Source organism: Photinus pyralis, unplaced genomic scaffold (assembly GCF_008802855.1).
Source record: "Photinus pyralis isolate 1611_PpyrPB1 unplaced genomic scaffold, Ppyr1.3 Ppyr1.4_LG2, whole genome shotgun sequence".
In the NCBI taxonomy this organism is placed as follows: Eukaryota; Metazoa; Arthropoda; class Insecta; order Coleoptera; family Lampyridae; genus Photinus; species Photinus pyralis.
The window spans coordinates 26,003,290-26,059,668 of record NW_022170403.1 but is presented as its reverse complement, the minus strand read 5'-3'; the positions used below and the strand labels follow the sequence as shown (position 1 = coordinate 26,059,668).

At 37.9% G+C, this 56,379-nt stretch overlaps 1 protein-coding gene across 1 annotated transcript; it reads left to right on the top strand.

Annotated features, from left to right (window-relative positions):
- Window positions 1-3,397: 3,397 nt before the first annotated feature.
- LOC116163261 lies at window positions 3,398-34,771 on the top strand (the record flags this gene model as incomplete). Its single annotated transcript, XM_031477126.1, is given in 10 exon segments — window positions 3,398-3,645; window positions 3,703-7,290; window positions 13,380-14,920; window positions 22,101-22,667; window positions 22,711-22,991; window positions 23,038-23,466; window positions 28,274-29,035; window positions 29,392-29,702; window positions 33,179-34,264; window positions 34,312-34,771. Coding segments are annotated over 10 exon segments (9,273 nt in total), but the record flags the coding sequence as incomplete, so codon positions are not given.
- Window positions 34,772-56,379: the final 21,608 nt, after the last annotated feature.

Here is a 56,379-nt window from a genome sequence, read left to right as displayed (position 1 = left end):
ACATAACTTCACCAGACACAGACACAGACACTAATCGTTACTTGATTTTAATCCGTGCGATTAGTTAACCAGGCTAGACCTGAGTTCTCACAAGAAACACCGACAATAATAATAATAATAAAACAGCGCCACAGGCTCACAAAATACTGCAATATCTCCACCAAAAACCCAAGCAACCACACAAATACAGCCTCAAGAACAAAGAAATACCATAAATACAAGTAACGCAACATGCACTATAAAGACAGGTCCACCCAATAAAGTTACACGTCCTAGCACAGTTAAAAAACACAAAACTCCTTCTTCACATAAACACACCACGTTATCACAACCCACTCGTATTCAACCGAAACGCGAAAACCTTAACAGAACTACACGCTCACAACATACTGTAATATCTGCACCAAAAACCCAAGCAACCACACAAATACAACCTCAAGAACAAAGAAACAACATAAATACAAGTAACGCAACATGCACTACAAAGACAGGTCCACCCAATAAAGTTACACGCCCTAGCACACTAAAAAAACACATAACTCCTTCTTCACAGAAACACACCACATTGTCACAACCCACTCGTATACAACCGAAGCGCAAAAACCTTAACAGCACCACAGGCTCACAAAATACTGCAATATCTCCACCAAAAACCCAAACAACCTCACAAATACGACCTCAGGAACAAAGAAACACCATAAATACAAATAAAAAACACAAAACTCCTTCTTCACAGAAACACACCACGTTATCACAACCCACTCGTATTCAACCCAAACGCAAAGCCAAAGAAACACTTACACAATAAACTCTATTTAATAAAATTACAGGAATTATTATAATATTTTTGTTTTGTTTTCTTCTTTCCTGATAGCGTTGACTATTGGGGCCATTAATAGCTATGTTGGTAAGTATGAATTACATACTATCTCTAGATTTCCAATGTGAGTGTGTGAATATTTATTTTATTTTTATTTTTCTTTAGAACCCTACATAACTTCACCAGACACAGACACTAATCGTTACTTGATTTTAATCCGTGCGATTAGTTAACCAGGCTAGACCTGAGTTCTCACAAGAAACACCGACAATAATAATAATAATACCTATATAAAACCTATACAGCACTACTAGCTCACAAAATACTGTAATATCTCCATCAATAACCCAAGCAACCTCACAAATACAACCTCAAGAACAAAGAAACACCATAAATACAAGTAACGCAACATGTACTACAAAGACAGGTCCATCCAATAAAGTTACACGCCCTAGCACAGTTAAAAAACACAATACTTCTACTTCTCAGAAACAACCCACTCGTATACAACCGAAGCTCAAAAACCTTAACAGCATCACAGGCTCACAAAATACTGCAATATCTCCACCAAAAACCCAAGCAACCTCACAAATACGACCTCAGGAACAAAGAAACACCATAAATACAATTAAAAAATACAAAACTCCTTCTTCACAGAAGCACACCACGTTATCACAACCCACTCGTATTCAACCCAAACGCAAAGCCAAAGAAACACTTACACAATAAACTCCATTTAATAAAATTACAGGAATTATAATAATGATTTTTTTTGTTTTGTTTTGTTTTCCTCTTTCCTGATAGCGTTGGCGTTGGTAAGTACGAATTACATACTATCCCTAGATGTCCAATAACCCTACATAACTTCACTAGACACAGACACAGACAATAATCGTTACTTGATTTTAATCCGTGCGATTAGTTAACCAGGCTAGACCTGAGTTCTCACAAGAAACACCGACCATAATAATAATAATGTCTTTATTGATTAGCAGTTCTACATTTGCAATAAGTACTGCATATATCAATTAGGTGAAAGTTCAGATTTTTTAGGTAAAACCTAATCTGATATTCTACTTTAACCTTAATAACTTTATGAAAGCATCCAGTTAGGTACAGACAGAAAGAACAACAAAGAACAAAAAAAAAGATGAACGATTGAAAAGAGAAAAAATAGAAAAAGAAAGGGAACAAGCTAAATTATTGTACGTTTTGTATAGTAAACAAGTATTGTTTATATTTGCACTTAAACATTTTTTGGTTTAACTTCACAATAAAAAATATATATATCTCAAGATATCGAGATGCTGTTTTCGCGAGTTTATTTAGGCATCATTTAGCTACTTTTTCATGAAAAAAAATTCGAACCAATGCATTTAATTTTTTTAAGAAAATTAACCATTTCTGTCGGAATGTCGAACAAAGCGCTCAAGCGGTGATATGTGAAACTAACAAAACTTCAAATAGTATAATATTTGTAGCTGAAGAATAGCTCTTTTGAACTAACCCGAGTTTGTTTAAATCGGATCAGGCGTTTCGAAGATACAGGGTGTTATTTACGGAAACCTTTGAATACCCCCCACCACTTCATTTTTAGAGATACAGGAAAAATTGTCAAACAAAAATTGTTCAGATTATCGTCAACTTCAAAGACCGGACATTTTTTTGTTAGGTTAATATAGCGGAATTCATAGAAACATCACTTTTTTAGATTCCAGTAAAGTCACTAGATATAGAAAGTACCGCAATCATCCGCCATTTTTGGGCAAATTTGCTGCCAACTTAAAAAATTGACAAATAAAATCTGAATAGCTGTCATTTTTTATAACCTAACTTCATAGTACTGTCATGTTTTATAAAAATATATACAGATATCTCCAAACAGGTGGAACAATCCCTAACATTAAAGTTACTAGAATCTGGAAACTTCCGCCATTTTTGGGCAAAAATCATGCGTTCTCTCTCTAACACACGAGCCCAATGGATTGCGGTACTTTCTATATTTAGTGACTTTAGATTCCAGATTGCAGTTACGCCCCCTAGCGGTCATTTCAGAAACTTAAAAATATTTTCCAGGTTTTGCTCTTGGCCGTTTTAGTAATAAATTTTTTACCGCAAGCCTCTACGATGGATAGATTCTCAGATACTCACATTCTTAGTTGGCCACCCTGTACAGATGGTCCTTCGGAAGCGTTAAGAACTGCCCCTGACACGTTTCTCCCTTTATTAACGAGCTCATTTATAAAAGTAAATGAAATTTGATACATAATCACTTGGAATAAAACCAAATTTAACGCCAGTGTCCAAATTTCGTTTTGCGCATGCGCAGTGCCATCTTTCTTATTTATGGAGGCATTTAAATGAAATTTCATACATATACACCTTAAATAAAAGCAAAACTAAGATCAGGTTTAAAATTTGGTTTTGTCCATGCTATAGCCATACCCAGGAGCTCGTTTTCTATATATGTTTAGTTTATTTTATATCAAACGTAAATTCAACACCTTGTATAAAGTGTGTGGCCGGGTCCCCTAGAGATCTTGCACTCATTTTTTAAAATGTTGTTTTTTTGCGTAGCATCCCACGATATATAAACAAATCGAACAAACCGATCAACGGGGCGGTATGCCTTACACGAAATTTCTGTGCAAAACTCCTCCGGGCGAAATCAATCCGCTCGCGGAAAATGAGGAGTTGAAGACTGCGCGCCTGCAAGCGGCCCGAGCGCGCCTGAACGAGTACTCAACGCCAGCCAGTCCCAGTCCGCCTAGGGACGTTTCGATTATCACGCCCCCCGTTGTTATACCAACCGAAAAGGTTCCACGGTAAGTCCATTCCGGCAGATGGTCACATGCTAATAATAAAGCGGTGCCTATTTTCAGAAAGCCGAACCCGGACGATTTCATGATCAAATCATGGGACCACACCTTCGAGAAGCGTTCCTCCCATTCCAACTCTGAGCATTACAAAACCGATAAGCCCGACATATACAGGAGGGCCGCGGAGAGTCTGACGGCCAATCTAAACAAAAAACCCGTCTTTGAAAGGCTCGGCACTCGCGTTGATATGAGCGTACCGCCTCTGTCGGCCGAGGACCTAATGCAACTCACCGAATCCGACAGCGTGACTGTGACCGATTTGGAGCACGTCCGTGACGACCTGAAGAAGAAGCTTAGCCAGGAGGAAGGCAAATGTCATATACCAGATTTGCGAATGAAATTGACGAGGGATCGCCAAAAGGAGCACAACAAAAGTCAGAGCTCGTCAAAACCGCGGACCGAGAAGGTCTTCAAGGATCCCGACAGTAAATTTGGCAGTCTCCTCTCCAGCATTGACGACCAGATTTTGGAAAAGAAAGACACTAGCAAAAAGGACGAGAAGCGGTCGCGAAGTGATAAAGACAGAGAACGGGATAAACACAAGCACAAAAGCAAAAAGCGGGATCGGTCCAAGGAGCGACGTCGGTCGAAGGATCGGAAGCATCACGACAAGGATAGAGATAAGGACAAAGACAAGCCGAAGGACAAGAAGGAAGAGAGCAGTAAAAAGGAGACTGTTAAGAAGGAGAGCGAAAAGAAAGACACGGTGAAAGAGAAAATCGTCGAAAAGGTGAAGGTGGAGGTACCCGAGAAGCCGGTGTTCAAACGCTTAGCCGACAAGTACAATCCGCGCCCCAGGAAGAATAGCATCGAGGTGGTGGAGCGGCCTCCCGAAATCCCGATCAAGGAAGCCGTGCCCAGTGTTAACAAAGATGCGATACTGTCAACGGTGAAAAGTAACCTGTTGCGTAGTATCGACGAAACTCTACTGTGCAACGTTAAAGAGGTACTGCTCTCGAACAAGGATACGCTAACGAGAAACCCAATCGCGAGTCCGGTCGACAAGTTAACCGCCACCATGAAGGAAATCAAGTCGGATAATGATCAGTACTTGACCAGCATTAGAGATACATATTGTCCCCCGAAACCGATTAAAGATATTGTTGGGTCGACCAATCAGATTGAGAAATTTGCCGGTACTGTTGCTAAAGAAGCCAAAAAAGACAACGAGCAATATTTAACCACCATTAAGGATACATATTATCCTCCTAAACCGGTTAACGAAATGTGGAGCCCTTCCTATGGAATGATGCCACAAACCACCATGGAATTCATACCTCCGGTTACCACAAAACGAGCGGGTAACACTTACCTGAACACCTTTATAGTTCACAATAACGTAAGCTCTCACGGCCAGTACACTCAACCGAGCAGCTCATTTCCTCCTAAACCGTTTCATCCGTACGATCCGCTTCCGAGTCCAAATCACTACGAGTCGAATCAACAGCAATTAGACTACTACTCTCATAACCAACGGCCAAACTACCAAAACCGCCCTTATCAACAGCAGTACTCGCGCGATCGCCAACTCACCGACGTGTGGAGCAGCGATCGGCAGCAACCCGACAATTGGAACAACTCGGATAACACGTGGAACCAACAGTCCGACGCAACTTGGACCCAAGATCGGCAACCTTCGGAAAACGCGTGGAGCCAAGAGCCGCGCCAACATTCGGATAACTGGAACCTGGATCCGAGGACCGCCGCTCGTCCCTCGACGTTTAATAGAGATCCCCGCATACGACAGCGAGAGGAAAAGGAGTCGACGCAGAAGATGGTGTTCGTGCCGCCGCCGTCGCAAACGAAGCGGCGCTCCGTCGACGATTACCCCACGTACGGTCAATCGAGGTACGACATGATGTACAACCAAGACCGGATCAAGAACGAGGAAACCTTCACCTCTCCGCTGAACAGCCTGTATACCACCGGCAATGACAGTCAACGCACAGGCAAAGGGTACGGGGTACAGAAGTTCCGCATACCGAAAAAGAAAATGGAAACCGAGGAGCCGAAGACCGAGGAGTGTCCGAAACCCGCCGACGAAGATAACGTCGACGAGTGCGTGCCCAACGACCGAGACATCGACGAGCCCACCGACGTGACACAAGAGGAACAAAGTGAGGCGATACCGGAAACCGTCGCTCCAAAGGAACCGGTCGAAGAAAAGGAACCGGAACCCGCAAAGGCCTCGGTTGCTGAACAGGCGATGTTAACGAACTTTTTTTCCGACTTTGTAAAAAATCCCAATAGCAAGACCATTCTAAACGCCATCCTATGCTCAATGGCGGACAACACGGGCGACAAGAGCAAGTACAAGCAGATCCTGGCGATCATGAACTCCGATGGGAACGAAGAGGAGGAGAAATCGCAGGCGGAAACTGACGACAAAGATAAACTGTCGGAGATTACCGAGCCGGTGACCGAGCAGGCGGAGGTGGTGCCGAAGCAAACGGGAAAGAAGACGGGCTATCGCAATAGAAGAAAAAAGCAAATCGCCAAAAAGGTGAGGCTGAGGAAATCTCGCCGCAACAAGCTAAAGGCGGCGAAAAAAGCGGCGCTCGCCAAAGCCGCCATTACTAAGCAATCGGACACCGTTATCGAGACCGTCGGCGAACGCATTAAGAACCGGAAGCGCAACATACCCGCGCCCGATCCACCCAAAGTCCGCTGTACCGAGCTGGATCGCCTACACAACGACATTAAAGAAATGTTCATATGCGATGGCGTATTGACGGCGACCGGTAAGCGAATGTGCCGCATTTTAAAATCCGACTCGTCGAGCGACAAGGAATCGCCCGACCTGTCCAAGTCGAAAGAAGACGACGCCACGGTCTTAGACTCCCCGAAACGCAGAGCTCGCGCCTCCAATCCCAAGGTGCTAATCGAGAAGACCGACCTCTCTAAGCTAGTCTCGACGAAGGCGAGCTCCGATTCCGACTCGGAACCCGAGTCGCCGGTCACGAGACGAGCCTCCAGACGTCGCCTCCTCGACCTGGACAGCACACCGGAACCGGTCCCTCCCAAACCGGTCTCGGCGCGCGCACTGCTCAAGCGCACATCTAAAATAAAGCCAAACTACACCGAGCCATCCGAGGACGACATCCAGCTGCCGAAATCGCCAAAGCCAGTCGAGAAAAAAGAGGTCGTCGAAGAGAAGGAACCGGCTCCGGAAAAATCGGTCGAGAAAAAGGGCATCAAGAAGAAGAGGCGAGGCCACAACTGGGCGGTCGGCGTGATCAACAAAAGGATCGTGAAGAAAAAGGCGTCGGTCGAGGAACCGGAGACGGTGGCGGCGGAGGTACCGGAACCGCCGGCCAAGGAGGAGAAACCCAAGACCAACGAGCACGACACCAGTTATTACGTCGACTCAGCGGAGAAGAGCGACTGTCGATTGTGCCCGTTCAAGGGCAAGTTCATCGTTCACCACTACCGAACCGTTCATCCTCAGCACGAGGTTTTGATCTCGAGAGTGTCGCCCGAGAACGGGCAGAAAGCGATCGAAGAGTCGACCGAGAACAATTACGAGGAAGTCGAGCCGGTGCATATTTTCGAGGCGAAAAATCGCAAGAAGAGGTTCACGTACCAATGCAGGTTAGTGGATCACTTTGATTTAATCTAAACATACCATGGGTAGAAGGGGGGTGGGTTGATCATTGATTGGGCAAAACATAAAGCTTGCTCGGGTCAGCAATAATGCGCACGTGTTAAAAAATGATCGCGCATGCGCAGACTCAACTTCCTTAGTTACGGACGGATATTTCTGAAACTTGAAGGATGCGCATGCGCGAACTTATATTTCTTATTTGCGACCCAATTCTTCTGAAATTTGAAGATGCTTCTTGTAAAAGCAAATTGAAATTAGAGATCGAATCGAGCTGACCCTAGCGCAGCTTTCTCAGAAAACTCGACTCTGCTTGAAATTATGGATGTTCAGCTCAGACTCGAAACTCCGAAATAAGCTTGGATTCAAAACAATGGATTTTAAAATATTAATTAACTCGTTCTTTAGAAGTTTTTAAACTTGCAGATGAAATAGAAACTTGAAAATTGGGTCACATAAGCGATTGTTGCGAATTGAAATAAAATAACTTTAGATGGCGCCGCTTCTGTAAATACTGGAAGTTGGCGCCATTTTGGTTTTTTAAATAGAAACATTTTCTTTAAAAAAAGGTAATAACTCAAAAACTACAGAATGTAATTAAAAGTGGCCCTAAAGTTCAAATCTACATTCGTTTCTGGCGTCAGAAATAGTAGCAATTAGAAAATATGAAGTTTTTGACATTTTTTGATTCCTAATTTTGAAAAATCGCGGTAGCCCTGGAAACTTTTTCAGCGGTCATTCCAAAAGTTCCTTAGACTTTAAGGATTTGTTATAAACAACAGCACTCACGTATCTTGAACAGTTTAAGAGATGAATTTTTGAATGGACCCTTGCATCTCCAAATTTTTAGAGAAAAATTGACATATGCCAAAAACTAGGTACGCAAAATGGCGCATTTAGAAAAAATAGAAAATGGTATGTTTCTATTTAAAAAAAACCAACCAACTTCTGGTATTTACTAAAGTCACTAAATATAGAAAGTACCGCAATCCATTGGGCTCGTGTGTTGGAGAGAGAACGCATGATTTTTGCCCAAAAATGGCGGAAGTTACCAGATTCTAGTAACTTTAATGTTAGGGATTGTTCCACCTGTTTGGAGATATCTGTATGTATTTTTCAATGAAGAAAGAATACCAGGAAGGAGAACATCAACAATTTACGTGAGACCACGATGGCTTTTGCAAATGGCGGGCAGTAGTTTCCTGTTCCAGTGGCGTACCTACCTTACCGTTGTAGAAGGATACAGTTGTAAACTCCGCCTATGACTTTTGTTTAACTAACCTCAAAGTACATTCCGATAAAAAATTTGTAAATTTACATGTACTATATAAAAATAATATTGGTATCAATACTTACACATGAAATGTAATTCCCAAACTTTTATTTTTTTCCATTTTGGAGCAACCACAAGCACAACAACTAACCATTATTTTATGTCACTTCAAAAGCCACAACAAAAATGAGTCATAAGTGGCTTTTGCAAATGGCCGACTTTCATCCCACTCTCTTGTATACAACCTGAGTAATGCTCCTTCCTGGTATTCTTTATTCATTGGTATTTTTATAAAACATGACAGTACTATGAAGTTAGGTTATAAAAAATTGCAGCTATTCAGATTTTATTTGTCAATTTTTTTAAGTTGCCAGCAAATTTGCCCAAGAATGGCAGATGATTGCGGTACTTTCTATATCTACTGACTTTAGTATTTACGGAAGCGGCGCCATCTTGAAATTATTTTATTTCAATTCACAATAGTCAACTATGGCTGTGAACCAAATTTCAAGTTTCTATGTTAACTGTAAGTTTAAAAACTTCTAACTAACTAGGCTACGTGAATCACCCTGTATATAGATATGTGTAAACCTAAACAATGAAACCTCTGTTTAAAAAATAAAATTTTTTTTTGTACTGCAAAAGTGAGGCATCAGGTGCCTTTAAAAAAGAAAATTGTTTGCAACCCAAAAATTACGAGGAACATGGGGCTCCTGACTGAGTCTTTTTTTGTTTTGTTTCCGTAGCACCAATCCGGCCATTTAGAGTCTGAATAGATTTAGTCGATCTGCTCGACAAGCTCGAAACTGGAGTCTCGTGAAAATTTTAGTACTAATTTAATTTGTCTAACCAACAGAATCGAACGGTAGACGCCATTTTTCAAAATTTCCGACACCGATTTTATTTTGTATGTATTACTGTATAAAAATGACGAACAGTAAATGACAAGTAAACAAAAGGGCTGACTGCCCGAAAATTTAGCGTAAAAAATACACACACACGTCTTCAAACCTGGTGACACAGCAGCCTCGTTTTTTCGTTCATTTCAGTATTTTAAAGAACCACCACACCATAATCTCCTTTAACAAAATTTCAGAAACCTCGCCAATCAGATAATCCGAAGAACGCGTTAAAAACGTCCTCACTTATAACGACACAATTGTTCAGCACCAGATGTGCATTTTTTTATAAATTAATTCACTTTTGCCAGATAAACAGTCCCAAACGATTAAATAAAAACCTTTTTTTCACTACTAGCGTCTGATGACATAATTATTAACCTTTTTTCCACTTGTAAAGTAGGCTTTCTCGGCAGTTGTTCAAAGTGGTTAATAATGTGGACATTATTAACTAGTAGTCAATAATGAGAACTGTCACGCTGTCACTTTTAGAAAACACAACCCCAAATTTCGCTCAATAAACGTTTAGACAAGTTCTCTAAAATGAATAATTACCACCATCCCCGCCATTTCCAGAGAAATTACATACCTAAAATTATCACATTTTGAAAAAAATCGAACGAAATTACTATTTGAAAATATCTCAATGACAGAACAAAATACGGCCTGTTTGACTTGTACTTCCGCGCACTTGATTGACATGTTAAATTAATAAACAAAAAATTCTGTCCAACCGTTCATTTTCTTATCAATATAATATGTTAATTTAGAGGATTTCAAGTGCTAGTAGTGAAAAAAATAGTATATACAGGGTGATTCCTATAGTACCTGCCACCGTTTAGGAGCGTATAGGGGGTGTCTAGGGGAGTATTTTGATATAGGACACTTGGGGTCGGAAATCTAAAATAAGGGCGCCAGAACCAAATTTATCTTCTGGAATTTCACGCCTGTATGTAGGCAACCCAACCGACCGACGTTTCGCGAGGAGCGATGCAGAGCGAGTTAGCGCGAGGAAGCGACAAGGGAGGGAAGGAGGGAAAACGACAGTCAAAAGCAATAACGTTTACAAGTGTTCAACGTGGCCACCGTTGTTCTCAATGCACTTCCTACATCTAGCCAACTAATTATTATACTATTGCCATAGTGTTTATTCACTTGATACGCGTCGTTGCAGACGGGATTTCGTGGGTTTAAACAAAATTCTGATCAAGTGTCAGCCACACATCGCCGCCTGAGATCGCTCCGTGTGCACCGCCGGCCGGTTGGGTTGCCTACCTACAGGCGCGAAATTCCAGAAGGTAAATTTGGCTCTGGCACCCTTATTTTAGATTTCCGACCCCAAGTGTCCTATATCAAAATACTCCCCTACGCACCACCTACACGCTCCCAAACGGTGGCAGGTACTATAGGAATCACCCTGTATACCACGGTAGAGAAGTCTATTATTGTCTTCGCACATTACACCCCTCGGCGCAAGCGCCTCGAGATGTAATCTTGGTGCTCAGGCAATAATACTGGACTTCTCTACCTTGATATATAATGTACTATTATGAAGTACGCAAACTTGACCGGATGTGTCTTAGTTAGCAACTTCTAAATTGAACAATTTAAAAGCGAAACGAAAATTAGAAACAATTCTAAAAGGACAAAGAGACACTGAAATGCAAATTCAAACAAAACGAACCGACCATGTGCTTATTTCGTAAATATTTTACTTAATAAATTGAAATATTCTCACTCATATACAGGATGTCACGTCATTATTTTGAGTGGTTAGGTCTTTGTTTTTTAAAAAATTAACGACTACTGAAAATTGTTGTCAGTCAATCTTTGGAAATAAACATTTTTCATAACTAATGACTCATTTACCTGTGCAAAAAGAGCTTAATTTTCTTATAACTTCTACATATATGTATTTAATTTCATTTATCCAAAAAAAGATAAAAAAGTTTATGAACATTTAAAAACGAAATTTAACAAAGTTGAATATCGAAGATCAAGAAACACCGCGAAATGCGATAATTTTGATTTTGATCCCAAAGATTGTCAAAAAACATTTTTATTTGCGATTTTACGATGAAAAATCGCGCAAACATTTTTTGACCCCCGAAAACAGCAAAATAATTAAATTTGATACTTCAAAATTGTAGGGTCTGAGATTTTTGAATCTTCGTATTAAATTTCTTTTTTTTCGTCCAACTTTGAGGGTCAAACATGATTTTTTTTCCCCTCAATTTTCGGAGGTAAGACTTTTTAAGGAAAACCATTCAGTATCAAATTTTTGAACATTTTTCTGTCAAAATTTTCTTCAAATCAAGTGCCAGGTAACAGATTTTTCTTTCTGTCAAATTCCGTTTTTTTTTCGACTAACTTTCGGGATCAAATTTCATTTTTCGCTGAACTTTGGGCCAACTAATAAAAATTCGTAAAACCGTATTTAGTCGCATTGATACAATAGAAACATTTTAAATGGGTAAAATTTTGAAAATTTTTGGAATACAAAGTTGCTCTTTGTACCGTACGAGGGGGCTTCGATAACAAAGAATTTAATTGTAAGTGGACTGTAATTATGAATTACTTCCAAGGCCTCGTTTATGCTGGGAATGAAATAATATAGACACAAAAATAAACGTGTTTATTATAAAAAATACAAAGTAAATGAATTTCTATTGAATATGGTTGACGTAGGCACGACGCGCTACTAGAAAATGGCAAAGTTACGAAAGGATAATGTAAACAAAGGAACTTACGTGATGTTTCGATGTCCATTAACAACGAAGGCGATATTGCAATGACGAAGATTGCTCTTTTCTATGATTTTGTCAATTTTGTTACAACGAAATCTTCATGATGTGCGGTGTTGACGTTTTGCTTCTTAACAATAACGATGTTGCGAACTGCACGGCGACATCTTGATTTGTTGTGGATCGATCAAGATCTACAGACAAGGCAAAACGGTTATGTACAGGGTATTTTTATTAAAGGAAAAACGAAAGGATATTTTATTCTAGTTTTGGGACGCAACGCCCTTATTTTATGTACAGGGTGTCCCATTTTTGACACTTTTATAGGATACCTCCGCGATTATTAGTGCTATCAGAAAAGTAATATGCGCACCATCTGCTCTTTTTGGTCCAAACTTAAAATGGTAAAGTCAAAAATTCGCCCGGGGAAAATCACAAAATCGACCAATATTTACTTAGTTCAAAGCAAAACGTTTATTACAAGTTTCTTTAAAATGATTGTTGAATAATCTGCCAAAATAAGTATACGGGGCCAGATAAAAAGTAATCAGACCTAACCTCATTTTTGTAAATGGCATACTCTAAATATTTTAATCAAGAAGATGATATATTATTATTTTCTTTTTTTTTAAATATAAGTATTACACCAGGTATATATTCAAAAGATTAAATTAGATTTTTTAATTTTTAAAAAAATCTTTTGTTCAATGAATATTCAATTTTTTGAATTTTTTAGGTGTGCTATCTAGATTAAAATATACGGGGTGGGTCATTTACAAAAATGGGGTGAGGTCCGATAACTTTTTTACATAATTGTATACTTATTTCGGAAACAGCAAATTTTTCAACAATCATAAAGAGTCTTTGGGGGGGGGGGGGGGGGGGCAATACAAGTTTATTAATATTTTTATTTTTTTTTACCTAACAAATGCAATTTTTTGTTGAGATTCTTTGTGTACAGTGTCATTCTAAAAAGTGAGCAATGAGAAGATTCCGATTCGGGGAGCAAAAACAGCATATGAGCAAAGATCGGTACCTTCACATCAAAAAATACTCTTTAAAAACGCGTTTCGAATTCTTTTATGATATCGTCATTGTTCATTGTGGGGATGGCGCAATTTATCACGACTGTATCGGTACCTAAGTAGTCATTTCTGTTGTAGATTTTGTCAGGCCGTCTACAAAAATGAGCACGCCGAGACGTTCTTCGATCACCTTACCAGCCACACCGGCGAGTACAGGTTTCACTGCGGCATGTGCAATTTCAAGACGTCGAACGGGCGAGCGCTGCGATCGCACAAGTACTCGGCGCACCAGGCGTGCACCGAACCGCCCGGACCGAAACCGCCCGTCTATCCCCCTCCGCCGAATTTCTCCCTGGTATTCGGTTACCTGTGCGAAACGTGCAATTTCGTACAGATGGACAAGTCGGCGATGGAGACGCACGTCGAGAACCATCACCAGGGCGCGAACATTTTCAAGGTGAACATGTCGACAGTGATCAGCAATCCGGTTAAGGAGAGCGCGCCGGAAGTCGAAGAATCGGCCCCGATCGAGAACGCGCCCGAGCCGGAAAGCGAAAAGGTGCCCGAAACGGTCGTAGAACAACCGCCTGAGCCCGTCGAGCCCGAGAAACTCGTCGAAAAGCCTAAAGAAGAGGATCCGACAGTTTTCAAGAGCAATCCCGACGATTCCACCGAGAACCTGATGGAGGAGCAGAAGCACGAGAAGATGCTCGAGATCAGCCAGGCCGTTATTCCGAAGAAAAAATTATCGTTTGACCTTTTAGATCGGATTAAAAGCCGACTGGACAGTAAAACCGCCGAGGAAAATGAGACCGAAGTTGAAACTGCGACCCAAATGGAGGAGGAGGAGGAGGCCATTGTTTCCCCTCAACGAACGTTATCGCCTCTTAGCTCGATTAAAACCGATTCAACCTTTAACGAGGATCCCCAGCCGATTGCGAACGTAATCGGGAAAATGGCGGTCGACTCACAACCGCCGCCTCTAATACCGATCAACGAATTCCCCATTGCGCTTAAAGCCGAGGAGATCGGGGTGCAAGTGGGTCCGATTCTCGCGCGTAAGAAGCAAGACTACATCTTGTACATGTGCTACGTGCAGTCGTGTATGTTCTCGTCAACGAACGGGGAGGAATTCGAGATTCATTGCAAAACCTTCCACCATAACAAACAGTGGGACGGCGTGTGTAATTTGTGCGATCTGCAAACCGGCCAGAGCGAGATAGAAGACGCGTATAATCATCTGGTATCCACCCACGGCAGCGAGCTCGGAATCGAGAGGAAACCGGATATGGAAGTTAAATCGACTTATCTCCGAATGCGACGCCTGAGCGGCGACATGCTGTCGGAGCAGAAACCGCTCGTGACCTTATCCGAGGAGACTCCATTCAAAATCGTCGACGTACAGACGCAGCAAGAAGAAAGCGAAGACGAAAGTTTCAGTTTCCCATTCCAAATTGCGAACGTGACGACCCTCACGCCCGAAGAGGACCAGGCGCTAAACTCGCCCGCCCCAATTTCGATTGTAACGCAATCGCTCGTGACGCCCCCGCTGTCGACGCTGACGGTGATCGCCGCTTCGGGAAGCTCCACTAATGTAACGTCGTCGACAGCGCTTCCGTCTTATAATATATTGGTTCCGTACATACCGCCGCTTGTTACCACGTCTTCTCCCAAGAAACGTAAGTATTATTTTCACAAACGGCCCAAACGACTTTTTGGCGGTTTTGGGAAAAGTCGGCGGCAGGGTAAATTTTGAACTGAACAAAATGAAATCTAGCATGCCGTGTGATGTGAGGATGCGCGGTGTGTGTTATTTTACATGGGGAGGTCGTATCGCGCAAAAGTAAATCTTCAAAATGGAACATTGTACAGGGTGAGTCAACGATTGCGCGGAGTAACTTAATGCCTTGAAGATAAGATTTTTCGATAGAGTGCTTTTGTATTATGATATGGTTGAATATTCTCCACATTTTAAAAATATTTGTAATAATAATAATAATAATAATAATTTATTGCCCTACAGATTACAAAATCCAATTACAGGACAATTTAATCAAAATTAAAGTGGTGTACAAAATTGTTAGAAGTAAATGACATAAAATATCAAAGATACACGTAAGAAAAAAACAAGAAAAATTATACAATAATAATAATACTAATGGAAATTACTAAATAACATTCTAAGCAAAATCAAATACCAATTTCTGCTAGGACGTCGCATAGAGGACTATGATGAATATCAATATGTTTCGATAAACTATTAAAACTTCTAATGGTATGGTATAAAGGCGATTTAATTAACATATTAGTATGGGGAGTAGATTGATAAAAAGTTACAATATTTCTCGAAGAACGAGATGGTACATGAAAGTTTATAAGTGAAAGTAAATAAGGACAATCAATTAAATTATGTAATAAATTGTACAAAAAAGAGATACAAATTTCACAACGTCTGCGTTCTAGGGATTTAAGGAAAAAACGTGAAAGCAAACGTTGTTGGCTATAACCTCGTGGGGGATACTGATGATCAATTCTATAAACTAATGATTTTAAGAATTTGCGTTGTACATATTCAAGCTTATCTTTCTGGTATTTTACAATGGGATTCCACACTATAGCACAATATTCCAGTCTCGAGCGAACTAAAGAATAGTATAAGGTCTTCAACGTTGTAATATTGGTGAAAGATTTACAATTTCTTAAAATAAAACCAAGGGTCGAGATGGCTTGTTTAGCGGTATTATCAATGTGTTTTGAAAATGTAAGACCAGCATCGAAGGTTACACCTAAATCCTTAATACTATTTGTTTTAACCAGTGTAGCAGTATTAATGTTGTATTCAAAGTCAATGGGCGTGACCCTACGGGAGTAGGTGACTACTGTACATTTATTGATGTTTAATGGTAACCTATTTAAATCACACCACTCACTAAGAATGTCCAGTTGACGTTGAAGGTGCACACAGTCGTGTATAGTTGCAATAGTAGAAAAGATTTTAAAATCGTCAGCAAACAGTAAACTACCACAATTAGTAATTTTTTCCGGCAAATCATTAATAAAAATTAAAAATAAGAGAGGTCCCAAATTGGACCCCTGAGGTACTCCAGTTATATAAGACGAAACGAAATTGTTATAAGTTATCTGTTGGTATCGATTTTGCAAATAGCTCTTAACCAGAAGTTGTAAAGAAACATCAAAACCAAAGTCATCTAATTTTGCTAAGATAATGTCATGAGCAATTGAATCAAAAGCCTTGGCAAAATCAGTGTAGATACAATCTACCTGCCCACGATTGTCAAGTACAGTCTCTATAAATTGGGTAATGCAGGTCAGGTTAGTGGCCGTGGATCTGTGCTTTATGAACCCATGTTGAGCTGGAGAGATAAATCTTATCACAGATGGATAAATTCTACCGTATAACACTTTCTCATACACCTTGGCGAAGGTATTTGAAGATGCTTTATAATTCATTACATCACTGGGATCGCCACTTTTCAATATAGGGCAAATATTAGGCAAACTTCCAGATAGAAGGAAATTGTTGCTATTAAGCGATGCATTGAATATATACACAACGAGGTTCCGAAAACCCCTACCACAGTTTCTCTAAATTAACAATAAGCCGGAATATGGTCACAACCCAGCTGTGAGACGTGTCAACTTCTAAACTTCTTATAGCCGTTATACTTCATTTCATTTGGTGATATTCCTATAACCGTTTAATATTAGGGTACATATATATGATTTGTTATAAGTTTCTGGGTACATCTGAGGGGCTTATAGCGCTTATAAACACTCACTGAACTATTCGGCAAAAAATGTTTACAATCGTTGTGATCCGTAACTTCATTGTGCAGGTTACTTCACTTTACCGAATTCTAGAGTAACCACGTTTGGACCTAATAAAGTTCCAAAATTATTCTTGGATTTCTGGTAACCGAACTCTCCACTTTTAACATGTATAATATTATAAGCAACTTTAATTTGTTTTTTGATTATTTTCTAAGACGATTATATTCTTAGGTCCATATGGAGAAGATGTATTTTTATAATTTACGTATATACTTAATTAAGTTTAATATTCAATGTTTCATATCCGGTGTAAACCATTTTAGGATAATTAGGACGATTTATGTGTCGACATAGGTACATTTACAAATCTAAATAAGAATAGATAATAGAGTAAAATGTTAAAGTATTATACAGGGTGCGCTCACAAAGTAGGGCGTCCATTTTTTTAAATAAAACGCCCTGTATTTGAATGCATTTTTGAATTCTACGTGTAATTCTACGTCTTTTTTATTATATGGTTAATATCCGAAAAGCTAGTAGTTTTAAAGAAAATTCGATTTGTAAGAAATTGGGCATTTGCAAGCGTCAGTATATTGTCAAAATTATTACTTACAATTTGATTCCAGGTTTTATATCTTTTATCCTGGGTTAAGTAAAGGTCAAATAAATACATCTACTATGAAACATTAAAAAAATAGCTTACAGGGTGTTTTTTTGGTAGATCCAAAGTTGCAAAACTTCATATTCAAAAATCTCACTTTTTTAAATGGAACACCCTGTATATTTTTCTGTCATCTTTCAGCTCCTCCAAAAACCTTCAACTTTTGATAATAATGTCCTATACCTATCTCTGATAGTTTTCGAAACATCTTGGTTTGCCTTTTTTTTGCATGGCCACCTCACTATTATGTAAATTACATACTTATTTAAGATTACAATATAAAAACCAGGAAAACCAAGATACTTCGAAAACTATCAGAGATAGGAATAGGACAATATTCTCAAAAGTTGAAGGTTTTTGGAGGAGCTGAAGGATGACAGAAAAATATACAGGGTGTTCCATTTAAAAAAGTGAGATTTTATAATATGAAGTTTTGTAACTTTGGATCTAGAAAAAACACCCTGTAAGCTATTTTTTTAATGTTTCATAGTAGATATATTTATTTGACTTTTACTTAACCCAGGATAAAAGATATAAAACCTGGAATCAAAATTTAAGTAATAATTTTGACAATATACTGACGCTTGCAAATGCCCAATTTTTCTTAAAAATCGAATTATCTTTAAAACTACTAGCTTTTCGGATATTAACCATATAATAAAAAATACGTACAATTACATGTAGAATTAAAAATTCATTCAAATACAGGGGATTCTATTTAAAAAAATGGGCGCCCTACTTTGTAGGCGTACCCTGTATAATTCCAAATATTTTTAAAATCTGGAGAATATTCAACCATATCATAATACAAAAGCACTCTATCGAAAAATCTTATCTTCAAGGCATCAAGTTACTCCGCGCAATCGTTGACTCACCCTGTACAAGTTTATGTAGGTCTTTTGTGACGTCGCGCAGCATGACAGCACACACCATGCTTGATTTCATGTTTTCTAAATATTGAATCACAAATTTGTCTATTGCTTCTATACTAACCATATGCATATTGTGGTGCAGCAAATTAATTGCCCTTTTCAAAGATTTACATTACATATTGAAAAAAAAGTTGCGTCCAGTTCCGCTGTACTAAATTTGATTCCAATCGGTTCAGCCCTTCGTCCGGACATAAGAGTACAGACTGACATAAGCGAGGTTTTATTTGATTCGAATTACTATAGTGCTTCAAAGCGTGTATTTACCTAAAAAAAAGTGCGGAGGGGGGGGGGGGGGGGGGGAGCACTTTTTTTAATTCCAATGCAATATCTCCCTTACTGCTCCCCTACTTGTAGAGGAATTGTTCTAGAGTGAAATTTTTTGCAATATCCTTGAATTTTGTTTGGGGGGGGGGGCCGCTATAAATTGGTTTGATCTTTTGGTATTCTAATTAAAATCGACGAAAGGAACTGTTTTCTACCAACTACCCCCTTGTCCTGTACTCATGATCAAAACGGGGGGGGGGGGGGGGAGAACTGGTTTTCCCCTTCATGGTACTCTAGTGAAAGGTCTCAACGAGAAGAATTAATTTCTACCAATCACAGTGGGTCTAGGACACTGACATGATTTTTTGATGGTCTATATCTCCGACTAGGGACGCTACGCCGACTGTACCCACATTGTCGATACGCGTAGAAGAGACGCAACCCGACCATTCCCATCACACTCCGCCCAATTTCATTACGAATTTTTGTATGACTCGATGTTATGGTCACGTTCGGCGTAGTGTCCCTAGTCTGCAACGTCGACCATAAAAACTCATACCGGCGTATCCCTCCTCGACCTCTTATCGTGATGGGTTATAATTCCTTATATCTCAAGAGCGAAGTATCGAAGGAGGGTACTTACAAAAGGCGATTGGAACTTCCGGAAGAAATACAGTCATTGGCGTTGTCAAAACTTGAACAGCGAATATCTCAAAAACGGTGTGTTGGAGGGGAGTAGTCATAAAGGGCTTGTGGAACGTCAGGACGAAACACCCCTACTGCTGATGAAAATTTAAGTGGCAATATCTCGCAAATTGGGTGTCGTAGGAAGGTATTTACAAAGGGAAAATGCTATTTAACGGAGAATTTCACTCAGGGCTTGATTTTTCTTGCATTATATAGCGTACGTACATTTTGAATGTGTTCTAGGCGGCCTTTACATGTGCCTTTCCCCTTCACCCTTTACTTAAGTAGTAGACGACTACTAAGAAGGTAAATATCGATAAATATAGCACGCAAATACAGACGAGTTCGGCATAAATCGTTCTTGTATGAGAGAAGGGAGCTGAATTTATGCCGAACTCTCCTTAACCTCGCTCGGCATTGACAAAAAAACAAAAAGAGAAAATTTGACCATTTAACACTGTGTCTACGAATGCTGATCCGGCTCGCTCGGCATAAATTGCTCTTCTTATATGAGAGGGACTAGTCGAATTTATGCCGAACTCGCCTTCGGCTCGCGTGGCTTTGATACGGACTTTCGTCAATTGACAAAAAAATTCAAGCAGAAAAAATTCTACCATTTAACATTGTGTCTAAGAATGCCGAGCCGGCTCGCTCGGCATAAATCGCTCTTCTTATATGAGAGGGACTAGTCGAACTTATGCCGAACTCGCCTTCGGCTCGCTCGGCATTGATACGGACTTTCGTGAATTGACAAAAAAATTCAAGCAGAAAAAAATTGACCATTTAATACTGTGTCTAAGAATGCCGAGCCGGCTCGCTCGACATAAATCGCTTTTCTTATATGAGAGAGCCTTCGGCTCGCTCAGCATTGGTACGGACTTTCGTCAATTGACAAAAAAATTCAAGCAGAAAAAATTTGACCATTTAGCACTGTGTCTAAGAATGCCGAGCCGGCTCGCTCGACATAAATCGCTCTTCTTATATGAGAGAGCCTTCGGCTCGCTCGGCATTGATACGGGCTTTCGTCAATTGACAAAAAAATTCAAGCAGGAAAAATTTGACCATTGAACACTGGGTCTACGAATGCCGAGGGCGAGTTTGGCATAAATTCGGCTGGCCCCTCTCATTTAGAAAGCACGATTTATGTCGGACATGCCTCCGGAAAATCACTCCTTTCATATAAGAGGGGCGAGCACAATTTATACCGATTATGGTGTAGACTTTCGTCCCAGGAAGTTTGGCCCATAACGGCATCAAAGTTTGTCGCTTGGGGTCCTCCCACGCAATCCCTCACTCCAGCTCTCTGTCCCTTGGGATTTAGATTATTTGCGCAGGTTGTCTCCTCTCTGTCTCTGCCCCCGCACCATCCTCAGCTCTTCAGCTTCGTACATGACTGTATATCAACATGCTTAACGCACATCGAACACATGTCGGCGCCGTTTAACACCGTACAAGCCTTTGGCCACGACACGACAGAAGGGTGAAGGGAGGGGGGGTTGGACTTGGTCCGCGATACTGTCTTTGGTTGCTACCGTCACTGTTTCATAAGCGCGAGCATCGCTCATTTGCGTAGGCCGTCCCTCTATCCGCCACTTAGATACGCGCCTGGTAGGGTGGCGCCCCTCAAGCTCAAATGCGTAACTCCTGTACACGTAAGAGATAAGTAGAGTTCATTAAACGAACTGGACAAAAGGGCCAATGACAACACTTCACCACTGTCGATCAATCAGCCGTCGGGAGGTAGCTGGCGCGTTTTTGAGCCCAAACGACATGCGCGTTACCTAAAACTCTTAAAGAGCGTAACGAAATAAGTCTTTTCGTCATCGGGCTCATTCCCATCTGCGATACCGAAACGGTGGTCTTCAAAAGGGTACGTTTTGGAGCATGGAAAAGATTAATGAGTGCAATCAGAAATCACAAAAATCTACAAAGGGGAGACCTTTAACTTTACTTTTACTGTCCCTGACTGGTGGATATGTTTTGTTTTTCTTTTTTACCCTATATTTATCTATCGATTGTATCGTGAATGTGATTGATTGGCTTTATAAGTGAAACCGGGACGCGCCTTCAATATTAAATGAGGTTAATAATACCTTCCATTTGTTTCTCGTGGTAATGGTAAAGTTTGAGTTGTCAATAAAACGATATCTATGATTAGGTAATGTTAGTTTTTCTTTGTCATTATGTTATTTACTCTCTTTATTTTGTATATAATATATACCTAATGTGGATCTAACTTGAGTAAAACCATCTTTCCCCCATAATTAAAAGTTTTGAGGTTTTAGCAGTGACTCAAACTGTCAAAAAAACTAATTCAGTAAGTGTACAGAAATCCTCAAACTTTATTCAGTCTCAGCGGTCAACACTGAATCAAAGGCTTGGTTTGGTCGGCTGAGTATCCCTTTTCCTTTCCCTGTTACCGACCTAGGCACCTAACAAAATCGCACGCCTGCGAAAGCTCACCATAATTTGATAATTTTCAGTTCACTGATATTTATTAATTTTTGTTTTGTATTCATGCAGCTACAACACCGGTTCTAGTCCCTCTGAGCAAAACCAACGCAGTACCAACTCAGTCGCCGTCTCCGCCAAAACCGTCAACATCTAAAAAAGTCGTGTTGAAGGACGTACCCCTGCAGGCGTACGAGCTGATCGCGTCACGAAAAACCAAGACAGCCACTCGAATTTTGCTGACCGAGCAAAAACTGATCCACCTGTACAAATGCCCCGAAATGTCCTGCCCTTTCTCCACCGATACGAAGCGGCTATTCGAGGTGCACCTGCAGCAACATCCCGAGTATAAGCCCGGCACGCAGATCTCCTGCCTGTACTGCAACTTCAAGGTCGACTATCGCATGTTCGCCGTTCACTGCGACGTTCGGCACGGCCGCTGCCAATTCTGCTGCAATTACTGCTTTTATCGCGCGATCAACCAAAGCTACGTGGAGATGCATCAGGAGCGCGAACATCCGAGGAATAAACGGCGCGTGCTAAGAGCGCCGATTAATTCGGACGCCTTGACGAGCCAGGCAAATATCACGCTTCCACCGATCAAGTCGATAGTTCCCCTGTATATTTGCGGCATGCCAGGTAATTGTTACATTGAGCGCGCCATTTTCTAATGCGTTTGCAGGTTGTCACGAGACCAAGTTCATCTTCTACAAAGATTTTTCCAATCACTGCATGAGCGTGCACGGTGCCAGCACGATCTCCTGTTACCATTGCATGTACATACCGACAAATGGAAACGACGCGGCCACACACATGCAAATGCACAACGTCTGCCACTACCACTGTCGCTACTGCCTGTACGGGGGGCACACACTCGAAGAAGTCCACAATCACTTATCCCTCCAACATTTCGCCTTTATTCCAAGAATTATCGAGCGCAGATTTATGCCCGACGCAACTAATGTAAGTATCTCGAAAGTCGTAACCGCACTCAAACTTACCCTCGTAGAAACCCTCATCCGACTACAAGTGGGACGACCCGAAGTCATACGACAGATTACACATTCTCACAACCGAACTAACCAAATACGTGACTCCGGTCGCGCTAATCGAAGTGATCTCTTACGCTCCTAAGCCGAAGACCATCATTAGCGTCGTCAAGACCGTGCCGTCGTCGGAGAAAAAGGAAACGATCACGATGTACAAGGCGCCGCTGGTGTCGCAGGCGAAAAAGTCGGCCGCCGTCGAAGACAAGGCGAAACCTTCGACGACAAAGGTCGGCGATAGTACGCCGATCGTGCTCAACAATTTCCTGCAGTCGCAAGTTGACCTGATGTCGATCACGAGGTGCGTCAGCAAGGCGAAAGGCGAGGATAAGTGCCCGCATGCGGCGAACGCTACAATACCGACGGATATACCGCCCTTGTCGGTCGCGCAGGTAGGTGGAAATTCTCGAAAGGTAAAAAAAAAAGTGTTTGAATTTTCCCTTATGCTAGCCGTTACGGCGGTTTTTAGAACTCGCTGTGGCGTTTCGACTCATATCTGGTGTTACACTCGTTTCTTATCTTAACGCGCTTTATTTTCTCGCATATAGTTCTGTTCTTTTTCATTATGAAGCTGTACACCTATACCGGCAAATTTGTTATTGCCTAAAGCAACCATCAGTTAGTTACATAACGGACAGATCCATCCCTAATAGGTAAGTACTTTTACCTGGGTAATCTCCGCCCAGAAGTGACCCCAGTTTATCCGAAATCCGTTATAATATGCCGTTTTCAAAATGTGTATATCGGACCTAACCTCATTCTTTTTAATGGCTCAGTGGCTCACAGCAGTGCTATATTTGATATGCTATCTTTTTGGAGTAAAATATACAAGGTGTTTGATTTAAAAAAATGAGGTTAGGTCCGATAAATCTTACTTGACCGCGTGTGCTTATCTTAAACACGACAAATTAATCAGCAATAGCCTAGACGATATTCAAAAAAGATTAAAAAAGAATAAATAAAATCAAAAAAAGGTGCAAATATTTAAAAAAAGTAAATCTTGAACCAATATTGAATTTGTTAGTGTTATATTTTTGAAAAGAGAATTTAATATGGTATTTTTTTAGAATAAAATGTACAAGGTGTCAAATTTAAAAAAAAATGCGGTTAGGTCCGATAAGTCTTACTTGGCTGTACTTATTTTCAACATGACAGATTTATCAACAATAGTCTAGACGATATTTAAAAAAACATTGAAATGGTTAAGAAAATACAAAAAAGATAAAAAAAGAATTTTGAAAAATCAAAAAAAGGAAAAATTGAATCTTGAACCAATATTGAATTTGAGGAGAGAAAGTCTTTTACTTGGTTACGTATACGAATGACGAATTGAATACGACAGATTAATGAAGAATAGTCTAGACGATATTCAAAAAAGATTCAAATGGTTCAAAAAAGATTAAAAAAGAATAAATAAAATCAAAAAAGGCTCAAATGTTAAAAAAATTAAATCTTGAACCAATATTGAATTTGTTGGTGTTATATTTTTGAAAAAAGAATTTAATATGGTATTTTTTTAGAATAAAATGTACAAGGTGTCCAATTTAAAAAAAATGAGGTTATGTCCGATAAGTCTTACTTGACCACATGTACTTATTTTCAACATGACCGATTTATCAACAATAGTCTAGACGATATTTAAAAAAACATTTTTTTGTTATAGTTAATTATTGTTTTCTTCTTTGTTACACAATTTTAAATATTTCGTTTAAATAAAATTTTCGAAAAAAAAAATTGAATCTTGAACCAATATTGAATTTGAGGAGAGAAAGTCTTTTACTTGGTTACGTATACGAATGACGAATTGAATACGACAGATTAATGAAGAATAGTCTAGACGATATTCAAAAAAGATTCAAATGGTTCAAAAAATTCAAAAAAGATTAAAAAAGAATTAAAAAAAAAGGTGTTTAAAAAATTAGGTCCGATAAATCTTACTTGACCGCGTGTGCTTATCTTAAACACGACAAATTAATCAGCAATAGCCTAGACGATATTCAAAAAAGATTCAAATGTTTCAAAAAAGATTAAAAAAGAATAAATAAAATAAAAAAAGGGTCAAATGTTTAAAAAAAATTAAGTCTTGAACCAAAATTGAATTTGTTACTGTTATATTTTTGAAAAGAAAATTTAATATGGTATTTTTTTAGAATAAAATGTACAAGGTGTTCAATTTAAAAAATGAGGTGAGGTCAGATAAGTCTTACCTGACCGCGTGTGCTTATCTTAAACACGACAGATTAATCAGCAATAGCCTAGAGTCCTAGACGATATTCAAAAAATATTAAAAAAATTACAAACAATTGACAATTTTTTAATACTAAATCTTTTTTGAATCTTCTTGAAACAATATTGACCTGTGTAGTTATATTTTTGAAAAGAGAATTTAATATGCTATCTTTTCAGAATAAAATATACAAGGTGTTCGATTTAAAAAATGCGGTTAGGTCCGATAAATCTTACTTGACCACATATACTTATTTTCAACACAACAGATTTTTCAACAGTACTTTAGACGATATTAAAAAAACATTCAAATGGTTCAAAGAAGATTAAAAAAGAATAAATAAAATCAAAAATATCGTCTAGATCTCTAGATATTCATAAAAGATTCAAATATAAAAGTAATAAATCTCGTAATAAATATAAAATAAAAAGATTAAGAATTTTAAAAAATCAAAAAAAGGTTCAAATTATAATTGAATTTTAAACCAATATTGAATTTTTTAGTGTTATATTTTTGAAAAGAGACTTTAGTAATCTTTTTAGAATAAAATATACAAGGTGTTCGATTAAAAAAAAATGAGGTTAGGCCCGATAAATCTTACTTGACCACATATGCTTATTTTCAACACGACAGATTTTTCAACAATACTCCAGACGATATTCAAAAAACATTCAAATGGTTCAAAAAAGATTAAAAGAGAATAAATAAAATCAAAAAAAGGCTCAAATGTTTAAAAAAATTAAATATTGAACCAATATTGAATTTGTTAGTGTTATATTTTTGAAAAGAGAATTTAAAATGGTATTTTTTTAGAATAAAATGTACAAGGTGTTCAATTTAAAAAAATGAGTTTAGGTCAGATAAGTCTTACCTGACCTCGTGTGCTTATCTTAAACACGACCGATTACTCAGCAATAGCCTAGACGATATTCAAAAAATATTTAAAAAAATTACAAAAAATTGACAATTTTTAAATACTAAATCTTTTTTGAATCTTCTTGAAACAATATTGACCTGTGTAGTGATATTTTTGAAAAAAGAATGTAATATGCTATCTTTTTAGAATAAAATATACAAGGTGTTTGATTAAAAAAAATGAGGTTAGGTTCGATAAATCTTACTTGACCACATATACTTATTTTCAACACGACAGATTTTTCAACAATACTCTAGAAGATATTCAAAAAAAACATTCAAATGGTTCAAAGCAGATTAAAAAAGAATAAATAAAATCAAAAAAGACTCAAATGTTTAAAAAAATTAAATCTTGAACCAATATTGAATTTGTTAGTGTTATATTTTTGAAAAGAGAATTTAATATGCTATCTTTTTAGAATAAAATATACAAGGTGTTCGATTTAAAAAATGCGGTTAGGTCCGATAAGTCGTACTTGATCACATGTAGGTACTTTATATTCAACACAACAGATTTATCAACAATAGTCTAGCTAGACGGTATTAAGAAATATTCAAATGGTTAAAAAAAATACAAAGAAGATAGAAAAGAAATTTTAAAAAATCAAAAAAAGGTTCATATGTTTAAAAAAATTGAATCTTGAACCAATATTGAATTTTTTAAGAGAGAAAGTCTTTCACTTGGTTACGTATACTTATTTTGAATACGACAGATCAATGAAGAATAGTCTAGGCGATATTCAAAAAAGATTCAAATGGTTCAAAAAATTCAAAAAAGATTAAAAAAGAATTTTAAAAAAAGGTATGTTTAAAAAATTACAAGAAATTTCCAATTTTTTAATCAATCTTTTTTTAATCTTTTTGAACCAATATTGAATGTTATTAGTGTTATATTTTTGAAACGAGAATTATGCAAAAAATGCATAGAATAAAATATACAAGGTGTTCGATTAAAAAAAATAAGGTTAGGTCCGATTACTTTTATACTGACGACGTATACTTATTTTGATTTTCAACAACTATAAAGAACGTTGGTAATTGACAATTTTTTGAATGTTCCTCGTATGGCTTAAGCGAGCGAAAATGTTCAAATTTTGAATTTGCTGTTTTAAGTTTAACCCTAAAAGATCGCGTGACGCCTATTACTTTTTAGATAGCACTAAGGCTGCACGAAATTACGCTTTAAATTACTCAATTAAAAAAAACACATTTTAAGACATTTCCGTTCAAATGCGCTTTAAAATGATCGCCATTCCGCATAGCGTATGGTGAGAGATGTGGTGAATTTAGTCCCCTACAAAACATACAATCATACCGAGCGACACACGCACAATTAATTGACAATGACAAAATCTTATTCTGAAATACATGAAAATTAAACAAAATTCCTGAAGAAGAAGCTGTTTGGACAAATTACCCCGCACGCAGCCGTTCGACAAATAAAATCTTAAAATTACTTACATGTGTTTTTCTTTTAATAATCCTAGTAATCGATCCGCGGTTTGCGGTAAACAAGGCGCACTTAACTTCACACACAAACGCTGACAGCTTATGAACTTCACTTTTTTTAGAACACAAATCTTTGATAACAAACAACATTAACTAGATGAATGAAATGGCGATTTGCCGGTGGCTATTCAGACGATACAAACTTTTAACTTTGATAATAAGAGAACCTTAACAGAAGGTCTCACGGTGCACCAGAACTGCTTCCTATCATGAAAATGACGAACTGTATCTTCAATAAATGAAATAGCGCGAATCCAAGAAAACCGGCTTCAATTTGGCGAAAGTAATACTCAAGCATAATAATAATAATATTTGAATATTTGAATCTTACCCCCTAGAAAAACTGAAACGGGCCCTATTTTCTGAACGCAACGACCTGAACTCGCCGCTCGCGGTTGCCAATACATTTCTTGTATCGCTTGTTATCGCCAGACTTACTTTTGGTCACATTCGCTACGAAGCGGTATATGTGTAAATTTTCCTATGTTGAATAAAACTTTTGAAACCGCAAGCGACCACGTGTTACAACTTGATTTCTTTTCTTGCAGCCCGAGGCGATCCGCGTAGACGAACGATCGTTCGACGACACACGACAGGAAACAAGTGACGGACCCTTGGAGCAAGATCCATTGCAAGTGCGTTCAGAACCCGGCACATCTACACCGAAGTCCACCGATAGCGTTTCCTTACCTTCCCAATCACCGCAGGACTTTTCGTCCTTTTCTACCCTTACGGAAGACGAGTTGTCCGATTTCACGGTAACATCCGAGGGGAAGAGCGCTAAAATTCGCGACTTAACAGGGAAGGACCTATTTCAGTGTAGTATCTGTCGTGAGTCTTTCGATAGGGCGTCGCAATTCAAAGGGCACATGTTAAAGTGTGTCGAAACTCATAGATTGGGGGTTACCAAACCTTACGAGTGCTGCCATTGCTTGAAAATGTTCAAGACCCTCCACAGTTTGATGGAGCATCTTCGTTCGCACGGTACGAAGAGGTTCACGTGTTCGCTGTGCGATTTCAAGCACTCGCATCAGTTTCACGTTCGTGCCCACATGAAGGTAAGGCATAACGTTAATAACGCGACAATGGTGCCGGTTAACGCCCAAGAGACCAACATTGACGAGGACGAATTCGTCCTAAAACCGAAAATCAACAGGCAAAAGAGTTTCGAGTCTGCCATTCCCAAAGATTCTCAGAGCGCGACTATCGACGTCGTTTTGAAGTTCGGTCCCGAGGACGTCGACGCCCTACCGTTGCGCGAAATTTACAGTAAGGAGGTAAAATGCTCGGTTTGCGGATACGCGACGAAGGTTAGTTGTGCGTAAAGTCACTAGATATAGAAAGTACCGCAATCATCCGCCATTTTTGGGCAAATTTGCTGCCAACTTAAAAAAATTGACAAATAAAATCTGAATAGCTGTCATTTTTCATAACCTAACTTCATAGTACTGTCATGTTTTATAAAAATATATACAGATATCTCCAAACAGGTGGAACAATCCCTAACATTAAAGTTACTAGAATCTGGTAACTTCCGCCATTTTTGGTCAAAAATCATGCGTTCTCTCTAACACACGAGCCCAATGGATTGCGGTACTTTCTATATTTAGTGACTTTAGTTGTGCGGTTCCCCGTCAATTGACTATACGCGCTCCTTTTTTTTTAGGTTCGCACGAATCTCATTCGTCACTTTCAATTTCACAAGATCGGAAAGGAAGTTCCCATACCGGCGATCGCGCCTGTCAATCCGGTGCCATGTTTGGATAAGAACGAGAAGATGTTCGACAAGATGTTCAATTTGTCGATCAGTAGTTACAACGACGCGCTTCGTAACCCGCTCAAGACTGATAAGAAGGAATTACCAAAGATCACGAAGGAGGAGGAAATTGAGCTACCCACCTACGTGCCCGTCACGAAACGATACGTTTGTGGCGCCGATAATTGTGATTATTTGTGCTTGGAGGAGTCGATGTTAAGGTAAGCTCGTAGTTTGGAATCGAACCCTGCATTACCTACACTAGAATCAGGTGGGTGGTGACCAAATTTGATAGAACATAATTGCTACCATTGATGGTAGGTACCATGAAGAGGGTCCACAAATAAAAATGCTAACGTTTTTTGACGTGGGATTTTTAAGAATGATCAACCGTAAAAATTTGAAACAAATCACTCTCCAAATAATGAAATTGTGTTCTGGGCATTCGACACATTTGATATACAGGGTGATCTGGAACATATTTTTTCAAAAGAAGCTTTGGCAGTTGGTCCAAGGTGTCATATTTCGGCAGCTGGTCTGGGGCGCGAGATCATATTTCGGCAGTAGTTATCGTATTTCATTGGTTGGGGTGTCAAATTACATATACAAGGTGAATGGCCCCAATTGTTGTGGTGTCAAATTAAATTCTTATATTTATTAAATGGCCCCATTTTTTGCGGTGTGAAATTACTTGTTAGATGTCATCCAAGGTCAATGACTTCAATAGTGGATTTCAAGGACATCCCAGGTCAACGGCGCGTTTTTATGTCAAATTACATTTTCCAAGTCGCCCAACGACAATGAACCATTTTTTTGTGGTGTCAAATCACATTTTCAAGGTCATAGAAGGGCAATCTGGCATCTAATTACATTCACGAGGTCATCCAAGGTCAATAAACCCATTTTATATGGTGTCTAATTATAGTCTCAAGGGAAATGAACTCATTTTTTGCGCTGCCACATTTCAAGAGCATACAAGGCCAATGCGGTCTGCGGTGTCAAATTACATTTTCAATGTCATAGAAGGTTTTTATGTGGTGTTTAATTACACTATCAAGGTCATCCAATTTCATTTTCAAGGTCAATGGTCCCTTTTTTGTGGTGTCAATTCATTTTCAATTGTGTTCTCAATTACCTCCAATTTTTGCCGCGTTAGATTCTATTTTTAAGGTCATCAGAGGTCAATGAACCTATTTTGGTGGTGTCAAATTTTACTTTCAAGGTATTCCACATTTTACCCCCGAGGATATTAGGTCCATTTGAAATGCTATCTATTTTGATTTTCAAGGTTATCAAATGACCTTATTTTGTCGCATCTTGATTCATGTTCAAGGCCAATGGTGTCATTTATGTGGTGTCATTTCATTATCAAGGACCCAATTTTTGTTGCGGTGTCGATTTTACTTTCAAGGTCTTCCAAGGTTAATGACACAATTTTTAGCCTGTGTTAATCTTCAACGTTGTATTTAAGAAACCGCAGAGCAATTTGTACAATCTATTATGATTTAAATCGAAAAATCCATCTTTAGCAAAAGAAAAGCGCCGACTGACCGAATTATAAATGTATACAGACGGGGTTTATATACTAATAATATGCCCTTGAACTACCTGTAGTTTATTTAAAGAACAAATGGGGTCATTGACCTTAGATAACCTGTAATTTGACACCACAAAAAGGGGTTCATTGTTCTTGGATGCTCTTGTAAATGTAATTTGACACCCCAAAAAATGAACCTCCACGTGGTGAGCCACCTTTAACTGGTCCAAGCTAGGCCTGTATATGACTACTGGCAACATTTGGACTTTGAACAGTGTGGAATGGACTTGGACGAATAGCTTGACCTACTTTCCATGACCTGCGATAATAACCGTATGTAACAGACAAAAATGGGATTTATCGTCATTGATGGACCTTGAAGTGTTCACCATCTTACAACGCACAATCTTAACCAGTCGTGGCGAGTGTACAGGGTGGCCAACTAAGAATGCGAGGTACTGTATCTGAGAATCTATCCATCGTAGAGGCTTGCGGTAAAAAATTTATTACTAAAACGGCCACGAGCAAAACCTGGAAAATATTTTTAAGTTTCTGAAATGACCGCTAGGAGGCGTAACTGCAATCTGGAATCTAAAAAAGTGATGTTTCTGCGAATTCCGCTATATTAACCTAACAAAAAAATGTCCGGTCCGTAAAGAACACCCTGTATCTTCGAAACGGCCGAGCTGATTTAAACAAACCACCACTAAAACATCGGTTCATTGTGCTTGGATATCCTTGTAAATGTCATTTGACACCCCAAAAAATGAAATACGATAACTACAGCTTGCCCTTTGAGCTTTACCTCAACCTACTTTCCAAGGTCACCGCCACGTGGTGAGCGACCTTTAACTAGTCTTAGCTAGGCCTGTATATGCCTACTGGCAACCTTTGGACTTGGAACAGCGGGGAATGGACTTTGACCGGCCGGCAACCTTTGGACTTTGAACAGTGTGGAATGAACTTTGATGGATAGCTTGATCCGCTTTCGCTGACCAGCGATAATAACGGTATAATACAGACAAAAAGTGGGATTTATCGGCATTGATCGACCTTGAAGTGTGGACCATCTTACAACGCACAACCTTAATCAGTCAATCTTCTCCCAGTCGTGGCGAGTGTACACGCCAAGTAAATTTACTCTATGTAGAGTACATTAAACTTAAAGCCTTATCCAAGTGCAATTTCGCATGGTTGCAAGTTCAAAGTACACTGTCTTGCTTATTGACTTCAATCTCTAACTATAAAATTGTTAAAGCCATGGAGGTGAAATGGCTACGCGTTAGCCTTGTATTTCAGGTATCGTGGGTTCGAATCCACCAATCACCGATGACGTCAAAATGTCGGCTCCCCCGGGCCAACCTCTGAAGTACTCCGGGCCAACTACCACAATATCATCTAGCGCCCCGGGCTAATTGCCAAAATTTGACCTTGCACCCCTGCCCAATTGCCAAAATTTGACTGGGGTCAACTGCCGATAAGTAACACCGGTTCTAGGCCACTGACCTAGAGACGTGCGCATGCGCCAAGTTCCAGGTCATTGACCTCTTTGAATGCGCATCCAGATCCCTAACCTGAACAATGGAAACAGGTTTATTAAACGGGCTTATTTCTAATCAATAGACTTCTTTCTGATAAACTGACCTATTGTTGATGAACAGAACTGTTTCAGATGAACAGATCCGTTTCTGATGGATAGACCTATTTATTTAACCATTGACCTGTTTCCATTGAATTCGTGTTCAGGTTAGGGTTCCGACTCCTCATTCAAAGAGGTCGGTGACACATAAACGGTCTTTTTTTTCTTTTTCATGGGGCGAATGACCTTGACTTGCCGCATGCGCAGTTTTCCAGGTCAAAGTAGGCTAAAACCTCGTACCCCGGATCAACTTGCTAAACATGGTACCCCGGGCCAACTACCAAAATTTGACCTTGCACTACCGAAATATGAGGGGGGGGGGTAAAATCAAGCAATACTTCTCTATCTTTGTTCGTTTTTTTTCGGTGCTGCGAATTTTTCAAGTCGGCGAAATTTTATGTGTATTCAATATATTTTGTGGCAATGAATTTGATATTTATATTGTCTGCACTTTATCACTAAGTCTGACTAATAGCTGGAATCGAGTGTCACCATATTAATATTACCATATCATTTTATAGATCGCATCTGCAGGCTTTACATAGCGACGAAACATCTTACAAATGTATTCATTGCAACGAAGTTTTGCACAAAGCAAAAGGTGTGATTAACATCGACCAAATTTTGAAGCATTTCCGTCTGCACGACTTAAACCTGTACAAGTGCAGCTACTGCAAATTTTTGCACAACTTGAAGCACAAAGTCGACCGACACGTTTTAGATAAGCACCCAAACAATACACCCTTGGTAATAATCATACGCGAGATGGACCACGAACCCGAAGAGGCCACGCACCACCACCACCACGTCCAGGAGGACGTCAAGGAGGCGAAACCGTGGCGATGCGGCATGTGCAAGTATCGCTGCAGCACGAAAACCGAAATCGTCACTCACGCCCACAACAAACACGAACTGGACACCCAATTCAAATGTGCCTTATGTCAGTATAGGACCAGTACGAAGTCGAATTTCGCCGACCACTTCCAAACGGAGCATCCGGGTCGAAACGTGGACGTCATCGACGCCTATTACGAGGAGGAGGCGATTCCCGCCTTGAAAAACATCGCCGAGCTGAGCATGTTCGACACGACGCCGATATGGCAGCGCGAGAAGACCAAGTTGAAGTACATTCGCGGCATTCCCATCGTGGAGGAGACTAGCAAGCCGTCGAAAAAGTCGCCGCTTAAATTCGATGACAAGGCCGAAATTAAGAAGATCGCGACCACGCCGTCGAAAAAACCGAAAACTCTCAAGGAGAAGAAATTGGAGCTGATTATTAAGGTGGGCGACGTTGAAGTAATCGAAATCGAAGACGACGACGTCCTAGTGATTGACGAAAAGCCGAAGGTCTCCGAAAAGCAGCCGGTCCTCTCCGAGTCCGCTTCCCAATCGGATCAGGACAAGGTGGGCAGTTCCGGATACACGCTTGAGGATCTCATGAGCATGGACATAACGACTTTGAAAAATGCGAACTTGTCGTGCGCCTCTTACGGACCGTTTGGCGTGCCCCGCAATCGACAGTACTTGTGCCCAATTTGTAACTCATTCAAAACCAAAAAAGAAGAAGACATCAAGAACCATCTTTATAAGCATCACGACTATCACAAGTAAGCTCTCAGTGTGACGCGCATGCGCACTCAACGTCAAATTTCAGGTTCGTCTGTACAATTTGTAAACTCACCGGCATCAGTTACAAGTTCCTTAAGAGACACTCGGGACGCAAACATCAGGGACTGCCCGAGGCGATCTACCCTATGACTCCCGCCCCGCTAATCGAGGACTGGGTACGTAAGGTGCTCGCCGTCCAATCTCGCATAATGGAGGAGAACGAGAGCATGGCGACCGTCTCGAGTACGACCGTTCACGACGTGATTAAAACCGAGGACTCGCCGAAGAGGCAGGTCACGACGGAAATAAACGCCGCCGATTCGTCGAGTACGTTGGGTAGATCGAAAGTGATCCAGCAGTGTCAGCATTGTTCGTATAGCTGCAGGGCGGCGAGCGATATGCGCAAGCACGAGCGACGCCATTGGCTGCAGAAACCGTTGAGGTGCGGACATTGCGACTTTGAAGGTAAGTTTTTTCGAAATTTTTTATTTCTCCTTCATTCCTGAGAAAAACAGCTCGTCCGTGATAACTCTTAGAAAGTCTAACCTCGTCTGCTGATAACCCCTCGTACACTACTTAACCAACGTTTCATCTCGATAATGTACCCGTTGTTATCGCTCTTATTTCCTGACCTACTTTCGTTCATGTCTGCTATGCAGCGGTGTATGTGTAAATTTTCCCCAAGTTGTACAAAATACAAATTCGACCAGTCGTTTACCAATCACATCCCTAGAAACTAGTTTGACTATTCTCAAAACTCCAGACCCTTAGAAGAAACCGCCCCTAAAACCACCAACTACCAAATCTAATTAAAATCACGCCTTCCACCAATGTAATTTTTGTATACTGGATGCGCATTGCTATAATTTGATAGAGAAAGCATACAGGGTGATCGTATTATAGGTTTGATAATTTCAAAAATTTTAGTCAGTTTAGATTTGGGCTTTGAATATAAAATTAGGAAGACGTCTAAGCATGTACTTTCGCGTGGGTCTCTAAAAGTACCTTGAGCGATAGATGGAGCCACGAAACGAATGTGAAAAGTACCTTTGGATTTATATGCGCGCTTTCCGAAGGCAGTCACTACTCTTCCTTCTTACGGAGCGTTTTCTCTGTAGGACAAAGACAGGCTGAACTATCCCACTTGCACTCATTGATTTGTTACCGTACTCTTATGTTGATAATAGGCGCGCGTACATAATTGAAAACGCTGCAAATACCAATTTAGACACAGAAAATTTCATAGAACAAAAATTGTAGACAATTAATTTACTATAAAAAAAAGTCCGCGACGGTATATATCTATCTTTAATCGTTTAGCCATACCAACCATTTAAAGTTGTACCTAGTGTCCTCGTTGGTATCAATAATATCTTTGAACGCTTATCATATAACAATCATTTTTATAAGTGTCCTGTGCGTAAACCCCCTAGTTTTTAGGTTATTTAATATTTTTCACAAAACACTAATGAATTACATGTTTATAAACAGGATCGAGTAAGCCGTGATAATAGAAAACAAAAGAACTCCAGTAAGTAAGCGTGTCACAAGTAAATTATCTGCTGCAATTAACGTGCTCCCTTATTTCGTATTAAAATAAGATTAATTAAAAACAAGTTAAAAAGTAATCGTAAACGATTTACATAAAGCGCATTTCCACTTGCATTCATTTCCCATTTGTAATATGCAACTTTTATAAAATCGTAAAAATCCGGCCACAAATATGAAAGATAGCGTTGCACATGGGCAATCCATTTTTGTTGTGCTACTTCAATGTCAGTTTATGAGAAGAATTTCATTTCAATGCTTTTCTAAATAAGAAAGTTGGAACTGCGCATGCGCAAACCTAAATTTTAAAACTAATGTTAGATTTTCCTTTGTTCCAAGCGCCTAAGTATCAAATTTCACTTAAATGGTTCCATAGATAAAAAAGTTGGCACTGCGCATGCGCAAAATAAAATTTTGAAACTGGCCCTAGATTTTCCTTTATTCCAAGTGCCTATGTATCAAATTTCATTCAAATGCTTTTATAAGTAAAAAATGTTGCAATTCGGTTTATAAATGGTCGAGATGCGAAAAGGGCACTGTGAATTTTGAATCGATTCGATTCAACTTTTGGCGTTGCGTATTATATGGCTAAAGCTATGCCCATATTGAATTTCATGCAATTCAGTTCATAACTAACGGAGATGTAAAAACGATCGAACATTTCTAAACAAAGTTATCGTTCACACGGACAGATAGATGGACAGACAGACAAAGGAACAGACGGACAGACCAGCATGCAGACGACAGATAGCAATGCAAAATTATAAACGATCTCTAGGATCGTTAATAAACGGCAAAAGTGTAAAATTATGGAACATGTAAAAAAACGGTTTTTTGTTTTTTTTTACAATAACTTTTTTTGTAAGCGGTACAGAAAAAATTCCTTCCTTTGTACAAGACTCGAAACCATAACGAACCAAATAGCGAAAAAAGTAGAACAATAGCTCTTAAGATAAAGAACTAGTAGCGTCGCAAAACGAGCGGACGGACGGACGGACGGACAAAGTGGCCACAATAGCGCATTTTTTTTTTATTTTTGTGGAAATGCGCTAAAGAGAATTTCGAACTAGTCTTTTTAAAAAATCTTATTTTACTAGGAAATAATGAGTACCTACACTTGCAGCAAACAATTATTTATGGCCCTTGTTTACTATTTGGCATTCTTTGGTTTTTTATTATCATGGTTTACTCCTGTTTATAAACATTGAATTCGTTAGTGCGTAACTGTTTAGTGAAAAATATTGAATAACCTAAAAACTACTGGGTTTAGGCACATGATATTCCTTCTAAGAATTGAAGAGCGCCAAACAGACCATCGAATAGAGAAACAAAATAGTGGCAGTTCCATTTGAATAAAAATAGTTATAGCACTTTTTGAAATCTAGAAATTTTACAATTTTTTTTGTAAACACCCTGTATTAATAAATTCACCTTTCTCATTACCAAAGTGTTCCCTTTTATTCAGATTAAAATTATTGATCAAATGTATTTCTTAACTTTAAAATCAAAGTCGCTACGATTTATCAAAGTGGGGCTGGTTAGAGAATTATTTGAAACAAATTAATAATTTGTCTTGCAGAGGTAAAAAAATGACATCGAATTAGCTAAAAATAGACAGGCTGTTCCATTTAAAAAAATCAACTGTGTATTGACACCGTAAAGATGAGACACTCTGTACATTCAAAAATAATTTCTGTAGATGCACAACCTTCTATAGTTGACATTTGCACAAAAGATTTTTTGCTATTTTTTTTACCAAATATGAACTAGGAAAGACCGACGCAGTGTTATAGGGCCCTGTATAATTGTTATAAAACGTAAAAAACGAAGAAAGAATGGGAAAATTTCGTCTTTTTTGCATTTAACTTCAAATGAATTTGTTTAGAATTGAATTTTCTATAAGATACAATTGGTAACGTACATTTTCAAAAGCTTTTTTTTTTTTATGGAAATATACAGGGTGTTCCTAAAAGGTCTGTACAACGCGCTACCAGGGGTTCTTGGTATCAAAATAGGACGATTTAACCCAACTTACCTCTATCCAAAAGTGCTTCGGTAAGGCGCTATCTACCGCCAAAGATTAAAAAAAAATCGTTATTTTTATTTTATCGGAAAATGGTTTTGCCGATTAAAATGAAATTCGGGATGTGAATGTCTAATGTAAAAAGGGTCTTTTGTGATATCATCGTTTTGATTGTAGTTGCTATGTAGGTGGTAAAATACTGACCATCCACATCTGAAGAGGTCTAAAACTTTTTAACTACTATTTTGACGGTTCTGAATTTTTAGACACTGATAGACAGTTTACTTGTAAGCATTTTTTGTCTCTTGATGAATATCGCTATCTGTGATGGTTTACGGAAAAAAAAAATTTAGGCATGATGAATGGCATGCACCATACATGCGATTGTTCCTCAAAAACCATAAGTGCAAGCAAGAAGACGTCTTTCAACAGCCGCAAACGTTTGATGGTTTGGTACACGACGATTTGGAAACCTGTAAGTATACTCTCTGACGCATTGGCGACCATTTCCACGACAGTATCCAAACACTAATAGCATATCAGTTAACTCTGCGTTACTGTATTGAAAGGCCATATTACAATTTTAACAATGAAATTTTAAGTCTTCAAGCAAAACGTAAATTGTTAAAGTTTAAGAAACAACAAACAAACGTTACGCCACTCAAAAGGTTTCACAGCCATCTTCTGATTTTTTGAGGAACAATCGCATGTAAGGTGCATGCCATTCATCGTGCCCAAATTTTTTTTTTTTCGTAAACCATCACAGATAGCGATATTCATCAAGAGACAAAAAATGCTTGCAAGTAAACTGTCTATCAGTGTCTAAAAATTCAGAACTGTCAAAATAGTATGTTTTAGACCTCTTCAGATGTGGTGGTCAATATTTTACCACCTACATAGCAACTACAATCAAAACGATGATATCACAAAGACCCTTTTTACATTAGACATTCACATCCCGAATTTCATTTTAATCGGCAAAACCATTTTCCGATAAAATAACAATAACGATTTTTTTTTTAAATCTTTGGCGGTAGATAGCGCCTTACCGAAGCATTTTTGGACAGAGGTAAGTTGGGTTAAATCGTCCTATTTTGATACCAAGAACTCCTGGTAGCGCGTTGTACAGACCTTTTAGGAACACCCTGTATAAAAAAAGTAATCCCCAAAATTAACAATCTGTTACTAAGCAAAATTCATGCTCTCTTTTATATTATCCGTAGCTTGATAACAGAACAATACGGCAAACGATCATCCGATCACCGTAGATATTATAGTCATTGATTAATTAAAAACACAAATTAAAAAAACCATGCTTTGTCTTCCAAAGTGGGGACTCCCAGATTCTCCCCCAATACTTTCCGCTAGTGGAACCCTAAGCAAACCGTTTCCAACAATTGTCCCGATGATTCTTGCAAATCGACGGACTTGCAAATTTTTTTTCAAAATCCGAAGAATTTTAATGGAATAATTTCCCAAATATAACAAGAAATGTAACGCCATAATAGGCGAACAGAAACCTCTCGGAAAATATACATTAAAACAAAATACGTCGAAATCCGTCCGTCAATTTGCAAAAATCATCGAGACAACTTTTGGAAAAGGTTGCTTTGGAGTTCCACCATCTGTACAAAAATTTAGAACTCTATGGGAGTTACCCAATTTGTTTGTTTATTTAATCAATGGCTATGATACCTACGGTAATCGGGTTTGTCGTATTGTTTTGTTGTCAAAACAAGGGACCAAATACGGATTTTCAAAAAGATCGGATGAATTTTACTCAGTAATAACAGATTGTTAATTTTCGGAAATGCGTTTTTTATATTTCTCCATTAAAAACAATAACAATTAAGAATGAACGTTCCATACTAAATGTATGGTCTACATAGACAATTCGATTCTAAACAAATTCACTTGAATACCTCACCGGAAAAAAATGGAAAAGTTCATAAAAAATATCACTTCTCTTCATTTTTCAATAGTTAACGAGATAATTGCAGTCAAATGCGAAAAATAACATTTTCCCATTTTTTTCTTCATTTTTTGTGTATAACAATATATTTCGGGGGTTTCCGGCCAGGGGATTATGATTTTCGGATCCAGCGGATGTTTTTACATAAGAGTACACTTGGTTTTGTTGAGTGAAATGACAAGCAGCTCAACTTTTGATAAATTATAGGGCTTCGCGCCCTTCTGATTGTGTATTATTAGTATGGGTAAAAATAACTGTGTAAAAAATATAGCAAACGAGCTCTTGGGTATGGCTATAGTATGTGCAAAACCAAATTGAACCTGGTGTTAGATTTGCTTTTATTCCAAGTGCATATATATGTATAAAATTTCAAAAATGCCTTCTATAATAGTGGGCGTTTATGGAAGAACACCATAGATATTTTTTATATGTCCCTAAGACAGTTTGCAAGATCGTGTGACAATATCCAAGGACTGTAAAAAATTGTTCACAGCATTTTTTAAATTTTTTATTTCTTGTTTTTTTAGTTTAATAAGCTTAACGTATATTTTTATATTCTTTATGTTTTCGAATAGTTTTTTTTTAATTAACAATACATGAATATTGTTATTGGGGTAACCTATTATGTTAATAAATAAATAAGATAGTTGGCACTGCGCATGCGCAAAACCAAATTTTGCAAATTGCGTTACATTTGCTTTTATTCCAAGTGCATATGTATCAAATGTCATTTAAATACATTTATAAATAAAAAAGTTTGCAATTCGGTTCATAAATGGCGATCTACCAAAAGAGCACTATGAATTTTGAATCGATTAGGCTCAACTTTTGCCATTACGTATATATTGCTAAAGCTATGCCCATATTGAATTTCATACAATTCAGTTCATAACTCACGGAGATGTCAAAAAGGCCTTCCTTATTTTTGGGCTACAGTGCCAATTCACGAACTCTGATCTACAAATTTGATAAAGAATCCACCCAAATTTCATCTTAATCGTCTCATTGGTTTTCGAGATTTCGTGCTAACGGACAGATGGACAGAGACCAAATTATATACTCACAAGGATCTCGATAATAAGTGAATTGCACTAACAATAAAAATAAGAACTTATCATTTTTTTCATTTCCCATTTTCGGCATATTTCCCTTGCGCTTTGAGCAGAATGTCAAAAAAATAACGACAGTTTCAATTTTTACAACGCTTCGATCATCCCAACTGGAACCCCCAAAAGCACCGAAGTTATAACAAAATGCAGGTCAAGGGTTCGAGTCGTATTAAGATGTGCGTACATTTTTTTACAAACGCTGAGAAAACAAAAAGAGATACAAAAAAAGTTATAAAAGATAAATTGTAGAGAATTTAATTTCCTACAAAAAAGTCCGGGATGGCATATATGTATCTTCAACCCTTAATATATGATAAGCAATCAAAGATACTATGAATGTCAACGGAATCAGGATGCGCAACTTTAAATGGTTGATATGGCTAAACGATTAAAAATAGATATATGCCGTCCCGGACTTTTTTGTAGTGCATTTAATTATCTCCAATTTTTGTTCTACAAAATTTTGTGTATCCCAATTGGTATCGGCAGCGTTTTAATTTATATTATACAGGGTGTTTTTTTGGGAGCTTTAGTTAAACGTTTCTGGGAAAGTAAAATAGGTAGGTTTTTGAAAAGTTGAACTTAGGAGTTACTCTGAAGGCCGAATCGATGTAAAATATTTTCAAAATGGCCGCACTTCCGGAAACACCGGAAGTAGATAGTAACTTCGTTATTTTAAATGACAAACCCTATTTTTTATTGCATTTTTGGATTCTACGTGAAATTTCAATTCTTTTGATACCCATATGTCGATATCTGCGATTTATGGTTTTTAAGTTATTTTGACTTTAAGAAAAAAAATTGCGGATGCAGATGGTACCTTGATAATTGATTACTTGAAAACGGTTGTAGTCATGGCAACCCATTTTTATCAGTGCATAAAGAATGAATTTCTTTTGGTGCACTTAAAAAAAAGTTAAGTTGCGTACAACCGCACCTATGGAGATCCAAATTTAAGAAACTTTAAAGTTTATAAACTCAGTTTTTTTAAATGGAATGACCCTGTTCTTATTATTGCATGAGATAGAGAATCGAAATTGGCATATTTTGATATTACATGTTCCTATAGCTATATTTAACAGTTTCTGATTTATTCCCATTTCATTGAATTGATCTAGGAATTGATGCGATTTTTTTCGCATTTTCTTTTTAGTAGTTGGCCATGATTTTATAACAATCGAATTTTAAACAAATCAAGGAATGGATTCGTTAATATCATTTATTGTAGCCTAATTAATTCATTAATAAATAAGTTTTTTGTTAAGGATATAGGATGGAAAATTTTTGAAAAATCTAGACAGTCGTTCAACTGAATTTCTTAAACAACGTATAAGTCTGGAAATTAAGAGAGGTAATGCGATATCTGTTCTAGCAACAATTCCATACCAAAAATGTTTCAACGAAGTTTTTTATATTTTGCATTGAATTTATTTTGTTAATCTTGCATTTGCAATTCAATTCATTCTCTTAAATATTCTGTTGTAGAGCTTTGTATCACTTGTGCTTCAACGGTTTGTAGTGCATTTGGGGGTACAACATTTCCAAAATTGATACAATTTCGTTCCAGTGTTCGAATGAATGTACGGCAACCACGTGTCGCGATTCTGTCCACTTTACCATAAATAACAATTTATTAAATTCCAAAATAGATGAAACCACTCCGAGTCATTTTTCGATTTTTGAAAAACCTATGTTCACCTATAACAGTAGGTGACGGATTAGTGTCACTAGATTTGTTTAAAATTCGATTGTTTTAAAATCATGGCCGACTACTAAAAAGAAAATTCGAAAAAAATAGTGTCAATTCAATAAAATGGGAATAAGTCAGAAACTGTTAAAGATAGCTATAGGAACATGTAATATCAAAATATGCCAATTTCGATTCTCTATCTCATGCAATAATAAGAACAGGGTCATTCCATTTAAAAAAACTGAGTTTATAAACTTTAAAGTTTCTTAAATTTGGATCTCCATAGGTGCGGTTGTACGCAACTTAACTTTTTTTTAAGTGCACCAAAAGAAAGCCCTATTCATTCTTTATGCACTGATAAAAATGGGTTGCCATGACTACAACCGTTTTCAAGTAATCAATTATCAAGGTACCATCTGCATCCGCAATTTTTTTTCTTAAAGTCAAAATAACTTAAAAACCATAAATCGCAGATATCGACATATGGGTATCAAAAGAATTGAAATTTCACGTAGAATCGAAAAATGCAATAAAAAATGCGGGTTGGCATTTAAAATAACGAAGTTACTATCTACTTCCGGTGTTTCCGGAAGTGCGGCCATTTTGAAAATATTTTACATCGATTCGGCCTTCAGAGTAACTCCTAAGTTCAACTTTTCAAAAACCTACCTATTTTACTTTCCCAGAAACGTTTAACTAAAGCTCCCAAAAAAACACCCTGTATAGAAATTGCACAAATCACGCATTTGTTACTTTGGTGTACCCAGGCCAGTCCCGAGAGACTGCGCAACTCAAGATTTAAATTCAAAACTTTCCCTCCCAAACTAACTGAACCCCATGGCACGTGATCGTCTAGACAAAGCTACCTAACCTGAATAACCAAATAATAGGACCACTTCCTACGTTGTGTTTTTAAGAGTCGCTACAAGATATGTGTTGCTTGTCGGAGTGAGGATCAAGTAAGGATTACAAATAAAACAAGTACACGCTTTTAAAAACGGAGATTTAATCCAAATAATTCTCATTGCAAGATTAAATTTAGAAAATGGTAGTTCACCGAGTACAAATATAAAAATAGGCTGGGAAAAAAAAAGAACTGACCAAGAAAAAACCCAGCCAACAAATTAATATTGAACTTTAGAGCAAAATTAGTTATCTGTAATGGCATGAATGCATGTTGTCAAGTACAGCTATACAATGTCGAATCCCAGGCTCCACTGGAATTCCTAAAGAATAAATATTACACACACATAACAAAAAAACAATCATTAAAACATTACAATAAATTCATATAATAGGTTTGGATATTGGATGGCCAGTCCAAATCCCACACCGAGTAGTCTTTAGTTACTCTGGTCATGACATGTCAACATTGTATGAAATCGCTAGGAGTTGGCCTCTCAGAAGAGCCTTTCACATAGGAAGGATATAGTTGTTTAACACAACCATAAGGTCACAACGAGAACACGCCACACGCTTTTAGCGAATCCCTGCGCAAGTGAGGCCGGGCTTAGCCGGCAGCCCCATGTACGACTAGCGGGACCCCAACTCTTTCATTCATACATCTCTAGGGCCAGTCCAACCCACTAGTCTTAAAATGCCGGGTTATAAATTACCGAACTCCAGGCTCTCTACCATGAGTACTGACAATAACCGATCAAATGACAAATCATGACATAACATAAATAACAGAGTAACCAACGGCAAACTCGCACGCATACATAATCATAAACAAAATAGTTATACAGAATTTACATAGGCTTTGACAGTCAACATATTTGCACTGGCATAACAAAGACTGACACAAAACCAATATTCGGTCACTACATGACAGGGATCGATTAAACGAATTGATTAGCAATATCGGCAAGATGACTCTTTTCAAAGACACAACAAAAAAACAGTACATAAAATATATCTCTGCGTATGTCAGTTCTGAACTTTAGCCAGCCTCTGCTACGTCAAATCGAGATATTAAATATCGGTATCAAATATCAATATCAAATATAGCACAGTAAATATTCGAAGCAAGTCACCCCGCCAAATATTAATAATCATAATCACCCGGTTCAAATAAATAGTAGGAGCATAAATTTTAGTACAATCACATTACAACAATACAAAGGAACATGTCGTGGCAAACATTGGTATCAAAAGTAATTAATTCACAATGCCAAGTGCAATATGTAAAATCAACCACCTAACGTACGTCACTCGCGCCCAGATGAGGCACCCTGTAAATACACAGTAACATAATCAGGTAAACAAAAGCGAAATGTGCTGCAATAAATTCAATTATACATTAAAATGTAGTTCTGCATACTTGTATTAGGTACCGCCCCTAAGGGAACATACAATATCTAAATATAAACAAAAACACGTAAATCGGTCAGTAATTACCCAGTATAATTAAAACTACAATTTGTATCTGGAATGTGTTATAAATGGCAATAATCAATGCTGTACGAGAATAAAGTTAAATTGGCAAATAATTTAACACGGTCATATCGTTGTTACAGGGATGCAATAGACGTAGAGATAAATAAAACGAGTACATCACCTTTGTAATTGTCGAAGCTGCACTCACTATTCGCAACGTAAAGATTTACTTCTGGTCACAACAAAAGCACACATACTTCTGCCTAAATTTCCCCTTTGCAGGCAAATCCTAGACGAAAACAATTCTTAATATCGAACGTGCCTCGAGACGGGTCGATATGGATCATTAAGTTTTCTCGCATAGCTCGCATAGCGTAATATTTGACACTTTTATTGTAAATTATGGCCCATTTCAATGTAGAGCAGAGAAGAAAAAAACACGTGTTCCACGAAAACGAAACAAAGCGCAATCTTGACCTTTTTCATCCCGCCAGGCTCGGATTCGGGAATATTTAAATAGAATTTTAGCGGGATAATTCGGTTCCATTACATTATAATTTGTGTTTATTATAGATTTCTTATACGCATTATGGCATCGAAAACGCAACAATTGAAAATATTGGTTTCAAAAAAAGAACAATATTTTTCACGTATACAGAGGCTGTACGATAATAGTCGCGATTTGACCACCGCTGAAAAAGTAAATTACTTCCGTGTTAGATATGAGACTCTGGCAGACACAAAGGTTAAATTCTTAGAAACGTTAGATGAGATTAATAAACTAGAGTGTCAAATCAATGAGAATCACATTCCAAATTATAATGCATTAGAAGCCTTCGACGAATTAATTTGCAATATTGAAGCGGCCGCAAAAAATGTAATTCCCGTTAGAGATTGTACGGAGGAATCTCCTCAAACCTCGCGAGAGGTAGTAACTGCAAAGACCATTAGAAAATTGCCCGAGTTGGCTCTTCCAAAATGTAGTGGCAATCTTAAAGATTGGTCGTTGTTCATCGAGTGTTACAAAAACATCATCCATAATAATAGAGATCTAAACGATATTGATCGTGTAAATTACTTGCTGGGATGCCTCAGCGGTAAAGCATTAAGTGTATGTTCAGGTATCCCTCCAACAGGTGATAATTACAGAATTATATTACAAGCGCTTATTGATAAGTTTGATGATAAGCGTTTGATAGCAAATTCGTACTTAGAACAACTGCTCAATTTTAAACAAGCTCAATGCGAACACATTTAATTACCTCAATCCCGAATATACATATGTAAAGCAGTATTTACGATCCTATTCTATTTAAATGTGAAATAAAATTGCATTTCTAACCGCAATTGTTACTTTATATTTCTAATTCCCTTTTAACTTCCTAGCAATTATAATTACCTTTCAATGCTAAAATATAGACATTCGCTTTCACTTACGATTACATTCATACCTAAATATAGCTTACGCTTACGCAAGTTGGTTAATAATACGTCGCAGGCGGTTAGAAATAAAGCGCTGCATTATTTACTTATCATTAGCGCATTTCTAGAAAAATAAAATAAAAAATGCGCTATTGTGGCCACTTGTCCGTCCGTCCGCTCATTCATTGAGACGCTACTAGTTCTTGTTATTGTTCTACTTTTTTCGCTATTTGGTTAGTTATGATGTCAAGGCTTGCACCAAGGAAGCAATTTTTTCTGCGTTTATTGCTAAAAAAGTTATTGTAAAAAAACGAAAAAACCGTTTTTTACATGTTCCATAATGTTACACTTTTGCCATTTATTAACGATCGTAGAGATCGTTTATAATTTTGTATTGCTGTCTGTCGTCTGTCTGTTGGTCTGTCCGTCTGAACGATAACTTTGTTTACAAATGTCCGATCGCTTTGTCATCTCCCATAGTTATGAACTGAATTGCATGAAATTCAATATGGGCATAGCTTCAGTCATTATAACGCGGACGCTGAGGAAAAAGCAGGGCGCTATAACTATGCCTTGTGCAGAATACACGCCGCTAACCGGCCAGCTAGCTCTCTTGACTTAATAGCGGAGAGAGATACGCTCTTATTCAGGGCGAGGGCGAGGTATTAAAAACAATCGTCAGTGGTTCACGGGACTCAATCCAAACTTGAAGGTTGCTACAGATACTTACTCTTCGTTCTTAATAGTCTTCAGGGCGCCACCTAGCTTCCCCATAAATTTCTCAGCCAGCCACGAAAGCTCGGAAGTACAGCTTAGCTGAATAAGGCCAATATTTATCGACCCAACCAAAATTCAATTTATTTTCAGTAAAATGGTACGCTGGTACCTCATAAATGCTTAAACACAAAATTTAAATGCTCTAAATGAATATGTAAGTACGTATTTAAAAGTAATATCTCCCCTACATGAAATATGGATAATTCTACACAAATTATGGATATCAAAACCCCTGAATATATGTGACCCACAGCTCTACCGTTAGGTACATAAAAAAAAGAAACAAATGAAATTGTAAATGAATACGTTAATATGACGCTGGTGGGTGGTTTGAAATTAATTATTCGTAATAGAGCTCCGTACGTTACAAAATCGATTACCGGCAGTAGTAATTCCGTATGAGTTAAAGAAAATAATCTCTAAATACCAAGCGTACTGATTAAGGTAATAAGTTGGCTTTGAGTACAGCCACAATAGGTCGATTTTACAGTAAGTTAAAATGTAAACTAATAAATAATAGTACATTATATATCAAGGTAGAGAAGTCCACTATTATTGCCTGAGCACCAAGATTACATCTCGAGGCGCTTGCGCCGAGGGGTGTAAGGTGCGAAGGCAATAATAGACTTCTCTACCGTGGTATATATACTATTTTTTTCACTACTAGCACTTGAAATCCTCTAAATTAACATATTATATTGATAAGAGAGTTAACGGTTGGACAGAATTGTTTGTTTCTTAATTTAACATGTCAATCAAGTACGTGGATGTACAAGTCAAACAGGCCGTATTTTGTTCTGTCATTGAGATTTTTCAAAGAGTAATTTTGTTCGAATTTTTTCAAAATGTGATAATTTTAGGTATGTAATTTCTCTGGAAATTGCGAATGGTGGCAATTATTCGTTTTAGAGAACTTGTCTAAACGTTCATTGAGCGAAATTTCGGGTTGTGTTTTCTAAAAGTGACAGCGTGACAGTTCTCATTATTGACTAGTTAATAATAAAAAATTATTAACCATTTTGAACAAATGCCGAGAAAGCCTACTTTACAAGTGGAAAAAAGGTTAATAATCATGTCATCAGACGCTAGTAGTGAAAAAAAAATACAAATATCACCAAGCGGTAGCGCGTTGTAGATATTTATTGCACTCCGTTGAAGTTGGTGAAAGTTCCGTCGAACAGGTAGTGCACGTTCAAGCTCTGCGGCGAGGCAGATAGATGGTGGGCCCTTTCAAGAAGGTTGCGTAGTAATTAAGATGTTAACGGGGTGCACTGAACCAAAGTTGAACCGTTCCTCGGAATTTAATCAAATCTCAGTTATCACACCAACACCTAAACGATAGAATCAAGGACTCTCCGAACTGGAGAGTTTAAACAAAATAACTTCGACGATGGATCGATATAACAAATTTTTATGGTCGGAATAGTTAATAATGTGCTTGATCCCAATTAGAGTGATTTAACCGGTCCTTAAAGTTCCTTTCCGGAATGTTTGTTGCCGTACATATAAATGGAATTGTATCGGTTCAAACTTAACTGGTTAGAAGATGCATTCGCTATAACTCATCGACCTTTGAACACACGGGAAAATCTCTCACGATCGGGAACAACCACAACTTAGCACATACTTATTGCCAATTCTCTCTTTCAAAGTGGAATCCTACCCGACGCTACTTTTTATTATCCAAAGCTCATGACCATTTATCTTTACCCAATGGGATTTGAAATACAGCGTTACATGACCATATATGGACATTACACCAGAAATGTTACCAACAATTTGATAAAAAAAAAATAACATTGAAATCTGTCGCCAACTTATCAATCCGGCAACTTAAGGCGGATTAAGTTCCGTAGCCGTAGGAACGTAAGAACGGAACCGTAAAATCTTACGTTAACGAAAATGAAAGTGAAAAAAATGTAAAGCTGAATTTATAGTTCTTTACCCGCAACGCCGTACAGTAACGTGTGGAATTAAAGCCAGATTTATAGTTCCGTAGCCGTAAGAACGTAAGAACGGAACCGTAAAATCTTACGTTCACGAAAATAATACGATTTATAGTTCAGTAGTGGCAAGTGATGAGCTTGCGCATTAGCGCGTAGCGAATTCTGTCATTGTATGTCATCTGTCAGTAGAGTAACATGCATTTCAAAATAATAATAACCAACAAAGTGTCAATAATTATTGTAAATAAACGAAACGAACGTCAGGATAAACTCAACTGTTTGAATTATCCGAGTACTACCGAAGACAAGCGCGTTAGCACGATTGACCGTAAGAAATAAGATTTGGGCATTTCCTACGTACCGCAACCGTTCTAACGCAACAACGTTAACGCGAATTATAAATGTTCACGCGCAACAAGTAGGGTTTAATTCCAAACGTTACGGTACGGCGTTGCGGGTACGGAACTATAAATTCAGCTTTAGTTCCAAACGTTAAGGTAAGTTCATAGCTCTCCGTTCATACGTTTCCGTTTGTCCGTTAGCCAATCAGAAGACAACAAATTTTTAAATCGTACGTCGTCCGTTTACGACGGAAAAGTTGGTTGAAGTTGAACATTTACGTTTCCGTTGGTCCGTTTTTAACAAGAGTGAGGTTATGTTTGGTATGTTAACAGCGCTCGCCTATTCGTTCTTCACGGTAATAATCAGATAGCAATGTGTTCTTACTTTCGTACCATTTTCACATACTGAAAATCACGGAGGGTACAGTACAAAATAAAGTTTAGGTTATGGTTACACTTGCAAATGTACAATGTGGACGGATTGCTATGAACCTTAACAAAATGTACTATCCCTTTGACGGATCAACGCAACGGATGAACGGAGAGCTATGAACCCACCTTTACGGTACGGTGTTACGGATACGGAACTATAAATTCAGCTTTAACTAACGACTCGAAATTTGGGTCGCATTCAACCTTTATTAAATGTAATACTGTACGTATACAATATTGCATAAAAATAAAATGAAATGCTAATACCCTTTTCAAACTGTTACATCATATAATACGCAATGCCAAAAGTTGAGTCGAATGGATTCAAAATTCACAGGTGCTCTTTTCGCATCTCGACCATTTATAAACCGAATTGCAAACTTTTGTATTTATAAAAGCATTTAAATGAAATTTGATACATGGGCACTTGGAATAAAGGAAAATCTAACGTTAGTTTCAAAATTTGGTTTTCCGCATGCGCAGTGCCAACTTTTTTATTTATGGATGCATTTAAATTAAATTTGATACATAGCCACTTGGCACAAAGGAAAATCTAACGTTAGTTTCAAAATTTAGGTTTGAGCATGCGCAGTGCCAACTTTCTTGACTGAAATTGAAGTAGCACGTCAAAAATGGATTGCGCCTATGTAACGCTATCTTTAATATTTGTGGCCGGATTTTTACGATTTTAACAGAAGTTGCATCTTACAAATGGGAAATGAATGCAAGTGGAAATGCGGTCTTTGTAATTCGTTTACGATTACTTTTTTAACTTGTTTATTTTTGCAGCGTCACATTTGCCTCGCAGTGTAGGTAAATTTTCCTTTTTCAATTCTTTGACGTTCACCAGTTCAATGGGCGTAGTTTGGTTGTGGCCAGTTTTTTTCGAATTTCTTTGGCTTTTCAGAAATTTAAAGAACATTAGCCGATTGAGTTTTGGTTACTTAATATTTTTACTGGGAAATGGGAAAAAACTGAGAAAAATAAATAAACATTTTCATAGAATATGCATTTTGATCATTATTTTCCGTTATTTTTAGCGCATTTTTTTAAGAATTAAAAAACATGCGCTATTGTTTGAGTGTTGTCCGTCCGTTTTGAACTACTTCCATGGGAATAGTCCTAGAGTCCTATTCTAATTAAAAGGCTCAACGAAAGGAGCCGTTTTTTTTTCAAGTACCGCCCTTCTTTCTGATTCTTTATCAAAAGAAGGGGGTTGGGGGGGAGGGGGAATGGTTTTATCCTTCACAGTACTCTAATGAAAGGTCTCAACGAAAGGAATTAATTTCTACCAACAATCGCCCTCCTCAACCCCTTATCGTGATCGGATATATTCCCTTATACCTCCAGAACGGATTGTCGGAAGAGGGTACTCACAAATGGAGACTGAGACGTCTGGAAGAAATATATTGCTGTGTGCACTGGTCCGTAGGCCAAAAAGACCGTACGCAAAACACCAAAACAAAATCCTACCTAGCTCTTTACTTTTGTTATTTAACACGGGACATGACTCTGCTCTCAGTTAACCTGTTAACTTCTAACAGATAGTGGGGTCAGACCAAATACCTTAAACTCCAAACTGAACTGCAAAATTTTGATTAATTAAAATGGACCTTGGGCAAGCATCCAATCCAAACACAGGTAAATTAGAACTGAAGTCGTTAGAATGAAACAGACAAAAAGTAATGTGAAAATTACAGGAGTGGGATTTAATCGTAACACACACAAGGAAAATGATACAAAAACACAAACAATTTTTACAAAAAACTAAAATTAAGACTTAATTACTTACATTACATGTCCGGGAAAAGTAATCCAAATAAACGGTATCCTTCCACAAAACACAAAAACAATTCTGAATTAAACACTCGATTAAACAATTACACTATAACGACCGGGTAATCGCAGCATCTTCTTTTCAGGTAGCCAAAGAACTCAACTTCCAACTGAGTCACGTTGACAACTTAAGGAGGCGCCAAACAAACACCTCTCCTTGCAGCACCTTATCAGATGGCAGAACCTTCAAAACGTCGAACTATAATTAGCCGCGAATTCGGCTTCCGGCTTTACAAATGAAACGTCTTCAATCCTCATACTCACGTTAGATGAAACTTTTAATACTGACTGTGACAGGCGTTTCAACACAAATAATCCAACATGGAACTGGCACGAAGCGAAATAAATTCTTTTACAAAACCTAACTCGGTGCTGACGTAGCAAAGAGCTGATTTAAAAACTTCAACAAACGTAATACTTCATTGACTGTGCGTAAAAAGCTGATTTAAATTGGCCGCACTATGGCCCTAAACGTGACATAAAGCGACGCTATCCCTGTTGACATCTTATTTAAAGCGAAAATAAAAAATGTAACAACCAATCGTTACACAGCTGACAACAGAAAATTTCCCCTCAATTACTTACGTTAATAGACCAAAATAATAGAGGTCGAATAATTTTACTAAACAATTTCTTATCAGACATTAAGAGATTAATCTAAACTTAATTTCTAGGAAAATAAAAATTCATCTCTGTTAATTACACAGAAAAGGCGATAAATCACATCCACCTGTCAATTGAATTAAGCATTTACAATTGGTAACAGATAAGCACCAATACAAAATTCTCAGAAATTTCTGCGTTAAATAAAATAAAAAGGTAATCAAAAACAACCTTGACCACTTTCTCATATGACAATAATTTCCGTGCCGTCACATAGACCAACGACAAATTAATAATTTAATTATGAATGTTAATTACACAAAAAAGAGACTGTTCTTGTCCATCTTAATTAAAATTTCCAAAATTTCATCCTGCCAGACGAAATAAACACAGGAATATTCATTGGTGATGTCAAAACTAAGAGCGAATATATACTTGTTTAAATTTCCTAAATGATGCCTTTCTCCGTTGGCTACTTAAGGATAATTAAATAAATAAATGTCCATACCTTTTGTGTGTATTATACAAACAGTTTCTTATCATCTGATGCTGTAATTTACAATTCTCGGATCGTTGCAAGGATTACAAAATCTATGAATTTTATATTTAAGATAAAAGGTGCTCATATGTATAAAAAGTTGATTTTTGTTATAATCCGTTGTCAGTTCACTGGAAATGATACTAATGTCAATAGAGTAACCCCTGGAGTACTTAATTGTCGTTGAATTTAAAGAAATTGAAATTTATATTCCGTTTTCAAGTGCTGTGCTACAGCGAGCTAACGAAATCTACCAAATGGGTACCTATTGTTAGCGAATGTAGGTATTTATGTTAGTAAGGGAAATGAAAATTGAAGAGTGTTTCGCGTCTACGCACTTATCTACTAGGAATAAATGCCAGCAATTACCGAAAGATCCCTCACCATCGTGTTTTACACAACACGTGCAAGCATGCATGCTTTTCTATAGGGAAATCAACGAGGCAGACTCACCTTGAACAGGGTTCTTCTTAAGCAAATGTAGCGTGCACCTCTTAAGCGCTCGCTCACTCGAGTATTTCATCAGAATTTGCATGCCTGAACGACTGTTGAAACTTCCTTGTTAAATACTCTCGTGCATTAATTTATAGATCTTGAAGTACGGGTATTAAAACTACTTATCTAGCTTTTACTGCGAAGTTATGTTAATATAATGGCGCACTTTATTTGGAAGAGTAAAGAACTCTCAACAACTTTGTTTCAGTCTCCTATGGTCACAAATACTTTTAATTCTTTGTATTGAGTGTTCGTGTTGCTAAATTCCCACATCGCCCTAATTCCTTTTAGGGCAAAACTTTCCAGGTCATTAGTTATTAATGATTTTTCCAAACCCTAACAAGATCATTATAGTCAAACGAGATTGTTTTCCTAGTTTTATAAAGTAAAAGTTTTACATGAAAATTAATGGTTCTTGTTTACCAGTATTTATTAACGTAAACATCATGAATCTTGATTATATTGTTAACATTAGAATGGGACGAAAAGATAGAGATGTGGGTTTATCTAAGCTAAGCATTGCTATACTTATACCTACGCAGCTTTACTAAATTAAACAAAAATGGCAGTTTATATAAAGGTTTAGACCATATTGAAAAAACACACAAGTACAATTGACGGTTAGTTGCTAAAATTACCACTGCCACTGCGATAAAAACTGACACTAATAATGACGAATGGCCATTTACTGAAATACCTCAATATTGTTGTGGTCCAGAAGGTATGTTTTAAATGTAGTGTTAAACCCGTTTGAAAAGCACGTTTACAAAGGATGTTCATTATTTGTTCTTATAATAGTTGGCCTATTCATAAGTTCATAGTGAACTGTCAATCAAATTAAGAAAGCACGCACATGAGAACACAAACTCAACGAAAACATAAGTTAAGAAATAAATGAAATTTGTCTCCCGGCCTATAACATTGCAATATCTACAAGTAGATACGATTGGCGAATATGTTGATCCCGTTTTCGTAATCCGGCTGTTTGGGCGGCTTTTATAAATCGATCGAGATTTCGGCAACGGAATATTGTAGAACATTTCCAGTTTTCGGTATTATATTCGTAATATCGTGTCATTCCTGCATCGCTTGGTCTGAAAGCTAAACGGTATTTCTGTTAATAGTTTACATAGGTATGAATTTCCCTTAAATGTGTCGACAAATAGAAAAAATAATTCGTGTAGTTCCAATTTTTTCGGTAATGTGTAGTTGAAGGTCCCTTGATGATTATGTAATAAAGTCCAGAGCGAGCCGCCGGAGGGTGGGGCTTAAAGGTCAGTTTATCTGCTATATCCCGAAAGTGGGGGTGTCGTAGGAAAAAATTTTCTTAACGTTTTCAGAGCTACTCGTTCTGTCATAAATGTAAGGATAGTGTAACATTGAAGGATTTGGAACGGTTCACCAGATGTTTGGTTTCTATCGGTAAAAAGCGTAGAAAAAACTGCAGTGGTCTCGGAGTACACAGTCCATGCTTCCCAGGTACTTCGCTTTCCATGGAACAGAAGTGAGGACACATAGTCACATCCAGTGAGAGCGTGGAAAAACGGAAGACTCGTTGCTTTGGTTCCAAGGTGTTGCACAATCTGATGGACGGGAATATATCTAAAACAGTTTCCAGTACCATATGCTACCTACAACTGATATACTTTCAACTTCTGGAAAAGTGCTACGGGAATTACTACAACATCCGTGCCCACGGCGCGAATAGTTACCATTTTATGAATTAATTATTTATGTTTATTATTGTTTATAAATGAATAACAAATAAAATATTGTACATTATACGCCAGATGATAGTTTTTACTGGCTCAAGATGACAAGCTCGCCATGTTTCTAGCACCATACATAAAATATTTTATGTCTTACTAACCTATAATAGCACACTTTATATCTGTGATACGCGGGCATAAAGTACCACTTTATGCCCTAGGGCATTAAGTATCACCATAGTAACTCATTTATACTTAATGACAAAACAAACAAATATTTGCAGGTCATTGAAAATTAGAAACGTCAATTATTAATTGTCAATAGCTACTAAATCACAAGATTGGACTTATTTCGTATAGTTTCTGGAACTTCTTGCTCATTCACGATGAATGGAATTATTTAAAATTACGTTTGACGTTTGGATGGTTTCAATCACATTAACAAATTCGAACCACGCATACTCGATCAAACATAATGAATTATTTTGTAAACGAATTTTGACGAAGAAAACTATTTGTAAAACATAAAATTGTGTATGTACCACGGGCATAAACTGATGTTTATACTCTCGGGCGACTAAAAAGCTCTCGGGCCATAGGCCCTCGAGCTTTTTAACTCGTCGCCCTCGAGAATATAAACATCACTATTATGCCCTTAATACATACATAACTATTCTAAAACATTATTTACACTGCAATAATGTTACAACTGAATTGTATATTCATCTGCAAACCATTTGCGTACTATACATGCAATTCTTCTAACTTCAGGTTGCACGGAATTTATCTCCCGGCGATGTTGCTAACTGTAGATCCAATCATTACAAAACAATTATATTAACAACTACTTCGTTAACTCCGATGATGCAAGACATTTCCAATAAAATTGTATTACTTCCTGTTTTTTAGGATGACTTCCGGTTATATTTAGAATCCATTTGTAAAGGCCGATTCAGAGTTCCCTAACGGTAAGCGGTAAGAGGTAACAGTAAGAAATAAGAAAAATAAACCTTCAAATTCTAATAGTTTTTTCGTAAGACGCAAGGTGTAAGTAGTAAGAGGTAAGAAATGTTCATTTCATACCTTATCGCTTACGGATTCAGTTGATTTCGGTACGGGTAGTGCGAGATCGGTTTTGTATAAAATATTGGGCATTGCTCCGGTGTTTATGTTTTTATTAAGATATTAAGGCATAATTACACTGACCACAAACAATATTTTTCGTTAATGGTGCTTTAATACGACGTAAATGACGATTTAAATTTTTTTTTTATCTATGGCACAATCGCACAGC